The sequence below is a fragment of the Pagrus major genome, chromosome 23, assembly GCF_040436345.1.
Source record: "Pagrus major chromosome 23, Pma_NU_1.0".
NCBI classification, from domain to species: Eukaryota; Metazoa; Chordata; class Actinopteri; order Spariformes; family Sparidae; genus Pagrus; species Pagrus major.
In genome coordinates, this window is record NC_133237.1 from 8,836,248 (window position 1) to 8,898,078 (window position 61,831).

The following is a 61,831-nucleotide window of genomic DNA, read 5'->3' on the forward strand; positions in this document are numbered from 1 at the left end:
GGTTAAACTTGTATTTCAAATGGGCTTATTCTTGCATACAAACCCTGTTGTTCTCTCTCTAAGAACTAAAACTAGGTGACCACTACTAATTATGGTAAAATTGGGTATTGTGCTTCTGTTAATAATGGTAGTCAATTAATGGTTGCTTCATCTCAACTTAAATATAAAGTCATTTTTTCTAGCCACAGCTGAAGAGGATGTAGAAGTATTATCTTCGGCCTTGAATAGTGTCTGCAGAACTTCCCGTCAGGCTGCTCGTGGTCCTGACAAAAGCCTGTACAGTTTGTAGCCTGAGAGGCAAAACCCAGGTGGAGAAGCCCCCAGATCCTCTGCCTCAAAAGCCTGTTACTGTGAGCACATGGTAACAAATGAAGCCTAAGTAGATGAGGCTTTCACAGTTATTTGCAACTCTTAACTGGATTTTGGCAGCTGGACAGTCGAGTACACTGTGCAGAGAAACTTCATCATCACGTCCATCCTCATCCTCAGTGTAAATGAAGAGGAGCTGCATTCAGCTGTCAGGTATTCAGTGGGCATCACCTCGTCTTCACAGCTACAGTGGGATTTCATTCACACTGTCACTTCTGTCTAAATACCCACAACGGCAGCTGTGTGTGTGTGTGTGTGTGTGTGTGTGTCTGACAGGGAAAGAGAGACAGGGAGACGAGTAAACATGCCTGAAATTCAAAGACTGTGATGTTTCATTCATTATGTTGTCAGCATGAATAATAGATAGCTAATTGATATGCAGTACATCACTCACAAATACACATGAACACACACATACACACGCACACACACACCTCCATGTGGGATCACACTCTGAACTAATATTTGTAAGGCTCAGTTGTCATTTCGCATTCAAATTTATCACAAGAGGCAAAAGAACAAGGGACTCAGTGAGGGGCGCGACAGAGAGAGTGAGATCAAAAGCCAGAGAAAACAAGGAGAGCACGCACGCACACACACACACACACACACACGGTACATATATATCACACAAACATGCAGAGTGAAAATAATGACTAACTACTCCTGTCTCTGTGACTGAGTAGCTTTATTCTTATTGTATCAGAACCTTTTATTAGATCGTTGTACAAGTGTTGAGCTACTTTTGTAAAAGCCTGAATCACAGAGTAACTAGACTTACTCTGAAACGCCTAATATGGGAGGATATCTTACCTCAGTGGTTCCCAACCAAGGGGTCCCAAGATAGATTTGAGGGTTCATAAGGTGATTAACAGGATAATAATAAAGAAGAAAATGTGTTGTGTCATAATTTCACTACAGGAAATGGGTAGCTTTCCTCTAATTTTAACACCCTTGTATGCCTCTGCAGGCCTCAGGAAATGATTCAGTAAATTCCATTGAATAAAATGAACCAAAAATAAATAAAGTACACAATATGTGACTGTGATGAGGAGAAGCAAGAAGACGTTGCTTCAATTTAAGAGCTCGCGGTCATATATTCACTTTCCTTTTAGCTCTGTTTTTGGTCTCCACCTATTCCTGAAGCAAATATCTGGATTGTAATGCTCCACTATGTTCAGCAGCTAGTTGGTTTCCTTGTCCGTCTGTTTTTAAGCACTGAACAGGTAGTGTACAGTGACTGGAAACAGCTGCTTGCTGCGTTCATAAACAAGAGAGCCGTGAGAGTGAACCAAATGTTTTAATTGCAGGCTGGAAGACCAAACAAAGAATTAATGTTGAAAAGCTTATTAGAGCTGAGGGGAACTGCAGAACGAATGACCCCTGATAGATGTAGTCATTTGATCCATTGTTATTAAAAAATACTGCTTACAGGGGCGCTTACACACACAGGTGGGCGCAGTATTGATGTTATCAGATAATTCTCCATGCGAAAGCGAATGAAGCTTTCAGGCTTGTGTTTGTTGCCATGAAGCAGAGAGACAATGACATGAAGATTTAAGGTTTCTGGTGTCTCCAGGTCAGTGAGCTGTATTCGACATCTACTTTGTCCTTAAGTAAAGTAATCTGAGAGGGACTGACGTGATAATGAAAGAATGACAGACACATAGAAAAGAGTGAAGGAGGACATGGTGGAGTCAGCACAGAAATGAATACAGAAAACTCTTTTTTTTTTCTTTTTGACTAAACAGAGTTGAAGGACAAACACAGTGTTCTGAAAGTCTGAGAGCAGACTCCAGTATGAATAACAACCCTTTCAAACTGTTTGTGCTCAGTGTGCGTTTGAACGCCCCCTCACTTAGATACCTGTCTCCTGGGAAACCGGTGTGTGCGACCCACACACACACACACATACGGACACACACACACACACACACACACATACACATACACATACACACACACGGCTGCTTGGAAGAGCTGAGGAGTAAAGAAAGAAAGAGAGGTGGAGGGATTCAACAGTAATGAGTTCAAACACATTCACACACACACACACACACACACACACACACACACACACACACACACACACACACACACACACACACACACACACTTGCATCTCAGCTCCCTCTGCTCCCTCTGTTAAAGCTGCAATGAAGCCTCAGCCAATAGAACGCCTCTGTTCACGTGATGCCAGCCAATCAGGACCCTCCATGCTGTCACTCCCACATGAGGGTGTGTAGGGCATTGCTGCTGAGGTAGGATGGAGAGAGTGTGTGCGCCAGTGTTAGGATGTGTGGACACCTTTCTGTGCTGGTGTACTGTATCTGTGCATGTGTGTGTGTGTGTGTGTGTGTGTGTGTGTAAGAGGAAGCTCCCAGCAGGTTCTGATGTTATGCTGATGTTGGTCCTTTGGGGGAAACAGAGAAGCGGCCGAACCCCTGACTGCTGCTCTCACCGTGAAACAGGAACACATACTCAGTTCATGTCAGCAAAGATTTAATTACACGTGGACACACAGGAATTCAAAAGCCACTCACACATGCACGCACGCGCGCACACACACACACACACACCTTTGCCAGCTCTTTGAGGGCAGAGTCATGAATGGTCAGCGGCGGAAAATGTGTCTCCTGTGGTCAGCTCTCCAGCTCAGCAGAGGAAGCTGAACTTTCCTCCATTTTATCACAACCAGCAGCAGCAGCAGCTTCATTACTTGGCTGCCAAAATGGAGGCCTGATGGAGTCCACTGTTGATTAAAGGGGCAGTCCACACAAACTGAACCCAGGCACACGAGCAGAGGAAAAAAAACAAAAACAGAAGGGCATCTAATTTAGGCGAGTGAGCTGCTTCTTCAAGTGGAAAGTGAAAACTGCAGCGAGCATTTAGGAAATGTGCTCAGTGGATGGGAGAATCGAGGCCACTCTCATGTCTGAGCCCGAAAGGTGCAGCGCTTATACGGCTGCTTGTCAAGTCACTCCAAACAAATAGGGGGCAGCAAATCAGTAAATAGGAACTGCTGCTTACTTTACTCTTTGCCGTAGCTACCAGCTACCATTAGCTACTTAGCTCAGTTAGCCCTGCAGCTAGTGGTCCTATTAGCTGGCTGGAATCTGCCTAGCTGCTTAGCATGCTAACTTCAGAAGACAATCTCTGCAACACAATAGGCCTACATAGACATCTTTGACACAACGTCACATCTGTTATGTCTTTAAATTCTGTTGATAATGTTAGCTTAGCTTAGCACAAATACATAGCCTGCGGGTCTGAAAAGTGAAGCCAGTGCAGTCTTTCTAAGAGGTGAGTCCACTGGTGCCAAAAGAATTCCTATTGTATGTAAGTTTATGAGAAAGTGACCAAACTTCTCACCTGATTTAAAACCTCAGTCAACAGTTTCCTAATGAGCTTATGGTCTCAATCGCTTGTTGCAAGTCAATACAGCATGATGTTTATTTTGTAAAATATCTTATGATCTAGTAAAATAGACGGGTATGCTTTAGGGCACAGCTACCTTGTGATTGCTCATCCAAGTATGGTCACTTCTGGCTTAAAAAAAAAATACAAGATGACAATGCCAATAATGCCACGATCGAAGCTTCAATATGGTGGTCCATTATTATTGTAGAGCCTATGTCCTGTATATAACCCAACATACTTCATCTTTTATATAAAAAAAAAACAGATAATGTGTTAATTAGTAGCTGGTAGGTGGATTTTGTTGGCTTTGGACAGGCAATTTCACTTGTTTCCAGTCTTCATGCTAAGCCAAGCTAACCAGCTGCTGGCTGAAGCCTCGGATGTAATGAGGAGATATGAGTCACATCGATCTTCTCATCTGACTCTTAACAAGAAAGCAAACAAGCCATTTCCCCAAAAGTCAAACTTCCTTTTAAAATATCTTTCAGTTACTTTGTGAAGATGAAACGTTAGATTAACTCAAAACGAATCAAAAAACTGTTCCTGCTTTTTCCCTCCATGACTGACAAACCAAAGAAAGGGATGAAAGGGAAACGTGAGGTATTTTAGCAGTTTAAAGGGAACACAAATGTCATCCAAAGACATCGGAAAGAGCTTAAAGAAATGAAAGAGCTTGATTTTCATGCCAGAGACTCACAGAACACCAGAGGTACAGTTCCATCTGTTTATTGATTAACTATAAAATACTGAGTTACTAAAACAATTTAAAAGAAACACTGATAAACGTGGTTGCTGTCTGTAAAAAAAAAGAAAAAAAAAACATTTCCTTACACATACAGTATAGGGTGACAGAATATATCTGGTTTCAGATTTATCTCTAAAATGTATTCTTTTTTGCATTTTTACAAGATTAGACATGTGTACAAAGTATATTCTGATAGCTTTTCTCCCCTCGACAGTGAAGGATCATTTACAAAACTTAGATGATTTTTCTATTTATTTTCAAAATAATCTTTTTTTTTCTGTAACAGGACGATAACGATACTGAAGGAACAGCAGACGAAGAACCAGCCTCCAGTCCACCTCTCTCTCTCTCTTTTACTCTCTCCCATTCTCTCTATTACTCTCTCTCCCATTCCTCTCTTTCTCTCTTTCTCTCTCTCTCTCTCTCTCTAGCAGCTAGCTCCCAGTGCCAGTCAGCAGTATTGCTTGAGAGGCGTGGACGATTGTTCAGAGAGGGGAAGCAAGGGAAGAAAAAAAAAATGACAGAAAACATGCAAAGAAAAAATAAATCACAGCAAAAACAGAATTTAAACGTCAAGCCAATGTACAACAGAAACGGTGATAAAAAGAACAAATACAAAGTCAGGCTCTTAAAATATAAGACACCAAATGAAAATGAAGGCGAAGTGGGCAAAACGTGTGTGTGTGTGTGTGTGTGTGTGTTTTGGACCCTGTTTGAAGGCCTAAGGCTGGGCTTTGGATGGAGATAGGGGGGCAAATAGAGATTGGAAGGCAATAACACACACCTTAAAGGGTTACAAAGGTGTGTGAGTGTGCGCATGTGTGTGTAATACCAGGGGATAAGAGTGTGATGTCTTATCAGTCACCCACCCTCTCACACACACACTGAAAAAAAGTGCTTTAGCAGCTCCAGGGGTAAACAAACATTCATAACGGGCACTTTAACTTGTTCACTCTGCAAACACCGGGACGACCTGTGTACCCACTACACTCCCACAGCTCAGATACCGAACCGAGATCCATTTCGGCCGACTGTCGCTCAAAACTTTTTCGTCAGGTGAGTGATCTTCGAGTGGCAGCTTGAGGAGCAGGTGGGGCTTTGAGCAGAATAGAATTTTTCTGGCATGATCGATTGAAATAATCTCAGAAAAACAGCACACTTAGTCAATCTGTACCTGGTTTCAATACTAATAGACTAGCAGCACATTTTCAAACGTTTCCTTTACTGGGTCTGGACTTTATATGTACTGAAAAGTTACTTTACTGGCAGACGTCTTTTGTCGTTATATCGGGAAAATGTTACATTGACAACGTTAACATCTTGGGACGTCTTGCAGCCGTCGCAGAGTGAGTAAAAATAATAAAGTCAGACAAATCCAGACGAAACCAACAGATCTCAAAAGAGTAGAAAATATTAAACCTATTGAATATCAACAAGACAATCTTCAGTCTCTGCAGCTAAGCAGAGAGAGGGCAACGTGGTAAGAAACGTACAAGAAAATCAACATGATAATCACAGATACATACTATATATACAGTACACCATATACTGTATACAGATACTGATACAAACTCTATACACAATAGTGTAGCTAAGTGAGTTAAGAGCTCAGGAACGGAGGGTTGTTTAAAATGTAAATCACAAAAATTCAACGTCAACAGACTGGGGGAATCTGATTACTCCTCGAGGGGCGCGGGACCTAAGTGAGATTTTGGCGCATCATCGTCATCATCATCATCATCGTCATCATCATCATAAGGCCTGGGAGAGTAAGGCCGCCCAAACGCTCACAACCCTGAGCATGACATTCAACAGTCTCACCCTTAAAAACAGTTCAAACTAGGCACGTAGAAAAAAATTCATAAGCAGCTACGAAAAAGAAGAACGAGCAAAAAAAGGACGTGGCGGCGTGTGTCTGTTCGTCTTAAGGGGCATCATGCAGATGAGAGGCAGCGAGGGCGGTGGGAGGGGGGCGGTAAATACTCTAGGAAGACGTACAAGACTCCCAGTCACAGAGTCTCCTCTGCGGCGGAGCTCATTCAAAGTGCACTCATGTCAAAGATGATTGCTGGAGGGGCGAAGTGTGTTCAAAGTAGCGGCGGAGATAGACGTCCATAAAACAGCAGAAGCAAAAGAAAAATAAAACACATCTCACAGAGGACGTTTAGAGGTTGGAAACGCTGCAGCCAAAATAAATAGCCAAACTGTGGAGGATGACTGCTAAAATTGAATTACGTTCATGATCTAATCAGTGCTGGCAGCTGCATACGGACTGTCAGTGCCGTGACCTTGATGCATCTTGGACTGACTGCAATGTTTACAACCCTGAAAACACCTAAAAAAAAAAAAAGAGAAGGAAAAATCCACCCTCTGGGACTCCTACACTGCTGATACATTGGTTTTGCTAGTTCAGTGCATTCCTGGAGTCACTGCGATCAAGTGTTGTAGTTTAATTGGTCTTACGTTTCCCAGAATGCCTGGCGACATCACCCCAGACACCTGAATCTTGTGGCTGTCGAGGTTTCTGTCTGCCTCCTCCAGGATCTATTTTTCCTCATGTTGTTGTTAGACCTTCAGGGCAAAATGGGCGAAGAACAAAATACAAGATACATGTCGATTGGAGCAGCTGTTGTTTTGTTTCATAGTGTTTTCAGGGTGGATTTTTCCTTTAAGTGAAGGAACTCAAGGATGAAAATGGCAAGTGCTTTTAATAGTACAAGATTCCTTCCTCTCTCTTCAAGCCTGAGTCTCTGAGGGAGTCAGAAGTTTTAGTTGCACGCGGACAGCTCGTCTGTCCGAGTTAGGATTGTCAAGGGGATTCGAAGGGTTAAATTAAAGGAGGGTAGACTTTAAGTGTTTTTTTTTTGTTAAGTGCTTTCTGTTGGAAGGAGTCTCTACCTCTCTCTTTCTGTGCATCTCTGTCTCTCTTTACGACTGTCTGTCGCTCCTGCTGTTCTGTAGATACATTTATATATGACTGTAACATGACTGTAACATCACCACGGCAACATCATAATCACAACGTCACATCACCGGCGTGTGTCTGTCAGGCCTCTCTCCTGTATCACCGTTCACAGTTCATTAAAGCTTCTCGACTGTTTACCTCTTTAGAAAAAAGTACTCTGACATAAATCTATTACATGAAAATAAAACACTCATATTTTCCTCTATATAACTGTGTGTGTGTGTTACATGGAGGTGAGTATTTACACGTGTCTGTGCATGTGTACGTATGTGTGTATGGAGAGTATATTTACATGTAAAAGGAGGCTGAAGTGCTCGTGTGTGTTCTGAAGCTTTCCCATGAACACGACAAGCAGCGCGTGTGTTGATGGAGTCTGTGTGTGCAAAAAGTTTCAAGAGACTCGTTCCTTCTAATACTGTCTATAGTGTCTCCAGTCTCTGTAGTAGTAGCTGTTCATGACAGTCTGGTTGAAGTGTATCATGGTATCGGAGCCTTTGAGTCACGGCTGTGAAAGATCCATCGTGAGTGAAGATCAGTGATTAGACTTGGAAAGACCTCGGGTTGCGTCCAAAGTTGGGTCATGATTTGGTTTCAGCAACTTGTTGAGTTTCTGTGTTTGTTCAGCAGATGACTGGGACTCCGTCGGTGTTGAAGATCATGCCGGTGGTGGGTTCGTAGGTGCCGGCCAGGTAGTAGAGGTCCTCGCTGTCGGCGTAGCGGCGCGTGTGGGTCATCTGCTCGTACTCCTCCACGCTTACCACCAGGCACTTGTGGCTGACCGTCTGCACGTCGTTCTCGTCGCTGTGAGACGACTGGTACAGGGCGCGCTGTGGCAGAGACACAGGTTTTATTTTCCATCTACTCTACATCGACTGTGAATGAAACACCTGCTTTTCTACCCAATCACACAGTTAACTGTGTTCAGCCCCATAAATGACAAAATGTGGCAAAACTTTATCAGCCAAGTCAAAAAATATAACAGAGTACCTCAAAATGCTAAATAGCCTCGCTACATTTACACAGCACCCTTATCCAAAGTGCTCTACAAGGTTGTTGCTGCTCATTCAGCCGTGCCCCGTACACACTCACTGCTGACACTGAGCCACCAAGCAGGGTGCTGCTCTGACCATCTGGGGCTATTTGGAAATCAGTATCTTGCCCAAGAACAGGACCAGCCAGTTTACCTGATCTTATCATCTATACATTATACTGCACACTGCTGTTGCATCACTGTATAACTGTGTAACACTAACAAAGTTAGCGAGGTAACTCCATTTAGATGTAAACAGACACCAATCTAGCTTCATAACATTATTTTCATGTCTCTTATTTTCCCCCCACAATGGGGGTAAAATAATCTTGAAATGAAGTGTTATCTGTAAGTGTGCATGATTTAATGTATCTTTTCTCATAATGTCAAACAAACAAAACAAACAACTTGACAGTCTTTTATTTTGTTTCACAAAATAAAAGTGTCTGTATTTCTACTTGAGTAAAGAATGTGTGTACGTTTGCCACCTCTGCAGAGCTGAAATACACAGGTTTAAAAAACACAAACACATTTTTTGTTTCCTCACCTCCATGAAGTCTTTCCTCTGGATAGACGAGTGCAGAGCTGCTGGCAAAGACTGACCGCACATCTGATCCCAGTTCTGGAGAGGAATAAAGTAAAAGGCTTCAAACTAATCACACACAACAATGTATTCAGTCTGACACGTTTCTTTAATGGCTATGAATTAATCATGGATACAAACTAAAAAAGTCATTATCAGCTCATGACAGTTTTTTAATGACACTCCAGCCGTACACTGTATATTGTAATGAGGAGAGAAGAGAGACAAATGATTCTTGGAAGGTTCTATTAGTTCTGAGACTGAACTCAATCATATTTCTTTTCATGAATTACATTTCCTGAAATTAAATGTGTGTCATAACACTTGAATAACACGTGAATGAGATCGTTTGTTATTCCGGCAATATAATTCAAGAAACAAAATGATCTTTAGCTGAATGAGAAATCTAAACTCTCAGATAGCAGTTCATCAAGATGCAAAGTTTTGTGATTTAACAATAACAACCAATACTCTACTAGACAATCAGCCACTTCACCATATTTTCTTCAGAACTCCTACCTTCTTGTCGGTGAGTTTCTTGCCAGGATTCGTCTCCTCTGGATGATAGAACCAGTTGACCCTGACCACCATGTTGCTGCCCCATGACTCCCACATGCTCTGGATGCGGCCGATGAAGGGCAGGTTGGGCCGGCCGGCGGAAAGGAACACAGCGCAGTCACCGATGCGGATCATCTCTCGTCCTCGAACGATGGCCTTATAGAAGAGCTTCTTAGCTTTGCCCTTCATGCCGCGTCTCTGGGGAGGTCAGAAGAGGACAGACTGGTCATGGAGGGAAATGAGGGATATGTGGACCAATACAGTGGATGTTTGACAAAATCTGACCATCATTCTTTCTACTTTTTCCTCCTCACCTGAGTAGGTTTCCCAAACCACTTCCAGAGCTGTCTAGCTGGGAGGAAAGCAGAAATCTTGGGTCTGTTCTCCACGCTGGGAAGCCTCTGCCGTTTAGCCAGCTCCTTGGTTGTGGGGAGGTGGACCCCCTCTCTCCGCTTCGGTCTCCCCACCTTCCCCTCTCCTCCGCTGGGCTTCGGCTTCGGGGGACGACCCCTTTGCCCGGAGCCCTTCCCGGTGGCTGGTTTAGCAGGTTTAGTGGGAGCAGGAGTCGGAGAGGTTGGAGGAGAGGGAGATTCTGAGGGAGGAGACAGCTCTTCTTCCTCCACTTTTACCTCTGTCTCGATCTTCACCTCCTCTTCCTCATCCTCCTCTTCTTCTTCTTCTTCTTCCTCTTCCTCTTTTGTTTCTTCTTTCAGTTTTTCCTGCACTGGAGGTGGGGAGACGGGGCCTGGTGGAGGCGTAGGGGTCCTCTCTTCATCCGAGCTGCAGGAGGAGTCATCAGTGGATGAAGAGGACGACGAAGAGGACGAGGATGAAGATGATGAGGAGGAACCAGAGCAGGATGAAGAGGAGGACGAGCAACTTGAGGTGCATTTCTTTTTCTTCTTCATCTTCCCTTTCTGTCCTTCCTCCTCGGACTCTGAGCTGCTGCTACTCTGAGATTCCTCTTTCATCTTCCGCTCCTCTCTTTTCTCCACCTCCCTCCTCTCCTCCTTTTTACCCTTCTCCTCTCTCGTATCCATCTCTTGTCCTCTTCCAGCGCTCCCACGACTCTCTGCCTTCTCCTTCGCCAGTATCGGGGCCTTGTAGTCTTTCTCTGGCGGGACGGTCTCTCTATTTGGAGCTCTGGGTTTAGCTTTAAGTGGCTTCTGACTGGCTGCTGCTGTAGCGATGGGGGTGTGATCTCGTCTGACGCCCCGACCCTCTAGCAACATCAGAGCCTTGGTCTTCTTGGTCTTGGGGGAGGTGACGCCCTCGTGGTCGAGCTTCACGAGGGGCTCAGCAGACAGGGATTTGCGCCTCACCACCGAGCCAACGTCGCTCTGCCCCTGGCTGGGCTTGGGTCTGGAGATGGTGTTGGGTCTGGAGCTGGAGGATAGCGTGTCAGACGGCATCTTCAGTTTGGGTCTGGGGGCGGATGAGGATGACAGCGAAGATGATGATGATGATGAAGGTCTGGGAGTGAGTGAAGAGCTGGGTTTACCAGCTGAAAGCCTTGAGATGGGGCTGGGGATGAGTCCAGAGCTGAGACTGGGTCTGGAGCTACTATGATGGTCTGAGGAGGATTTGGTTTTGGGCGTGGAAGCAGACGTGGGCCTGGGTGTGGATGAAGCACTTGGCTTGGGTGCAGTAGAAGACATACTGGACCTGGACATTGGCCTGTTGGCGGTGGGACTGACGCTGCTGGTATTGTCTCTTTCTCTGCGCTGGCTGTTGTAGGAGCTGAGGTTGGGCTCGCTGTACAGATCCACAGTCAGCACCTTCCCGTAGGTGGAGGGGTAGAGGGAGGGAGGAAGAGGGCGGGTGGGTTTAGAAGGGGCAGGCTGGGCTGAGCTGGACTTCCTGGGCACCGGGTTGGGAAGGGTAGGGCTGCTTGCAGGCGACGTGGTGGAGCTCTTGCGGGCCGGTTTCGGCTGAGTTCCCATTGTGGGCCGGGACGCAGGCTGGGGCTTATCCTGAGCCGCCTTCTGGACAGACGAGGTCCTGTCCTGGGGAGGCTTGGCCGGAGCCTGGGGTCTCTCTGAGGGCTGGGTGGAGGAGGATGGAGGATCAGCTTTCTCCCGGCCATCTGGGTTCATGGAGGCCTCTGAGAAAAAAAGAAAAAAGAAAAACTTTTAAAAAATGAACTTGTGCTACACTATAAATGTATTTACACTGGACATGCTGACGTTTTCATTGTGTGGCTTCATGATTTCTGTGGTCCGCAGCCTCACATGCTGAGAACGGCAGACGAATCAGCAAAGAAATTATTCTGAAATGAAAACACTGCCTTTAAAGAACTGCTTACCCAGGAGAAACAAGGCCAGCGTCAGCAAATCAGACAAGCAACATGCCATATATTACAGGACGAGTACCAGAACAACAACGAGGCTGTTTGAGCAAATTCATTAAACTGACGTGAGAGATGACAGCCGTGGTCAAAAATGGGATGTTTGATGAAAGATCTGCCTGAGCTTTGAGCTATTTTTGTTGGTTCTGTTGTTTTAAAAAGACTCATCAGAAGAGGAATGTGACAAAAGCATTTTTGGTTTTGGCCCTTTAATGGTCTCAATGATAAATATGTTGAAACAAGGACAGCAACAAACTGTACGGAAACATGTTTCTCTTCCATGATAAACACTGAGCCAAATAATGTGAAATCCACCTGGTCTTCATGATATTGTGCTCCAGTGTTTGAGGAGATGTCCTGTAGTGGTCACATGGAATGACTCAAAGAAGGAATAAAGGCAAAAGTGATGCCAGAACATAACGTACAGCACACCAGTTTTATTTTAAGCACAACCTACATCATTTTTACCTCCCATGGGAAACATAACTTTCTCTTTCTCTTCTAAATCTAACAATCTACAAAAGACTAATTATACCTGATGAAGCAGTGTGATTGGCTCACCTGGTTTGGGTTTGGGTTTGCGACCAGGTTTTCCTTTAATCTTAGGAGTGGTCTCCTCAGGCTTTGCTCCGGCCTCTTTGCCCTCCTTGCTGCACTTTCGGACTCGCCTCCTGGAGCAGCTGGCCACGAGGAGGGCAGGGGACGGCTCAGCGCCTGCACAGAAGCAAAGAGCCAGCAGGCTTTAGTGTTTATTCTGAAGAATTTAACCTTTGTGCTTCTCTTGCTTTCATCACGACTGTTGTCTGGTTACCTGCAATGTTTGAACCTCTCAACTGAGCCAAGATGATCAGCTATTTTGGAAACCATAATGTGTTTTTGAGTGTGGAAGCACCTTGCTTGCAAAAAGATAAATATTTATACCAGCTTCTGATGTGCAGAAAGCAACAAAAGCGCCCACAGAGAGAAGACCTTCATGTAACAAGATGTTTTCAGCTCTGTGCTCAATAAATATTTTCAGTTTTGTCAGGAAAGTGCTTCATGCTGTTTCTTTCCTTGTACGTGTGTTTGATGTGGACACTCATGAAGCCAGAATGAGGCTTTAGTCTTGGATAACATGTCCACTTAGGAACAACTATACATACATATAGTACATACATATAGTACACACACACACACACACACACACACACACACACACACACACACACACACACACACACACACACACACACACACACACACACACACACACACACACACACACACCAACTTAAAGAGTAGCGATGTACCGGAATAGGTTATAAGGTAGCAGCACTCTACCGGGAACACTAATGCTAAAACCATCAACACACACACACACACACACACACACACACACACACACACACACACACACACACACACACAGAGAGAGCAAAATATCCAGTAGTTGGAAGTAACTAAATATAAATACTTTGTTACTGTACTTAGGTAGGTATTTTTCAGGTATATGTACTTTGCAGACCTGTCTACCATATCTGTGTGTGTGTGTGTGTGTGTGTGTGCTCACAGTGGATCTTGTAGTCTGGCGGCAGCAGCCTGATGTGTGAGAGGGGGATGCGACCTGTGTCGCCATCGTCAAACTCCACCGTGATGAGATCATCGTTCTCGTCGATGTCTGAACTTCCTGTTTGGAAAAAAATAAATAAAACGGCCACAGGTAAACAGAACATTTGATTTTGACACTTTACAGATTTGTTTAACTGTGTCAGAACACTAAAGCAATATAGTTTCTTATTGTTCAGCGCAGTAAAGCTCACTGAATTGAATTGAACCCAGACCAGTTATGTTCCCATTACCATCAGCTCTTCAAACTAATAAACTCTGCTGCGTCGCACACTGAAGGCTCTGTTAAGATCTTTTACATTTGTTTTCTGCTGCCAGCTACAATTAAATTGTCCATGTAAGTGGATTATGAATCAAATCATGTAAGTGGTGTGTGTGTGTCTGTGTGCTTGTGTGTGTACCATTGACAACAGTGCCGGGGTAAAGGCAGCGGTACTGCTGGCTCCAGTAGGCAGCGATGCGGGTGCCCTCTGGGAGGTAGCGCACCGAGGGAGGCTTCACGTCGATGATCTGCACAGAAAGAGCGAACAACTTTTAATACGTCAACATAACACAGCAGACGCTGCCACCCTCATAGACACACACATGCATTATTTCACAGGCCAGACTTTGCACTCTCTCTTCTCTCACACTTCAGAGCGTCTCATATCTCACGTGTCACCAGAAATAGAGAGGAGAGGAGCATTAACGTAGAAGATCCATATGTGATCTAGTTTACTCACAGCCTCCTGCAGCAGTTGTTCCAAGCAGTAGATGTGTGGTCGGTTCCCTCTCTCGCCCTCCACCACAACGCTGTATCTGTGGGGAGGAAATTTGTGAAAAGGCTCTCAGTCTTTATCTTGATTCTGACTGCTCTGATGTGTAACAAGCCGGGGAACGTGTTGTCTTTTGCTAACTACCATTACAGTACTTTGGCTCAGGCTAAAATGTTGTCCAGAGCGTGGACGGACAATCCCCCCTGGAATATTAATCCCGTCTGAACACGGCTTTACTCTGTTTGTTTTCTTTTAATTGAACCACTGAGGATTTGAGCCTCAGCTAAATGACCAAAAAAAGGGATATAAATGTAGCGCTTTATGTTTTCTTGTTTGTGTATTTTTGCAGGTATAGTTTGGGGAAATGTGCTTATTTCCTTTTGTGCCAAGAGTTAGATGAGAAAATCAACACCACTTTAATGTCGCTAGCTTGGCATAAAGACTGGAAAAAGAGGGACAAAGCTAGCCTGGCTCTGCACAATGCTTACTGACTACCAGCTCCTCTAAAGCTCACCAATTAACATTTTTATATCTCCTTCATTAGCATTCATTAGTTAGGCTTTGCGTCCAGTCTCTATGCTGAGCTAAGCTAAGCTAATCAGCCACTTTAACATACAGTTGAAAAACTTATATCAATCTCCTCATTTAACTCTCAGCAAGAAAGCAGATTTCCAAAAATGAAAGACTATTCCTTTAAAAAGATGCAATATTTAAGAATTGGCCACCTGTCAAAGTCATTAATACAAATGGGGGGAACATATAACTGCCGCTAACTGTAGCTGCTGTTAGCTAGTTAGTTCAGTTAGCCGTGCAGCTAGCGGTATGGACTGTGAGCTGTGGGACCAGGGAAGTGTTGCTGTTTACACCGCTAGCACAGGAGCTTTAGACTGGGATGGGCTGGGGCTAGCTGGTTAGCATGCTAACTTCAGTAGATCTCTCTGTAAAACCACACACAGACATCATGACATTAAAACTGTTATTTCTCCACGTGGTAATTGTGCTGATTATTTAAGTTCATTTTTTAAATGTTTTCAACCTAAATTCTACAGTGTCCTTGCTGAATATTTGATCCGATAATCTGCCAGGCTGATAATCAGTTGACCAGTGGTATACAGTATACATCTTTATATCTTGTCCTCTATCTAGTCCTTGTCCATATGAAAAATAAACCAAGCTCTGAAACAGGTCACTGTGGTTTCTACCTAACAGTATTTTCTCTTCCAGTACAAATCTCTGGGGCTTCTCTGTGCACCTTTCAGCCGTGTGCAGCTGAATCAGGTGTTTCTCAAACTCAAGGACAACTAACTTTAGAGGGGAACAAAACTGGAGCATGCGGATTGATTTGCAGCTTTTACTGGTGCAAACAGACGTGTGTGTGTTTCCACAATTAACGGCTGCAGATCAATCACCGTGAAGTCGTGTTCGCGTGTACTCACATGTCAGGGGAGTGGACAGTGTTCACGTGTCCTGCGTACAGTAGCTGGTCGTCCATCGGGATCAGAACTCTGAGTCCGTCCACCAGAGAGTCTTTGTCCAGCACGCACTGCACTGGAGCTGAGCACAACAACACACGTAATCAATGAGCATGTCATTATGAACAGTGTTGGAGGCAGCGCTAGATGGCGTCTGTATACTGACCAGGTGTGTTTGACCTCTCTGACACGCTGTTGCTGCGCGGTGGGAGGAGCTCGTCTTCGCTGAAGCTGCTGTCCTGGTTGGGCTCGAAGTCTTCGTCAGCCGCCATGCTCTCCATCAGCCGGCTCACCGCTCCTCTGGAAGGCTGCACACACACACATATACACACAAGGGCTTTGATTTCAGAGCACTAATTATCCATTTAAGTGAAAAAAAAACTGCCTGAAATCTATTAGTTTAAACTCCAAAAACCCAGATGATGATGATGAAATGATCCTGCTTCTTAAGGTTAATTTGAGGCCGCCCACTAAACTACCAGGCTGACACACCACAAATTAACTTTGCAGCAACATATTACAACACTTATGCTGTTGAATACACAATCTTCGCTGCTGTTCCGCCGCCACAATGAGCTCCGCACACACACTTTAGCTGCCTTTCTTGTTTCCAAAACAAACTCGAGTTTCGAGCTGGTGGCAGATGGAGAGCAATGCAACACTTTGGCAGAAAATAGCACGATACAAGAGGTTTACTTTTTCTCTCGATAACAGAACAAAACAGTGTTAATTGTGACAGAAGCTATCAGTTTAATTCTTGCAACTTACTCATGTGTTTGTGTAACGCAGCGGAGTCAAGTGTGTATGTGTGTGCACATTTAACAACTAATAGGTTCTGGTTTTGTCCTTGCCAAGATAATTAAGTTCACATCCATAATGGCTTTGCAGCTGATCCATCATCACACTGACCTCTCTGGCCTTGGTCTTGGCTTTTGGTTGGCTCTTGCGTGACGGGCTGAGGCTCAGAGGCACAGGGCCGTCTGGGATTGGACCGCACAGGGTGGACGGGCTCACGGGCAGAGGAGAGTCCTTCAGCTTCTTTTTCTGGTTTTCAAAAGTCAAACGCACAGAGTTAAAAACATGCATATGAATGACAGCACTCACTACTGGACAGATTTACATCTTCACACACACACACACACACACACACACACACACACACACACACACACACACACACACACACACTGAGGGTGGGATGCTGCCAGGCTTCCTGCAGTTGTCCTTTCTTGTCAGCAACACGACAGAGACAGCAGGGGAGTGCTGCAGTGACTGAAGTACTGGGAAACCCTGCTGGCACTCTGACACAGGCACACACTTAAACATACACTCTCGCACACTGAGGTGTCAAGGGAGATAAAAAGGGATGTAAAGGAACCAGAGTTTTAGGCAGGAGGAGAGGAGTGAAACAGAAAAGGAAGACGAGCAAAGAAAGGAGGAGGGAAATAAAACAGTCTCTTTGTTTTTCAGGCTTGTGTCAGTTGGTGCAGAACAAGCTGATGAATTATTGACGTACTTTCACCACATCTTTCCCCTCTCTGATGGGCGGAGTAGGTTTGGGTCTGGAGGCTGGCTTCGGCGTGAGAGGTGGGGCTGAGCTGGAGGAGGAGGAGGAGGAAGAGGAGGAGGAGGAGGAGGAGCTCTGATTAGAGGAGGTGGAGGCAGCTGCAGGCGTCTGACTGGATGTGGTGGTGGTGGCATCGTGGAGGAAAATCCTCTCGCTGCGTCGTCGGGTCCAGCCCTCGTCCTCGCTGAAGCCTCCGACCCCGGAGCTGGAGGGGAGGTCGAAGCTGAATCGCCGAGGTGACCGGGGCAAGGGGCGTGGTTTGGGCAGGGGCTTGCGTTTGATTGGCAGCGCATCATCTCGCTTGGTGGGGCTGGTCTGGTCGATGCGGCGGGTTGCTGGTGGCAACAGAGGGAGCTCAGGGGCGGAGCGTTTGCCGTGCAGCAGCGAAGGGAACTTCCTCAGCCGCAAGTCCGAGCCAGAGTCGGACCACTCGCACTCTGACGACCCTGACGGAGGAGAGGAGAAGGTCACATGATGTAGAAGCACTTTACAGAAAAGGAAAAAACAGACTCCTCCTATAAACATGCAGCAAGTAATAAACTCAGGTGTTAGATTCTCTGCAATCAATAACACTGTGAACAGGACCACTGATCAATTTGAAAGTAATAAATAATTCAAGACTGAATCATTACAGGCAGCCTGATGTGACAATTAGAAATGAATGGATATTTAACTATGAATCAATAAGACAATCCTGGAGAAACACTCAGGCGGAGAACCTGGTCAACCACAAAAATTACAATTATACTGAGGAACGCTGTCAGGGGAACCTGTGACATCAGTAACAGCAGGAGAGTTTGTGCAGAGAACGAGCTTGTCCACATTTTCTTTAAATATAATAACGAACGCTTGATCACTGTTTTTCTCCACTCTCAACAAAATCCATATTCATTCTCTGTCAAACACAACTCATTTGTAGCTCTTGTCTTACCCAGAGTGCTTTGCCTGCTGCGGTGCTTGCCGTCGTGGAGAAGGCTCAGTGGCGTGGAGCTGACAGGGAGCGCGCTCGCTGCAAACCTGGCCAGCAGACCAAGCCCGCTCTCCTCACAGCCGCCGTCATCGTCCGAATCTGACTCATCCTCGTCGTCGTCCTCGGAGGTTTCTGTGTCAGAGACATGATTTTCAGGTCAGAGAGGAATGTGGCTGCGGGGCGGGTCTGGGCCAAAGGTCAAAATACTCCCTACTGTTTCTACTGATCGTGGACACAAACACTGCATCACAGAGACAATGACTTAACTGAAGAAAAACAATCTAGGTGGCACTTTCTGAAGACAAGAAACTAAATGCAACGCTGAAATAAGCCCTGTGTGAAAGGATACAGCAGCCTGGCACTTATATCTAACAGACTGTCTACACGCACACACGCACACGCACACACACAATCCCACTCCTTCACATATAGGCTGATCAGAGACAACAGTGGCGAGAGAGGAGACAGATTGTCCAAACCACTGCAGCCCGTGTTCACACTGCAATGCTGTGTAAGCAAGATACAGAAAGGAAAAACTGGGATTTACCACATACATGCATGTGACAGACACACACACAATGACACACACACACACACACACACACACACACACACAGACCATGTGAGCTGAAACTCTGACTCAGATTTCATTTATTATTTAAAAAAAAAACCTTCAGAGACTACAGTAACAGAGAGAAAAGTGAAAAACTGCACTTCTTCCTCCAGGTCTGACCGTCTGAGGCGCACACACACACACACACACAGTCACACCATAGCATACTGCAGGTTAGCTGTGTATTGCTGGTAGTAAGCAGTTAGATCCATGGCAACAGATGAGCAGGAGGAGTGTCTCCTCAGGGGTTAGTGTTAACAGTGAGGGTAGATGCACAGCACAAGATTTTTTTAGTCTTACTGACATTTTAAAATGTCAGTCAGAAAATTAACTATGTGTGTCTGCAAAGCTTTTTTTTTTTTTCTTAAAAAGTAACACCCAGGTAAAAAGAAGTGTTTTGCTGCCCTCTCTGGCTGATAGTTTCACACCTGTAACAACGACTCAGTGATGTCACGGTGCGTCACTGCAGCAAGTCAGGACGGCAAAAGCACGATTCTTAAGGGCTGTTAAGTTGCTCTAAAAACTAAAAAATAATTCTACTTGAATTGATGTGTGAGGTTTATTTAAATCAAACAAGTGTTTACATTTGTATTGACTCCAGACAAGAGCAAAATAAACTAATTAAAACTTAATTTCAAGTTGTTTTAGGAGCCAAACCAGGTGCTCATGTTGTACTGTGAATCCACGATGTGTTAACTGTAGCAGGCAGACATTACAACAGGCAGGCACCGAGAGGACAGCCCTGTGAGGCCCCTAATGTTGGCATGAGGTTTGAGTGAACATGGTTACATCCTCTGTCCCAGCATCAAGTCTTCCTTTTAACTTTTACAAGCCATCAGGAGAGGTGAGGCTGGGCGAGTAGGAGTAACCACGGCTCTCATTGATGAGCTTCAATTTGTGAGAAGAATAAAAATACAAAAAACAAAGAAATAAAAAAAAAAGGTAAAAGTTAATGTTCTGCGTGTGAAGTTCAATTTTAGCATAGCCCATGTTAGCGATCAATGAAGAATAGAGGGAGGGGCACTTCCTACTTACAGAGCAGGTGACAGGGGTGTGGCCTCAGGCAGGGCGGGGCAGAGCGGTGGCGTGAGCGCAGCCTAGCCTTAGCACAGTCAAGCTCTAGCAAGGCTTTAGCCGCAGCGTAGACTTAGCCGTAGCGAGGTAGCCTAGGCTCAAGGCTGCGCTAATCCTCGCCAAGCTTCTGTAATGTCGCAGCGGCAGCAGCAGTAGCACAAGCACATGGAACAGGCTGAGAGACACTCAAAGCATCATGGGTAGGACGGGGGGGAGGGAGGAAGGTGAGAAGACAGAGCAAGGTGTCTGAGAGAGCAACGTAAAGGGAAAAGGGTTATTTGAAGGTTTAGTAGACACAGGAGGAGCTCTATTGTCCAAATATCCCCGACGTCTAAGAGGATTGGTGCCGTGAAGACGTTTAGAATGAGAAGTGTTGCATTTATTTCCCCCACATCACCAAAACAATAGACCACATCATCAATGAACATTTAGCCTGATGTCAATTTAACTAATAATTCTAAAAAAAGAGCCAACTATTAATACTTTTGTCTTTTTATGACCAGGAAGTAAAGATATCAGATTCAGCTCTGTGTGTTCTGAACTAATGATTCAGTTTCCCAAATGTAAACCTTTTTTCGCAGGACAACTGAAGGGATATTTGACGAACAGAGCAGTCTAAAGGATGTGTGAGGTGCAGTGGCAGCTGGACAGACTGACAGAGACGGACAGACAGATGAAGCAGACACAAGGACCACAGCGCTTCGCTTTCTGTGCCAATCAAATCAACACCTTTAATAAAGCTTATAGATACCAAACTGCGATACAACTTTATGAAAAAAATCTCACAATTCACACAATTTTTCAATGTACAAATGCTACAAAACAACGGTTTGCAATCCAGGCAATAAAAAACACCATAGAAATCAGTATAAACTCTTTTTAAAAAACAAAGGCAACTTTGCAGAGAAGCCAGCAGCAAGAGAGGTAGAGATGGTCGCGCTCAAGCACAGTCTGAAAACAGCTGCCGGAGCGGAACGCAAACAAAGACACAAGCTGTGACGAGGCTCAAATTGTGACACATTTTTTGTCTGACTCAACAGCGAGGGGCGAGGAGCTGTAAGATTTGGTCAGTAACCTTGGTCGAAGGAGTCGTCAGAGGAGCTGAGGCCGGCTTCCTCCAGCAGCAGGGATAAGTGCTTGTGTTTCTTCTTCTGAGACTTCTGACTGGACAGCAGGGATGTCGGCGATGATGCGGACCGCCTCTTCCTGGTCAGGTTGCCGTGGGAACGCGTCCCTGAGAGAGGGGGCCAGCCCCCTCGAGCAGAATTGTGTTCCTCTGAATCTGAGTCTGGTGCAGAGAAAGTACAGTTAATGACCTGATGGGTTTGACCCTGTTAAACAACTGAGCACCACAACCACTCAAGAAGTAGTTGTGTATTATCACCAAGTATGTGCAGCATGCTGGTCTTAGTTTACTACTCATTCTCAGGTCAGATGAAGAAATATTCTCCATAAACAAGATAAAAGTCTGGAGTGTGAGGTAGAATACTTTTATCACTGGACTAACCTACAATTATGTTTTTAAAGGTTGAGTCTGCCGTTGTCTATATTTTCCTGAATGTCAACAAATCAAACAAAAAAACCAAAACCAACAATTTTCTAGTCCATTGCTCAATATTTTCCCACTTCCCTTCCTGCTCTGTGACCATTCGTTTTATTTTTAAAAAGGTTAAATGTTTTCCCTCAACAGCAGGGAACTGCAGTTTTTAGAAAATGTGACTACGATGTGAGGAAACTATGCATTTGTTCGGGACCATTTTCAGCGGATGAATACACATTTGGTGTTCTGGTGACTATTTATGGCATTAAGACTGAAAGTGAGACTGAGTCAAAAGAAACTAAGTATAATTTTCATTCAAAATAAAAAAAAAAGGCTCAGCTGGGCACTGTAGTTTTTAGAAAACATGATTCAAAACAGGATTCAAACGTGTACTTATGGGGGACTTTTCAGCTGTGGATGTATACTCATTTGGTGTCTGGTGAGTCATAGTGGCTCAATGATGGGTTTTTGGACAACTGCTGAGCACTACAGCAGATGAATGAGCTATATCAGGCTTTGGACACACACAAACACAGTACTGTCAAAACGATAAGTTAATTGTTGGTTTCTATCTTTTCATGGGATTTGTTGACAATAAGAAAAGTATAGTTTGACAAAATAATCCTAACATAAGTTCCACTTAATATATTGTTCTGGAAAACTAGAGAGCTGACTTTAAATTAAGATTATTTTGTCAAGCTACAATTACCAACATCTAACAAACTTTCCCGCTGTAGAGAAATGTAGTCCACTGCCAGTCTTGTCACTTTGAACGTGCATCACCTTCAACTCAGTTACTTGGAATCTATGAGCTCTCATCTGACGACATCAGCCATATAAAGCTGTTATGTACTCACTGTTGGAGCAGCTGCTGAGCTCTGATCTCATGGGAGAGAACAAAGCAGTCTTCTTCTGACCTTTCACCTTCCGGACGGTCTCCGAAACAGAAGCCTTGGCTGCCACCTTGTGCTTCCCTCCTTTAACGGACGAGTGGATGCTGCGCTCCTTCATCCTACTTTCTGAGGACTTGCCCTTCGACTTGTCTAATTTGGAGTTGGAGGAAAGTTTGCGCGATGCACCGAGTGAGCTGAGCTGCGAGAGCGAAAGGGCTCTGTCGAGGTCTGACGCCAGCTGCTCCTGCTCACACACCTGGCCGCGCTTTGCCTTCAACACCTGACATGCCACACAAACAAAAACACCTTGTTAGTCCATGACAGCAATGGCACGATACAACAGCAAAATTAAAACATGGCCTTCCAGGTGGCTTACCTCCAGAGCGTGACTGGTGGACGGCTCCTGGTCATTCCAGCTCTTCTTCTTTTTCTTCTTTTTCACCTTCACTCCTCCACTGCCAGCCTCTGTCTCCTCTTCTTCCCTGGACAGTCGGAACCTCTTCCTCTGTCCGTCCCCAGCTTCAGAGTCTTCAGAGTACTGCACCGACCTACCAACCCTGAGACATTGGAATATTTGCATTTCATGTAAAGCACATAAAACCAAAAACCACACAGAAAAACTAAAAATTGGTAAGATTTCACTCACTTTCCAGGCCTGCTGTCCAGTTTGGGAGGTGTGGTCAGGTGTTTCCTCTTCCTGGGTCGCCCTCTGCCCCGTCTGGTGAGACTCCGCCTCTCATCCTCCTGCTGCTGCCGCTCACTAACATATGCATAAAAGAGTTAAAGGTGTGTGTTTGTCTGGGGTGGAGATGTGGGAACATTATAATGCAGGTGTGTTTCAGTGTGTATTAATAGCAGCGGTGTGATTAATTAATCTTGTATGTGGTTCTTACAGCTGTGTGAGGTTACACTTACCGCTTGTCTCGCCGTCTCTGCAGCTTGCTCAGATCTCTCTGTTTCTCCTTGTACGTCTTCTGCAGCTCGGCCAGGCGAACACGGTACTCCACTTCCACTGCGTCCAACACGTCCACGGACATTTTACTGTAAAGCTGTAGATAAAAGAGAAAAGTGTCACAACGCTTCGCAAATGGACACATTTTCATCATCATCATATTTGTCTTCATCTTACCGGCTCCTCCTTCCTCTGCCTCCAGCTGTACTTCTTGTCAGGGTCCAGTGTTCTGGGCAGATCGATGTGCGACTGCTTCTCGATGGCCTCCAACAAAATCTGTCTGCTTGCTTCAAGAAGACAGTCCAGACCCTCTAACGTCAGATCTGGATGTGATGCAGAGGATATTAAAACATTAGAGGAGTATTAATCTTCATTCCCCTCCTCTCTCTTCTCAACCCCTCATGTCTACTCACCTTGCTCCAGGCTCATGTGCTCCATCTCCTGCTGGGCCATCTGGCTGAGCAGGGCCATCCCCTCCAAGGCCACCATCTCCAGAGCACCTGCACCCACTGGAGGGTTTTCTATCTGTGGTAAGAGTGTCGGGGCAGGTGGGGTGCTGGGGCGGGCCTGGGCCATCTCACTGGCGGCCAGCAGAGCGAGCATCCCTGCCATGGGATCCTCTGGACCGATGACCAGCGGGAGCGGCGAGATGGAGGTGGGAGGAGGACAATCTGGAGTTTCTGTGACACTTTCTTTCTGACCAGGAGCGAGCAGGTTGATTGGAATATCAGGCCGTTCTTGTTCACACACAGCGCTGGCTGTTTGCTCTCCTGACGCACACACTTGAGACAATTCCTGGCTGTCTGAATCTGCAGTGATACACGCTGGATATCGTTCTGGATCCTTGATCATCTCTGGTTTAGGCTCGGCCTCTAGGAGCGGAGGAGGCAGGGAGTATGCTGCCTGACAGGAGTAAGATGACACCTCCATTTTGATTTGCCCTCCTTCCTTCTCTTCCTCCCTGACTTTTTCATGTCTGTCATCTTGTTGCATCGGAGGGCTGGGGACATGCAGAGGTAGCGGTTGACGCCTTGGCTTAGGGGCTTCCCCGTCTCTATCTCTGTCCTGGCTGGGTAGCACAGGGCTGCAGCTCCGGCGAAGAGGACCCAGAGGCTGTGGTGTCATGTCAAGCTGAGGTGGCTCCACACCGGGTTCCTGCTTGAGAAAAGACCCGTTCTTTGACTGCTCTATTTTCCGTGGTTTGATGTCTGCTTCCTGCAGCCGTGAATGCAGGTGGGCTGATGGCAAAGGGGCAGCAGAGGCAGGAGAGTGGGAGTGGTGTGGTGGGACGACTTCTGTGTTTGCCGCTGTGGGTGTTGGGATATGATAGGGGGGGAAAGGTGAGCCAAATGGGGCAGTGATGGACTGGTAAGGGTAACCTGGAGGGAGATCTGTCGTTAAAAGGAAGCAGAAAATACAGAAGTTAGAGTCATGAATGTAAAGAAGACTTAGTTAACATGAGGCCGAGCAGCTCTGGTTAAGATTCCTCAGGACTCACCTGAGTAGATGCCTTGAAAGGGTGCCGAGGACGTCTTCTGTCCCCCCCTCTGCTCCCTCCGCCCCATCTCCCCCTCCTCGGCTGCCTCCTGTTTAGGCCGACGCGGCGAGGACGGGGGTGGCGAGGCCGAGCGGGGCGAAGGCGGGTGAGGCAGGGGTGTCGGTGGGTGAGACAACACTCTCTGCCCACCATCCTCTGACTTGAGGGTGGTCACAGGTGAGGGCAGCGGAGGCAGCGGGGTGAGGGAGGAGGTAGACGGGGTTGGTGAGCGAGAGGGAGGGGGAGGTTTGCGGGGGTGCAGGACAGGTGAGGGAGATGGGGAAGATATTGAGGAGGGGCAGGGCTTGGGGTCGGCGTTCCGCTTGTCTGCTTTGTCTTCCATCTCTGGCCGGTGCTCGCTGGCCTTTAAACGCTCCTGAAACACAGCAGAGGAGACGGCTTTGTATGCTGTGTGTGTCATATGACATACTTTGCTTCAGGGTATAAATATCATTGTGTGGTTGCATTGTTTAGACTTCCTTCAACGTATTCTTGTGCAGCTGCAGGATGTGCTGTGTAAGTGGCTTAGTGTTTACTGAATATGTTACACAACTTAATTTGTCATGAAAATGTGTCTCCTGGTTGTATATACCGTCATATTCAAGTCAGGTAATATTCTCTATTTTTTATTATTAATAACAAATCCCATGAACAACAATGAGCGGATCCTACTAACAAGTACTGTGTGTGTATCTGAAGTCTAATATACATGTAGCTTATTCCTCTGTTCCATAGAGCAGCGTTGCTGTCTGAAACATATTAAAAACACATAAAGGAGCCACACTGTTGCACTGGGTGACATCTTCATGAATAAAATGTGGGTTTGATTGTGTATGTATTTTGTCTCACTTCTAGTTCTACTTGCTCAATGTCATATGTGTTTGTAAAGACAGTTGTAATATGAACATAAATATCTCGTACAGCTGCAGGACTGCTTTGCTTTATTCTATGTGTAGTTACGGGAAGGTGTGCACTGAACTGCACCAAGTCCACTTACGACTAGCTGTGCGTTCCTCTGCAGCTCCAACACCTGCGCTGTGTGCTGCTGGATCATGAGCAGCTCCTGTTGCCGGAGCATCTGCTGCTGGGAGAGGAGCTGGAGCTGGGCTGCGTGCTGCAGCGAGCTGCCTGTACCGTATACCCCTGACCACACTGGGCCTCCACGCTCCAGCACATCACCTCCTGCAGAGCAATGGACGAGGGCACAGGGACCAAAGAACAAAATTAAAAAAATTAAAAACATTTAAACTTGACACTGTTTATGTAGCATTCTTTGCTTTCAGAGTTGTTGTATAAAAGTTAAAAAAAAAAATGAGCGTGTGTGGCAGAAACCCACCCTCTAATTGCAATGTTTTGTTGATATATGATATATATTTTTGATCTAAACTGTTTACTCATTACTTTTATCTAACAATTTTAATGCTTTATGCATTACTTTTTTCCCCTTTCACTTTACATAGAGGGATATCATGCATGGCAGTGCCCTCCTGTTTGTGCTGTAAATCTGCTGAAAGCAACAAACTACTGGCATACCGTCTACAATAACATATGGAAGCTGTCAATATCATTGGATATGGTTTTATTTGTTTACTGTAATTACAATCCCAACATCCGTTTCAAACTGAATGTGGTAATCCTTTATTTTTTGCCAAAATGCAACAAAATAAGAGAATAGGCAAACTAACATCATGTACCCATACTTTAGATTAAATGCACTAAAGCATACAGAGACAGCGGCTTTCATACCGTAGTGTGGCAGGTGTTCAGTGGGAATGACTATTAGCTGTCCAGACTGTGGGTCCCTGGCAAACTGGTACGGAGGGGGCATGGAGCCTGGCAGAGAGGGTGGGTAGCCTGGTGGGAGGGTCTGGTGAAGTGAGGAAGGACCCAGGCCTGAATGGGAGAGGAGGGGGACAAATGGGTGAAAGTGGAAAGAAAAAGTGTGAGAAATGTTAGAGACTGAGAAAGTAAGATGAGAGAAAAAATCTCAGCCAAGTTAAAACTAACATTTACTCAGCATCATTCTTCACCCAATATTTATACCCATATTGTAGCCATAATAGAGTTATACCAGTGAGAACACACTTAAATTTAGCTGTTTTTGAGAGACTTGATTTTTTTTTTTTGCCCTGTGTGTCTAGACAGAGCTGGCCCTTGGAGAGCTCTGTGTACACATGTGTGGTTTCCATATTTTCAGATGTGTGCACAGTTATGTTTACGCTCACATGAGTATGTGAGTCTTGATGCTGTTTTGAGGAGCAGGAATGTCCTGCAAAGATCAGGAATGTCTGAGGAACTTAACCCCTGGAGGCTGCTGCTGGACGAGCCACTCAACAGACAGTTAGACAACACCTCCCTTTTCTGCTACGCAGATGAAAACAGGCTACACAGGCGCATGTAGAATTTTGCAAGCACGCCACGTGCTGGTGTTGAACTGATTTAGACTCTTAAGTCTACAGCACCACGTTAGATAAAAGGGCAAGAGCTGCTGCTCCATGTAATACACTGAAAACTACTGTAATACTAATGCTTTGTGTTGCATGCTGATGTACCTTTTCATGCATGTCGAAAACTAGATTTTATAATGTTGAAGCTGAAGCTAATACAAAGGTGTGTTGCCATACTACAAGCAATAAGCACTTTTTTTCATAAGCGGCTAATCTGCCAATTCGTTTCTCGATTAATTGTTCATTACACTCGTTACTTTTCTCCTGATACAAGCTATAAAACATAGCCATTATATGAAATGTGTGTCAGAAGGAATGTTAAGAATTTGGGGAACATCTAAACATGTGCTTGTAGCAGTTAACAAGTGTTGTCAGTCACGTGTACGTCAACGTACCGTATGGTGAACTGGAGAGCCAGACTGGGGGGGCTCCAGGCCGGGGCATCCAGGGGTGAGAGGTCAGAGTTGAGGGGTCAGGTGGCCATCGCCCTGCCCCTGCCAGTGCAGCCCCGCCTGTCACCATAAGGTTGGGGGTCATGAGGCTGGGAGTCATCATACTGGGTGTCAGGCCACTAGACAGCGGGGCCGGGTGCATCTGAGTAAACTCTGCCAGCTCCTTGGACTCTCTGGAAGGAAAAGAAATGCACTTTTTTAAACAAGTGTGATTGAAAATTGAAAGTTGAAAGCATATTTCTTGCCACAACATCATTCAGGTTTGGGTCAATGTGGATAAACTGTTAGCCACACCCCCTTACCTGAGCACTTTCTCCTGCTCGCGCTCCAGTCGGCCAGCCAACATTCTGTCATCATGGTGACGAGCACGCTCCTCCCCTCGCTCCTCATCTGTGACGGGTTCAGGCACAGAGGGGGGAAAAGGAGATTAGATAAAGATGTTCAGTCGCTGCATCACTGGCTTGAGTGTTTAAACCCTGATCCCACATGAAATATACATTAAAGAAAAGGATACAAGCTGTGAAAGACGATACGCTGGACTGTTGAGAGCAATGCTGGAAAGATATGTGGTGAGAAGAGACGAAACGGGTGACAGCGGAGGGGAGGTGGGGGGGAGAAGACGAGGTGGCACTGGCTATGTAATGGTGACATGACACGGCATGTCAAAACGAGAGGAGAAGCTAAAAATACAACGTTGGGCCGCAGCCTGAACACAAAGAGCGTGTGCACACATACTGTACAAGCACACACACAAATGGAGTGACAGCTCTCACTCTGAGTGTCAGCTCTTATCAGTTATTAGTCTAGTGCCACAGGAGATGTGTGAACATACCACTACTGCCTTACTACACACACACAAACACACACACGCACAGAGCCCTAAACCCATCCTGCTTACTATGAGGGCCGACGGCAAAAGACAAGAGATGGAGAGCAGAACATAAAAAGAAGGGAAGCAGCAGCAGCACTCAGCCGAGCAATCCAGAATAAACATGAGGATCTCCTCCTTGCGCTCTTCCCCCGTTAACCCTCTTCCATCCCATCCACGCTGACTGAAGGTCCCAGAGCTGCAGAAAGGTTTTATACAAGTGTGCTGAACCCTTCAGTTGTGCTCTAGTGTGTGTGTGCGCGTGTGTGTGTGTGTGTGTGTGCAGCCCGTAAAGGGACAAGAGACTTTAACAAACCCTGACATGCTCCGCAGGAAAGGTTTCAAGACTGTTACCAAGGTTACAGGGAGTCTGTCCCACATGCTATCCTCTCTGCATCAGAAAGCCAGTGATTAGCGCTGCACGCCCCCTCTCTCTGCCCGCTCCTCCCTCCACCTCACACTCTCTTTTCACTTCTTTACTTCCCGACATACCTCTCTCTTACCGTCTATCAACCTATCGATCTACGTCCGTCTCTTATCATTAACCTATCCTTCTTCTTCTCCTTCCTGCTTCCCTCCATCTACTCATCCATTCATCCATCTACTCGTGTTTTCTGTGTAAATCCTCTGCTGTTTATTTAGAGCTCTTCTTAGCGTGAGGGGCTGATGCTATTAGACCAATCACTCTGCTCCAGCACGGAAATGAATAAACGCCCCCAACAGGGATGCAAGTGCGCGCACACAAACACCTTCAGTATTTTACTGATACACCACACAATTCCTCATATACACTCGCGTGCACACACACAAACACACACAGTCCGTCACTCTCAAGACTGATCCATTGCTTAGCAACGCACCCATGGTCTTATTGTAATTCAAGGCTTGTTTGTAGCTTTTAGCTGCACTCTGTAATGACATGTTTAATGCAGAGAGGGTGGAGGTGGGGTGGGGAGGTGCAGCTGAAGAAAAGAGTGGAGAAAGAGTGGGGGGCCTGAGGTGGGACAAGGAGGGAGTGTCGCTACAAAGAGACCTTCTCAGAGAGGAAGGAAGGGTGAGAGACATTCAGTCAAATGAAAAGAGCAGGAGAGAGAGAGAGAGAGAGAGAGAGGTGAACTGTGGGAGGACGGAGAGAGAAACAAGAGAAGAGAAACAGAAACAAGGAGAAAGACGGAGAGCTCCAAAGAGCGATGGAGAGGGAGCACAGTAGCTGAATGACCTTGACGTACGAGAATAGAGCGCTGTATGGCAGGAATTGCTATGCAGCGCGGAGAGCCAACACGCTCGCCAAAATAGGAGCCTTTCAACAAAATACAACCTATGACATAATTAGTAATTTGGGGTAAAGGGGTGGGTGGGGGGGTTGTTTTTACTATTCCAATCACGTTACATGCATGAACACCTCAAAGTCAAACAGGACTGAGGAAATATGACTGTGATCCGAAAGAAAATGAATCCTCCATTATTCATGGGAAACAGAAATGAGGAATCATTTGCTCTCGGTTCATTTAACTAAGGGGATCTACGTTCCCCGCAGTGTGATTCTGAACCAAGCCACAGCCGAGAGAGTTGAAAGCAAAAATACATTAGAAAAATGTTTCCAATGAGGGAAGTGCACTTGATTTAACTTGCCAGAAACTATAAAAATATAAAATGTGATTGAGTGTATGTCACCATATGAATCCGGGCAAGTCTTTCTAATCTATATTCAATCAAAGTGCATATATAAAACTGTGCTCTTTCATACATGACACATAATGCAAATGATTCACATGAAGGAAAACAAACATTTAAATAGAGGGTTAGGAGAACACAACACAGGAATATAGCGTTAATAACTGTGTTTCAGTGACTTTTCTGGCACTTTCTGACATAAAAGAGATTGTTACCTTTAATAGCTGATTGCAGCAGGGTTCTCTGTGAGTCTGAAGGTCCACTGGTCTGTTTACTGGTGCTCACACTGTCTCTCTGCCGGGCCACAGCCACAGCAATACCAACCGGAGGGTGGCGCACCTCTCCCTCCCCCTCCCGGCCAAAGGAGCGGGCGCTGTCTGGCCGCTCCTGCTCCCTCTTCAGCTGGGGAGGCACCCTCAACGCCCCTGAAGCACCCGATCCAACTGAAACCCTTTCCCTGTCTCTCTCCCGCTCTCTCTCTTTTTCCCTCTCTCTTTCCCGCTCTCTCTCTTTTTCCCTCTCCCTCTCTCTTTCTGCTTCTGTCACGATGCTACCAAGACCCCCGAAGGGCCCTCGGCCGTCCGCAGCGTGCCTTGTGGACCCGGGACCCTCAGCAGCAAAGTTTCCACTGTATTTAATCAGACTCTGCATGGCTGAAACCTCTGAGGGATCTGAACCTGCTCCCCCGCCTCGCTCTCCACCACCTGACCCTCCAGGTCGGTAGAGCGCCGATGGGTCCAGGTAGCGTCTCTGACTCCCCTCCTCGCCTACATGCCCGTGTCCGTGTTGGGAGGGGTGTGTTTGTGGGGAATGGCTGTGGGTGGAGTGTGTGTTGTTGCTGGGCCGGTGGCTCGTGTGAGGCGAATGGGACATTTGTGTGTGCGTCTGCTGGCTGTGGGGGGAGGAGAGTGTGTGTCCGTGTTGGGCCGCCAGGGCAGCCATGTGACTCGTGGCATAGTTGGCTAATGGGCTGATGGTATTCCACTTAGGCTCCGCCCCTCCTCGCTCTATGCCCAATCGGAGCGAGTGTTTAGGGATGTCCCTGGTTTCCGGGCTGAACCTTGATTGACTGGAGGAGTAAGATGCATCCTGTCCTCGTTTACCAATGGAACCATTGGAACAAATGACAGAGCCTTCCTCTCGTTGATTGCCTGAATCGCCAGACTGGGAGAGTCGAGGGTGCTCAAGGCTCCTTTCAGGAAACCTGTAGCTCTCCCTCTCCCTATTTCTGTCCCGCTCTCTGTCTCTGTCTCGGTCTCTGTCTCTGTCCCTTTCTCTGTCCCTTTCTCTGTCCCTTTCTCTGTCTCTGTGTTTGTCACCGTGTTTGTTGTCACGGGCCTGCGAGGCGATCTGGATGGGCCCGGCCCGCTCGTCGTAAACCTCCACAGAAGGCACATATGTCGGCGCTATGACTCGCTGCTCTCTGCTAGGCTCTCTGGCCGTGGAGGGGTGGGGCGGGCCAACGGCAGAGGGCTGTAGCGTAGGAGGATGGGCGTAGGAGATGTGGAGGCCTCCGGTCGATGCGGCTGCAGAGTCGCTCCTCCTGTGTCTTTCTGAGTGAGAGTTTGAGTTATTCGAGTTTGCGTTAGAGTTATGGTTGTGGTGGTGTCGAGAGGCCCCCTCTTCATCCCGAACCCCTCTGTCCATTTCTGCTCCATGAAACCTGCTCCCACCCCCACCTGAAGGGAAGGACGGCCGTGGAGGCGACGGCCTGGGTCTGGGCTCTGCTGAAGGTTGGGAGTGTGACTTCTGCTGGTGGTGGTGGTGAGGATGGATGGACCAAATATCTCTCTCGGTGTCCCGGTCCCTCTCTTTCTCTCGTTCTCGGTCACCGCTCCTCGCCCTGCGGTCCTCCTCGCTCCTCCCGTCCTGCGTCAGGTCCACCACGCTGTGCGGCCTCTGCTCCTCTCTCGACCGCTCTCGCTCTCTGTCTCTCTCTCTCTCCCTCTCCCCCCGGTAATGCCGGTCCCTACCCCCGTCTCGGGACGTCCTCTGGGGGGGTGTGGAGCTGGACGGGGTGGTCGGCGGTGCAGATGGGGGGTGGAGGGGTAACTGGCTCAAGGAGGCTGGCAGGTAAAATCCATCTAAAAAGACACAAAATACATGTGAGTCTAAAAACTAAAACACACACACACACGCACACTACATTACATAACACAAACAGATGAAGATTCAAAGCACTGCTGCACGCAGGCAGGCAGGTGAGCATAATAAATATTTAAATGTCGACTTGCCAGGAAAAATGTAACAGTTACACAAACTTACAATAGATCTACAACAGTCACATCCAGGAGGAGCAAAAGCACTATACATTACACTGAAACTGGTCCCCCTGTCAGCTGAATGTTGCCCATTTCTGGCCCAGTTCCACAACATACTTCTCACTCAATGAAAACAAACCCTACATCAACTCATGTAGGAGTGTATGTGGACACTAAATTCAGCCACTTGTCTCCATGAATGCGGACGGTGACAGCAACTGACCTTTATGCGAGTCGTAGAGAGGGTGCTGGGAGAGCGAGGGAGGGTCCAGGTGCCCCAGAGACAGGTAGGGGCTTGAGTACAGGCTGCTCGGCAGAGGAGGGTAGCCTGAAGACACACAAACACACAACATGTCACACAATGTAGTCTACACAAAAATGAAACTATGCAATTTCTCGTTCTCCAAATACTATGGCTTCTATTTAAAGCTACTGAACAACTCCTGGGATTTGAAAGCAGCTCCTGTAGTCAAGCCACAAACAGAATATTAGCACTTACATCTAAAGCAGGAATGAGGCGACTTACAGAAAATTAACCGGCAATTACTTTGAAAGTTTCAGCTTCAGCTTCTCAAATGTGAGGATTTGCTTCTTTTGTCCAGTTTTTATTAATAATAACTAAATGTGTTTGGGTTTAGACTTTTGGGCTGAGAAAAACACATCTGAAGACGTCAACTTGGATTTTTCTTCTCACTTTTTTCTGACATTTGATTGATAGACCAAATTGTTAATGGAGAAAAATAGCAACAGGGTAATCAATAATGAAAAAAAAATCTTTCATTGCAGCCCTACAAACATCCTCCTGAAGTTACTGAGTCATTTGAACAGAGCCATAAACAGATGGTGAGGTTGGATTGCCTATTGTTGCATCATTCTGAGTAAAGCAACCCACCTATTAAATAAATGCATGTCACCCTGGGTTACTGGTAGGAAATTGGTGCTTTCATATCCACTCAGTTGTCAGTTTATTAAAACTAATTCAGTCCTGCAATTGATCATACCTAATTGAAGGTTATAATGTTTATTTTTAGAGATGTGTTGACTGAACTGTATGTGAGTACTGGATTATATTGAGGGATTTTTTTTGTCCATTTACATCACAAGGGTATTCAGACCCATGTTGCAACTGATGATTATTTTCTTCATTGATAAATCCACAAATTATTTTCTCAGTTTATCAATTGTTTTGTCCGTAGAATATCAACAAATAGCAACAACAGCCTGTCACATGAATCAAGAGTTTATAACAACATATTCAAATTGTTGTTATTAAGTTTACTGTCACAGAAAACAAGGGAAAAAACAATGATAGTCAGATTTGAAAGAATTTGATAACAAAAAAGTTGCCAATTCATTTTCTATTGATTAACTGAAGGATTATTCAACTTATACCCTGAGATCCAACTCAGACAAGTCAACATATCTGAGCACATGTAAACCAGATCGGACCACTTTGAAATCATACTAAACTTTGCACACTGGCGGTCACAGTCGACCCCGCGTCACCTCTAACAATTAATTTTGTTCATGAGGTCAGCTTGAGGTTGATGTTGGCCGAGAGTCTGCCTGACAGCCAGCTGCTGCTCTCAGAGACCAGATCTTAATATAGACAAAGCCTTGCGGTTGGTGTAATGTTTTGGATTTCTGTGTCAGGCCCGAGCTGGGTGCAACCCCGATGCTGGCTGGTGTCGGTGCGTCAAGCCACATGTAATAAAAAAAAAAGACCTGTGCCCACCCAGTGAGAGGGTGAGACATTCCCTGTTCCCACACACTCTGGCCATTCCAAGGAAAATCAAAGACACCGCACCCATTCCAGCACGGAGTGCCGGGGAGCAGAGCCCAAGTATAAATCCGTCTCAGTCTCTGTTTTTTGAGAGGCAGAAATGGAGAAGCCAGAGGAGGCGGGAGGTGGGGGTGTCAGCGGTTAGAGGAAGGCGCAAGGAGACAGAAATATAAAAGGAACGATGTGACGGGTGTAAAGGCATGCGGGATAGGTTTCTCGCAAAGCTTCCTCTAACCACGGCTAACAGCTAACCTTGATCTCCCACAGCTTTGATTCAGGGTTCCTGTGCAGCTACGGTGCATCCCAGGCATATCCAAAGTCTGCGGCCCAGAAACGTCTCCAGCTTTAGTAACTTTAGCTGCTGTTAGAGCCAGCCACCAGGTATTAAGAACCGTTTTTAGGCTGTGAAGATTTCTATTCATATCAGTGAAAGTGGATTCTGTTGCTCCTTCAGCCAGCAGTCTGAGCTTCTTTAGCTTCAGATACTGCAGCCTCAATTCAGGTCTAAACTGTAAGATGAGCGTCCAAAGTCCATCCATCCTTTATCCTTCCTGCTTCGGCTGAATTTAAAGTCATACAGGATGTGTTTGACTTTGGGCTGACGCTTAGAGCTGGTGAGGATCAACTTGTGTATTTAAATGTATACATTTAAAGATGTAACCCTTCAGATTTGCAAAAGCTCATACCCTGTTTTTGATACTATTTATATTTAGCATTTTTCTACAATAGTCATTGAATGTTTTTACAGTCTGTAATTAGCTCTCAATTTAACAGCTGTGATTGTTGGTGGCGGAGTCCGCCATTCCTGTGTAGGATTTGGTTTGCTGTCACACACACACAGGGGGTTCACAGGAACAGGGCATGCATATAATTTAGTGTTTAAGGAGTACCTACATACAAATATATTGAAGCCTGCAATCGTTTAGTGTGGCTTGGAAACAAGTAGAGTTGGGACCGATGGATGTGTTATTGGCATTCAGTGTCAATACAGAGCCTGGCTCTGAAAAGTAAAGTGCACATACCAGCACTTCTGAAAGGTCACCTCTTCACACATTATATCATGTTTGTTTAATCCGATTTATAGTTTTATGGCTCTAAGTGGTTGTCAGGGAATCATCAGAAGTTACTGCTCAAACTATTGCAGATAATCATAGGTGCAATCACGTGCCGGCACCGTCCCTGGAGAGACTAAGATCGAGACCAAATCTTAAAAAAAAAACTAATCGCACACAATCTGATTTGCCGCGTTTGGAAAAGCACTGAACAAGATCTGTGTCACACAGGCGATGCGATCAGCTTTTAAATGAATCCTAAATAGAATCTGTTCGTCCTTCTCCCTTTACCTTGACAAAATGCACTGCGGGATACGTTTCCTCCCATCTGACCTTCTACTCCAGCGAGATTTGATAAGGGGACACAAAAGGACGGGAGGGAATGAAGAGGGAACAGAGATTCAATCACTTACTGAACAGACCTTAAGAAGAGTACAGAGAGGACAGGGAGGTCCAAGGAAAGGACAAAGACACACACACACACACATATATACTTATATATATATATATACACACACCTGTATGTGTCTAAAACTGTGTTCATAGGACAGGTCAGGAGAGAGATGTTGTGGGAAAGTAGGGCAGGAGAGAGAGAGAGACAGAGACAAAGTGCATGCTGGACAGGAAGCTCAAAAAAAGAACAAGAGGGAGGAAGATAGATTACAGTAACGCATGACAGGCGAAAGTAAGAGACAGGTGGAGGACGGAGGAAACGAGACGCATATAGGACAGAGCCAGGAGCACAGCTACCAGCAGAGAGACAGAAATGGAACAGGATCCCACTGGTGTAAGCAATGAAACAGGGAGGAACGAGCCTCCTGGGCTTTGGACAAGAGCTCACTGTGACAAATGTCATGAGAATATGATGTCGCCTGTGTCTTCAAGTGTCTGAATTATGCACCAAGACAGAAAAGAGGAGAGAAACAGGAAGAGAAAGCGAGAGAAATGCAAGTGTTTGTCGAGAAGAATGGTGATTTACCTTCATGAGCGTGTGATGCCCACAGCTGAGCCATCTGCAGACCGCTGGGATTGGCCGATCTGTACGCAGAGTCAGAGGTCAAGGGGGAGGGGCCGGGATAACCTGATAGGAAGGGACTGGAGCCTGCCGGGAAGGCATCGCCTGGGAAGAAGAACGAAGGCCGTCAGTCACCCTCATACCCACGAGAACCAAACTCGACAAAGACTATTGATTTAAACTGTAGATGCCGTCACTTTCCTGTGTGTGTGCGCGCGCGCGTGTGTGTGAGTGTGTGTGTGATGTGCACAATCGATACACGCTGATGGTTCTACGCTGAAGCAGTCTGTTGTAATCACATTATTACATTATTACTTGTTTCCACAAGACAGACCACAGACAGACTGTACACAGAAGAAAAGGACAGTTAATGTAACCACCGACTAAAAACCACAGTTGTCACAGCAGGAGAGAACCAAGAGGGGCAGTCATGAGGGTACTTGCTCTTCTGGGAGGCAGTGATTGGATGGAGCATTAAGGGACTTTTGCACAGTTGGATCAGATCAGCACGTTCGCTCTCTTGATAGATACAGATAATCGGATCCTTTGCTGTTCAGGGATTTCATTTGTTTATCTTTTGATCTAGAGCTGCAACAATTAATTAATCAACGATTGAGAGAAAATTATTTTGATAATCAATAAATCATTTCAGTCATTTTCCAAGTAAAAATGTCAAACATTTTATGGTTCCAGCTTCTTAAATGGGAGGATTTGCTGCTTTTCTTTGTCAATTTGGGTTTGGACAAAACAACTTGAAGACATCACTTCGGGGTCTGGGAAACTGATGACTTTTTTTCTCACAGTTATCATATGTTATATATTATATATGTTTTATAGACCAAAGGACTAATCAGTTAATCTTCCTGCAATAAAACAAATCTATTAGATTTAAAATATAGAACCCCCCCCCCCCCCATCCTATTCCCACCAAGTTTTTTCAATGCCAGTTTAAAACAGTAGGTTGGTTTAATATCCATTAAAGTGTACTGTCTCTGAGTCTTTATTTAGCAGACGTAAATCTCATGTTTTGAACTTTTTAAAAGCTGCCATGAATAAAATGACTTTATATTGGCTTCATATTATCGGCTCTATTTTCAACGACACCGATATACTGTATATCATGCATGCTAACAAAATCTTCTCAATTGAGAAGATTAAACCTGAAAATGTGTGTGAATGTTTTACCATTTCTGCTTGAAAAATGATTGAAACTGTTACTGAATAACTTTTGTGTCATATGACTGTTGCATCATTTCAGCTCTACTTTGTACATTGCTTAATGTTCCAGTCACAGTTTTGCTACGTAAAACTGTTTTACATACTGTCGATCCTTGAAGGGCAGAAAACCCACTGAGACACATTCATAATGGTTGGTTCACACTAACGTTCTAATCAATCACATCACTGACCCAAAGAATCACACTGAACCTGATAATGCTTGCTTCAACAAATGAAAATTGACCACCACCACTTCCTTTTAATCAATTTGAACAAATAATCCAGTGTGCAGACAGTGATGTGTGTATTCTCTGTTCAAAGCATGTTGACGTCACCATTAAAACCAGCTCCTTCGCGGAAACATGGACTGAGTAATCCCTCTTAAAACATTTCATATCTCGACATGATGCCGCTATCGATTGTTTTTATTAGACTTGTTTTTATTAGACTCCACTCCCCGCATGTGTGCTATTTAACCATTAGTAAACTTTGAACCTTTGAACCATCTCTGCCTCTTCCAATCACAACCTCCATAAGAGCTGGGAGAGGTTTCATGTTTAGCTGAGGTTTGCCCCCACCCAGCCCATTACTGAACGCACCGCACAGCCATTACCCTGATAAAACTAACCATGTGTGTAGGGGAAAGGGTGCTCTCTGTATACGGGCGAGGGGGAAGGGACTGAGTGTGTGTGTTTCTGTATTAGTCCTGTGGGAATCTCAGAGACATGCTGTGCTCGCTGAGTTTCCCCCTGCATCTAAATCAGTACATTAAAACCGCAGTCCGTCAGCGCCTGCACGCGCGCGTGCACACACACAGTGCATTTTAAATCAATAGCAAATGCAGCTTTCCAATTAATCACAAACAGAGGTCTGCACACACACACACACACACTGGTGTGCCTTTATTTTCTGCTCTAAAAAAATATTGTGTAGGTGGATGCTTCCACACCCAGCCTGATCACACAGATTTCTTCAAGTCTCTCCATGTTTGTGTGTATGTGCTGCATGTGTGTGAGGGTCTCTGTGTGCATATCTGAAGTGGCTGCACTGCACTGCTGTATGACCACTGACATGTGCAAACAGTTGTGTGTGGGTTTGCAGTGAATGCCCTTTGAGTCAGAGACACTGGAGGAGCTTCAAACACTCGCGAATAAATACACGTACATACAGACATGCAACATGAACAACTAACCACATGTACACACACACAGCCTGTGATTAACCTTCAGTTAGTCTCAGTACATTAACTCTGCTGGAAAGCACACACACACCCTGTCCTGTGTGGAGCGCTGAAGAGCCGCACACTGCAGGGTTTCACCTCCAAAAAGAGACAACTTATAGTCCCATTTATAATTCATGATAGGAGACACACACACACACACACACACACACACACACACACACACACACACACACACACACACACACACACACAGAGTAATTATTAGCCCCCAGCTTCACTGCTTTCTACTATCCTGTTCATCTGCATATTTCACATTGTTGCTCAAAGAAAATCATGTACTGCCAAATTTTGTGGGATTTAATATTTCAGAAGTCTGCTTTATGCATTGAGAATATTCTTTAACACTTTAAACAGTCTACAGTCTTGACTGATTTGTTGGGATTGGTGATAAAATCAAGTGTGCTTTAACAGTACAGCAAACACGCGTTGAGCAGCTACTTTGGTCAGAATTACAACAGCAGAGCGACTGGTGTATCTGTTTACAGTGCAGCCAAACACACTCATGCCATTTCAATAATAAATTCAGTCAATAATTTGTCTTTTTTTCATCATGTCATTAGTGACCGCAATCTAAATTCACACAGCACACACAGTGCAAGGTGTTTTCCATCTAACTGCTCAATGCAGCAACTTTTCTTGTTCCATTTCTCCCAGGGAAAATAAAAACTGACTCACTAGCGGAAAACACCAAAAGTGACCATTGTCTTGTCAGCGTCCTGTGACTACGTTACAATAAGTGTTTTCTGCCAGTTAATGTGAACTAGCACTGATGAAAGTAATACCAATATTATGTGTACTTTTACTTGTGCAATACTACTTTCAATATTATCATATACAGTATAACGTTTTATATCATGAGCATTATTACACTGAGTCATCAGGTACAATATTACTTTTTTAAACTACCTTTCAATATGACTGCCAATACTACCTTTTTCTATTTTAGTTCATTTTTAGTTTCCTCTTGCACTTAACTTCTTACTTCTATTGTTATTCTATTAAGCACCGTTTCTTTTTCATTTACTCCTTAAACACTTTATACTTTACATTCTTATAAAAACTGGGCCACGTGTGTGACTCTGACCCTGGGAACCCGCTGGTTGTTACTGGTTGTACTGTCATTTTTGTGGAGCAATCTCTGACACAAGAATGTATTTCTGGATTAATAAAGTTAACACTTTTAAGAAAAAAAACAAAAAACTCATTGGAAAGCTATAGTGTAAAGCTTACATTTTGGTGATTCGTGGATTTCACAGGAAAGCAACAACATTTTGCATCGAACTATGTGTTGTGTGTTAAGCACACACGATCCATGAATGCAGGGGTGCCCAAAGTGGTGCCCAAGGGCACCCCTCAAGGTACAATTTGGCCCTCCAGACGTTTCTAGTGAAAACAAAAAATACAATAATGTTTATGTAGTTTTATTTTTTGTGAGGTAAAAATGATTTTAAATATGTAGGATCCCTTATTATATTTTTTCATAAACTGATCTCCGCAAGCAGAGTGACACTTTGCACAGGAGGTAAGTTGGGATCCTAGAAACATCTTTGCATCTCAACAAACAAACAATACAACAAATAACTCATGACATTTGTTAACTGTTAAACTGCCTTCATGTTTCCTGTTTTTTTAAGTATACTCATATTTTTTTACACTAAGGCTGTTTAACGCCAAGCAACCTGTGACTTTTTCCATGTTATTTGATCATGTGAGCAACAACATAACCAACAATGATAATTGCTAAGAAAGCTATGTGTGTGTGTCTGTGTGTCGGGATACGTGCCAACAATGTTGTTCTAACAAATTATCCTCACCTAAAATCCACTTTGTAATTGTTACCTGGTGTCTGTGTGTGGAACAAAAAAAACCTAGACATACCCCCATGATGAACACACACACACACACACACACACACACACACACACACACACACACACACACACAAATACACACACACCACCTGTCAAGGATGCTGAGGTCCTGGTAGGATGTCAGCAGTTTCCATTCCTTCAGGCCAAACACCAGGGTCTTTCTAACTAACACACACACTCAACCACACACACATACACACATGTCAAGAGGCACAGATGCCCCACCAGAGTATGGATCAATCTCAGCATCACAGCCGCCTACAGGCCCTTTATCCACATGCACGCACATGAGCGCGCATGCGCACACACACACACACACACACACACACACACACACACACACACACACACACACAGAGCTACATGCAGTCCACAGTTTCGCTTCATGCCAGTGATCAGGAAAAAAATACAATCCCAAATTCCCTTTTCCCCTTCCTGAACAGTCAGAGGGAGGAAGAAGAGGGAGGGGTGGAGCGAGGGAAAACATTTGCACTCCTCGTTCCAGAAACAACATCCAAATGGTAGCTGAGAGGGAAATGTTTCTTTAAATGTTTTGGAATTACTCTTTCATTACCTCGCTCTCTCTTTCTCTCAGCCCTTTCCTTCCTTCCTCCCTCTCCCTTCACAACGCCATCCCACTTTCCCATCCCCACCCCCACCACGCACACGCACACAAACACTTTGGCTCCCACTTCACAAGACAGTTAGTTTGCCATATTGGGATAAGCAAGTTGCCAAGAAACACGCTCTCTGACTCCCCAACACGTTCTCCATTTTCAGATCCTCATAAGAAGTGTATCTCCATATCAGAGAGGAAAAGGGCTGCTGGAGATCAATTCTGATAGAGACGCCACTGCAAATCTGACACACACACACAAACACACACACAGACAGACACAAACACACAGAAAATCAGTGAAATCAAACTCAAGAACAAGAGTCTTGATATCGCAAATCGATCTCAGATGGACTGAGAGGCAACAGAATCCAAAAGCAACAATGCTGGAACATGTACAAAAGCACAAAATACAAGAGAAAAAATCTCTGGTTTAAATGTCTGACACACACACACACACACACACACACACACACACACACACACACACACACACACACACACACACACACACACCATGAACCCATCTGTTATCCATCAGTGGTACTCAGAGCAGAGTTGCTTAGGGGGAGAAATCTCTATTGATCTCTGTTTTTTATTCCCTGCAAGAAAAAACAAAAAAAAAACATTCACACAGTAAAACTCTGCTGTGCCGTGTGTCTCTGCCACAGCACAACAGCACACTGACACTGGTAACCATTAATCCTGACGGGAAAGCAGAAAAAAATACACACACGCAGGCGAGGGATGTGCAGGATTTGCATGCACGTCTGGAACCACATATCTGTCTGTGTGTGTAAGTGTTGGTTCAGGCTGTGAGCATGTGGTTAAACGTGTGTGTCAGTTAATGATTTCAAAATGTGCACGTCTGGTTCGTCCTGTGTTCTGAAGTGTTGAGAGGAAACAGTTTTGTTTACGTGCCTCCAGTCGAGCACAAACTGTTTCTCAACGTCACTTAAAAATGTCTCTTTGACAAGTTCACGTTACGACACGTCAAACTTTGCAAACCGTGGTAGGATGTGTTAAAATATGATGTGTCTCGACTTTGTTTAATTGTTTGTTGATAAAGAGATTACACAATTAAGGCGTAAAGGAAATCAGATCTTTTTTCAGGGAACTTTGACAGAAGTTGTTGAAGTCGTTGCCAGGCTGGAGATGAGGTGCCAGCTTTAGGTCAACGATAATGTTTTTTAATCACCTTGTATCTTGAGTAATTGAGATACTATGCAGTTTACAGGTCTGCTTAATAATGAAAATGTGACATCACAGTAATGTTTAAAAATTCTTCATTTGTGCTTTATCTGATACTTTACAGTGTTGTTTGGTTGCGGTTTCGATTGTAAGAGCAATACTTAGATATCAATAATGTAACAGATGTTATTCTGGGATGCACGTTTTATTGTCCCAATTTTTTTATATGCTGAACACAAGAATTCACTCCCTATAAATAGTTTCTGATGACAACCTGGTAACTATTACTCTCGAGCCTTGGATTCCTGTCTTTATTACATGAAAAGTGACAGCCTTCACATATGTTGACGACAGATGTGCACATCTTCAGATATTAATACTATGCATCTGCACGATGCAATATGCACACCGTCTACGCGAACACATGGTTAAAAAGCAAGTATATCTGTGGCCTAAGGGTCTAAATGGCCATTTATTCATCATCTATTGGAAACCTGATGAACTGAAATTGTAACAGGCCCTTTTGATTTGTCATTGTAGTTAAAGCACGGGTGTTACTAATAACATTAACGATGGTTCTATTCAGATGTCGCGGTGAGTCATGACAGAGTGACAGGTAGCCTTCACGCATGACACCAGGACCCTGAAACTGAAGCAGCTTGATTGAATTCAGCCATCTTAACCGAAACAAAGTAAGTAAAAGAGCAGTCTGCCACACAATGCCCACTTTATTCACCCCAAACTAAATGACAGAAAAGCCACAAAGTTTGTTTTTTTCTTGCGGCTCTCAGAAACCTGCTAAACTTGCTTCATGTGTGTTTGAACCTCGCTGTACCATGCTGGTGTACTCCTGTGAAGACGGCAGGTGTTATTTTGACACACTCCTCCATACCAGCAAATGGAAATGTGCTCGCAACAGACGTGTCACACACGGCCCGAATGGAATGCACAGTTGCATGGTAACACAGATACAATGACACACACACACACACACACACACACACACACACACACACACACACATTCAAGAACAAGTGATAACTACATCTACGCCTGCAGCACAGGGTGGGGTCAGACTTTTGGTGAAACATGTATCTTAAACTAATAAGTGGCTTGAAAATCAGACTACTGAGGTGCTGACTGACAGGAAACGGTCTGATCTTGTGTGATGAATGTTATCAGGACGTTTCTCAGTAACAGACTAATCGAGACTATTCCTGATGTTGCTGGTGTAGAGTAAAAACCACAGAACGGACACAGTGAGTCTGCTATTCATTCAGTTTTAGATTCAAATCTTAGGATGCTTTAAAAATAAATTTCAGGTGTAACAGTCAAATCTGACTTCTCACGTCATGTCACTACATATTTGGAGTTGTAAGTGCGCCTGGAGGAGTATGATGAACCTTATTTAATGGGACACATAGAGACTCAACATGCCGCCAAACACACAGACAGAACGCAGTGTGTGACCTTTGTGTGTTGTTTGAGTTTAAGGGAGGGTTCTGGCAGAGAGAGCCACTTAGCTAATGCTTTGGGTATTTCGACATGCCACGGCACGCTCGTTTTCTCACACACACACACACACCAGCCTATCACTCTTATGTTTGACAGCTGTGTGTGTGCGCGTTATATATATTTGTGTGTGCATGTGTGTCTGTGTCTGTGCAGTTTGTCTGCATCTGACAGGTTTATTGTAGCAGGGCAGCAGTGCCTTGTGCTTTCTCTTAAGGAGCCTGTTTTCTCTCCTGAAGGATTCAATTAATCTGAGAGGGGATGTGTCCGAGCCGAGGCACATCTTCTCACACCCACACACACACACACACACATAGATGTAGCGGTCTGTGTCTTGAATACATATAAACACACACTCACCACATTAATTTTAACGTACACAGACATACTAAGCAAGTGGAGTGGAAGACAAATTGGTATCAGCTGACATGACTCTGACCCGAGTTGCATGTTGCTTGATTTACACTTACAGCCCTTTATGTGTGTGTTTGTGTGTATATATGAGAGCGAGACTGAAAAAGAGAACATATGAAGGACTACCACATTTATCTAAGCGTGTTTGAATGTGTTGTGGTCAGGATAAATCTCTTCCCTTCTCTCTGCAGAGAGTCCCGGGGGGGGGGACCCTGGCCCTAACTGCACTAAGCACAATCACATGCTCCCATTCCCATACACAAGACCTCAATCCTCTCATCTACACCGTGTCTCTCGGTCACACACAAACACCAGCTTCAGCTCTTATCCCTTGAAAACAAAACATTGCTTTCCACCTTAGGGATTGGGCACATTTAGTTTGCAGTTTCCATTTGTCTTAAGCCGTTTTCATCTCCATCTATTGATTTCCCTTCTCTGCGTGCGCGACAACACCTACATTTGCCTCTGTGTCTCACTCCTACCGTTTGCTACTCCCTAGCGAGTGCTGAGAAGTGTATGAAAGTGCGTGTGTGAGAGAGCGAGAGGGACAAAAGAGCAGAAAAGTTGCTGGTTCAGACGTGTTATCCCTTAAGTTGAACAGATGAGGGACGCCGCCCTGAACGACATTTTCGCCTCATTAAACAAGCATTTGTTCCAAACTGGATTGTACTGTACTCCTGTAAGGTCATTCCATGCAGCTGAAGCAATCATCTACAACAATGGCCACTTGATATAACACAACAGAGATTCAACCTACACCCAGTTCATACACGCATCTACAATTTCTACCGCTCTCAACGCCCGGCTGGTGCTCAGGAGGTGATGTGCTTTTCGTTGCCACAGCTGCAGCAACATATTCTGTTTGTTTGGAAGAAGAATACAATAATCAACTGGTTAAAATCCAAAGACATATTTGTCACGTTGTCTGATAGTCACATGTTCTCAGAAGAATGGAGTGCAAAAGAGCATTTGGCATTAAACAAACTTAAATGAAAAATAATCTTCTCCTGCACAACCATGTGCATAATGATTCTTGATACACGCCCTTCACAATAAAATAATCTCCAGCTACGTCAACCGTAACAATAACAGTCATCTAGGGCTTTCATTATTGATTAATCTGACAAATATTTTCAGGTTTAATTGATCAATATTTCAGTCTATATTTTATGTCAAAAGAAAATGAAAAAAAGCAAATAAATAGGGATGAATGATATGTATTTTTGGTCAGTGATACTGATAACTTCCCCCTTCTCATGGCCGAAACCGATAAGATAACAAATTATTTCACATTTTTGCGTTACGAACCTGCAGTTTTGGTGTATCAACAACCAACAGCCAGCTACTGTATCGTAGTGGGTAAACGCTGCGCTTGTTTGGTCAATAAAAGCATTTTGGCTGCATTTATCGGCTAGAATTTCACTGATGTGGATAAGCACTGCCAATTTCAGGCCAATAATTAATTGGTCCAAAAAATATCATGCTCCCCCACAATTTCCCAGGAACCCAAAGTGACGGCTTCAAAATGCTTCTTTTGTCCAACCGACAGTCCAAAACCCAAAGACAAAGCTGCAATCCTTGCATTTAAGAAGCTGAAATGTTTGACATTTGTGCTTGAAAAGTGAAAAACAATAATTGATTGTCATCAAAATAGTTAATAACAAACAGTAACCGTTAATCTTTGGAACAACCAATCATTGCAGCTCTACCGGCCTCGTCCCCTCTGTGCAGTCACACTCCAGCAGGTCCTACCTCTGCTGCTCTCGGATGCGAGGGGAGGGAGGGAAGAGGACAGATGGCCTCAATCTGGTGGTGGAGGCTCCGGCAGACCTCCAGTAGACAGAGGACCATTTACAGCCATTTTACATCTATAAACAGCTATAACTATAAGACCTCATCCTGTTTAGATGTAACCTGTGTGGATGAAGAGGAGCAGGTACTGCTGGATTTCTTTACAGAGGCTCCCTTTTAGCAGCGGAGTGCGCAAATATCAACAAACTATTTGCAGCTTCACAATGCAGCTAAAACAAATGTTGAGCTGCGCGCGCGCGCACACACACACACACACACACACACACACACACACACACACACATCTGCCAACCTTTAGTTGTGAACATACACTCTGCTCCATTAAGTCAGGTGGAAATCCCATTAAAACTGAACTAAAATAAAGGAGTCTCATGGGAAATAAGTGTGTGTTTGGCAGCTATAAACAGCCACGAGGTCAGCCAAAAACAACAAATGTCTCCAATTCCATGAAACACATGTAAACAAAAAACAGTAGCGGGTCGACCTTGGCTCCTCTGATTGCACACTCCTTGAGCTCTGGGTTCATGCTGTTTATTGCAATTAAACAGGAACATTGTGCACATTTGCAATTAGCGGGTAATTATCGTGTAACAGGGGCTGTGTGGTGTTATTACGAGCACGGGACTGAGATCTCTGTTGGGTTTGGTTAAAGTGATGCGTGGGGATTTGATATGGAGGAGTGCCGTAAAGCTAAATGACCTGCATCGAACAGTGGTGTGTTTTTAGTGGGTGGAGGCTGCAGAGTGTGTGTGTGTGTGTAGGAGAGATGAGAGTCAGGCATGGAGAAGGTCACTGTGTGGGCAGAATAAAATGTATCCCGTTTTTAAAGGAGTGTTTAAACAGCCAATCTGGGGCTGGAACAGTGGTTGGGTCAATTCCACTTCTGAAACCCCCCTCTGGCTACACATCAAGTTGTTCCACACAATCAAGTCTACGCACACACACACACACACACACACACACACACACACACACACACCACACTCCTTTTTAGCTCATTTGCAGAACCACAGGAGGAGACATCATCCTAACTGGAACACATACACTGATGCTGCTGCAGCTGCTGCTGCAGAAGACGCACTTCTTCAACAGAAATAATATTTGCACGCTTTACACTAAATCCACACGTGTGATCACCTCACCTAAAAACATTCCCCTGTTATCCCAGAGCCGCAAAATCAGCTCAACTCGCTGCAATAAACTGCGCCCTGGCACATCTCTTTGCAGCCATACACCCATCAATCATCCTCACACCCCCCGCTGTGAGTTGATTTCATCTCTGACAGCTCTTCATGTGCGTGTGTGAGCAGAGTGTGTGGGCTCTGCCGGTGTATGTCAAATTAACGCTTCATCAGAGCCCTGCCCTGCCTTTAACTAGACCTCTAGTACCGTGCGCTGCAAATGACAAGTGCTGCATTGAACCCACGCTCGGCGATGAAGGGGGACGAGAGGGGAAAACGCACGCAGCTTAACTGGAGTATTATTATCTCCGGGGTTTACCTCTGAAGAGAAACCAGAGGAACTGTAATTGTATCTCTGTCTGCAGCTTCATGACTTCAGGGGGATGTAAGTAACTCGATGAGAGCGTTTGTCAGACTTTCCGTTTTCCAAAAGACACAGCAGACCCATATTTCCTACACACGCAACATATGGTTTGAACCTAGATGACAGTGCTCTGACTTCCCCCTTTGACTGACCACAAAACTGTATGCAAACATGCCATGTTTTCTTTCATGCAAAATATTATTTCAAGGCTCCCATTACTAATAGCAGGAGCAGACATCACTGTGCAGGCAGTAAAAATGTAAAAGGGAAAATCACCAGCTCAGCGGGGAATAACATAAACTAGAGGTGATCTACTGGCTACAGTTGGGTAATACAGACAACACACACACCTACATAATGTAAACAAACACATGGGGGCTCGCTTTAAGGAGCCACTGCCTGGTTCATCTTCTTTTGAATGGCATCGCAACCATGCAGTTTCCACCCATCATGTGCTTATTTAAGCACACACTCACACAATTCATCTCTCTCCCTCACACACACACACTCCCCAATGTACTTGAAGCAGCAGCGGGGATGTCCAACAGTATTGGTACAAATGCAGGAAAAAGAGCAGCATCAGCCATTTGCTGAATGTTCCAGGAGAGTGGCTTTTACTCCAAGTGCTGGGGACTGAACCACGGCCATTCATCACTCCAGCAAATTCCCCCCAAAAAGTGGTCTGTCATCCCTCTTAGGTCACAACTTCACCACCCCCACTTGCCCAAACACGGACACTCACACATTGCATCTGTTCTCAGCGGAATGACGGTGTAATGGTCCACATGCAATCCAAGACCATTGCACCCTGACCTGCGGACTGCTGCAACAACACCCGCCGCTGTCTGTTGCAAACTGCCAAGTAATTTTCCGCTAATGCGTTGTTGTCCGTCGGCAAAAGCTGGGGATCCTTAACGCGATCCCGTACTTTAACATCTGAAACTTGTCACAGCTTTATAAACAGCCACTCCTCCTTATGAAATCTACATCTGGGTTCATTTCTCACAGAACACCGTAGCGACATCCCAGCGATGACCGCAGATGCTGCCACGGGGAGCCACTAACTGTGCGCATTTTTGCGCAGCGTTATTTCAAGTTAATATTAGATCATTTTAGGGCTGTGCCTCTGAGGCAGACATGTTACAGCATTTCCACAGTCTGACATCATGTACTTACTGTGGTGTGGATGTAGGTTAATGGCCGATGGCAAGAATTTTCCGGAGTGGAGAGGCGGCGGATGACTCGAGCCCAAGTGACCGGGCGAGGGAGGGATCCTCCCGGCTGCTGCTGCTGCTCCGAGCCGGTGAGACTCCATTGCGAGCCCCGCCAACAACGGAGGTGGTACGTGGACGGATCGGGGAGGTCCAAAATCTCTGCCATCCATTATCCACAGAAGGGAAAGTTGTGAAAAGAAATAGTCCGTTCGGATAGGCCCCCTATTCCGAAAAAGCCAGTTCTGGCTATAATAATGTCTTTAGTTTTCCAGGCGATTCGGGCTCCTTTTCAGCCATCCTGCTGACCTATAAAATACAACAAGAAACAAATCGCTTGATATACAATCTCAGGGCAGGCTGAGCAAAGTGTTTGGAAGTGGTAGTTTTCGGATTTCTCCTATTTCCAGCGACCAGGCGGTCCATACGTGCAATGACGCAGTTTGCAAAACCACTTCAAAACTAAACGGTGAATATTAGCTGGTCGACATGAAGATCATATGAGTTGGTCCTGGTGTATCCTAACTGCAGCTCTCAACGCAGCTTTAACTTATATCTACAATATTACGCTGTAATGTTTTTGAGACCAGCAGTGCTCCACCCCCACTGCACACCGAGCAGGCAGCCGCTCCGGGGCTCCGCTTCCCAGGGAAACACAACCAGGAGAGGGGCGGCCAGCTGCTCTGCCCCGGCCGTGAAAAACACCCTGCGATCCCGCGATGGAAACACATCCCGTCAAATTTTAAACACCTATTCCACCTTTTTCCGATTACACAGCTTGTTTTCCTAAACCGTAAACCAGCAATGTAGGCTATGGGCCGAGTCGCCCTGTAAACCAATACACCATAAATACTGGAGGCGCATCAAATATAAATTTCAAACGGGTTAAAAATAAATAAGGCTGCAAAAGCCTGCATCATTAATCAGCGGGGTTAGCGGTGTTTTGTTGCCCACAGATGCGAATTTAGTCCCGGGCTACTTCAGGGACATGGGTGCTGCCCACGGAAAGAAATCAGAACCCAGCCCGTAAACACTTCAGTCCGCTGTTTAGAAACTAAAACCTCTTTAGATGTCCAGCTTATCGACGGTGTACCATCTGGACCCGAGTTTGAACTAGTATTAAATATATATTACTGTGTTTTACATCATAAATCGACGGATATTTTAGTTTATATCGGTAACGACCCGAGCACCAGCGCCTTGAATCTGTTAGAAAGGTCGATTTTAATCATTTTTGGAAAACAGATGATAAAAGACAACCTTTACAGATGGGTGTATGTGTGATGTTAAAAAACAGAAAAATAGAATAAAAGTTACTTTAAGGAGAACAACAAGCGATTGCGACTTTAGCAACACAAGGAGATAATATATTGATGTCTTATAGAAGAACATTTTTAATTTTTTTTAACCTTTTGCCCGAAAATTAACAACAGTTAAACACTAAGTTGATGAATTTAAGTTAAAAACAAGCCGAAAGTCGAGTTTAACCTTCAAAGGCTGCAAGCAAACACATTACAGCAATGACTCGTGATATCCAGGCGGGCGGGATCTGAAGAAAGGCTCGTTCACAAATCACAATAAACCCCCCTTTTTTTTTACTTCAGAAAAATCCAGCAGACACAAATGTAGCCTCTGAGCCCTCTGAAACAAACTGGGAAGGTGGGGGAGACTGTGCTTTTCCGTTGTGATCCATGCGGCACGGCAGCGGAGCAGCACGGCGTTTCAGCCACGTTTCAAACTTTTCACGGTTCCATTAACGACACACACAAAACTTTCTCGGCGGAAACGTCTCCAAAAGTGTTCACACACCGACAGTAAGCCCCGAAAAAATCCAAAATGTCGCACGCAATAACCTCCGCGCCCTTTTCGCTCGCATTTACAAACCAAAATATGTTTAAAAAACACCGAGAAGTCTGACACTTCGGCTGGAAGAAGAAACTAAAACAAGAAAAAAAAAACAACATGCCCACCGCTTACTTGAATGTGGAAAGTCTGAGGGGGGGAAGGAGCTAAAAATGCAAACGTTTCTCAAAATCCGTCCAGGTTGCTGGGAGAACTAGAGTAGTCCATTACAGGCTCGTCCGAAGGTAAACTGGGGGATCAGCCGAGGGGGGAGACAGCCCCTGACGCGTCCGTAAGCTCCTCAGCAATGAAACACAGCATTGTTTTGCAAGCCCCGCCCATCTCCCTCGCTACCACCCAACACTTAGCCCCGCCCTTTACGTTTCTCATAGCTGCTGTCTGATTGGCTGCACGGAGTGTCGCTCAAAATCCCCAGTGTAATCACAAAAAAAACCCACCCTGGCCGCTCGCCAGCACTATAAAACCAATTATGGAGCAAGGAGGTTGAGCCGTTTCAAGGTCCCCTCTCCCTTCAAGACTGAGTGATCAAAACAAGCGGTGGGTTTCTGTTTTTAGTAGGGATGGTGCTGCTGCTGCTGCTGCTGCTGCTGGTGGTGGTGGTGGGGGCCAGTTTCAAGGCGACCTCCCACCCCCCACTCCACCCATTTCCATGCCAGTAATGGGCGCTCAAAGACTGGGAAGCAGAAAGTAAGGGGGCGTCGTAACCCTTAAATATATTGCACTCGTTTCCAATGAAGTGTGGACTTAAGTCTACTTTTCCTTCCAAGGAAACAGCAGATAATTACCTTTTCCAGTAAGTATTTTTTTCCATTACAGCCCAAGACCTCTTCCAAACATCAACAAAAATTTAAGATAGCAATCTCCCACTTAATTCTAATTGAATAATTCTATTTAATTTGGGGCATTCATAATGTGGATGTTCCTCCCCCCATTGACAGACAAAGTCAGGCCAATCATCATGGATTTATTTATGGTTAGAGGAAGAAAAGTGACTTAAAGGGGCACTATGTAGATTTAAAGAAGAAATTCAAACTCAGAATTTTAATATTTACAATGTTAATGAGGAAATAATGCAAACTCAGAAATATTTATTTTTTCCATAACTGAATAAACAAGCTGTTCTCAGAGGAACCCTGTTGTCCTTTAAGGTCAGTTTGTTTATTTTGTAAAACAAAGAGTTTTTTATTTAGTTTCTTTAGGCTTACAAATTCAATCAATGAAGATATTTCTCTTCTGATTAAAATTCTCTCTCAAAACTACATAATGCTCCTTTAATGTGCAGCTTTAGTCCTACAAATTAAACAAATACAGACTTAATGAGGCAGATTTATTAAATCAAATGCAATTTGATGTAGATATTGTTGTTAAACGGACCTTCACTCAGTACACATGCAGGCAGATTTCACTGGTCAGAGGCATCCTGGACTGTTATCGTATCAGCCAGGAAAGCACTGAGACTCATCATTGTTTTCTACAGTTTTTATTCCCACACCATCTCACCAGGAATAATAATGCCCTGCTTTCGGTATGCAAATGCACAGACCAGGCTGTATAGGTGAAGCAACGCTGGATGTCGAATAATCTCAGTCGGGATTCAGCGGGGACGCACACATTTGCATTAGAAGAGGGAAAAAGTGGCGTGGCTCGTTTATGCTAAAATTCAGAAAGGGGGGGGGGCGACCTTTGGCGTGAACCAGGGCTATACAAACCCTCTCACGCGACCTCGCGCACAGAAGTGTCTAACTCTCGCGGGTTTTTACTCCGTACGCTTCCTCTGAGGTGAACCGCTCCGCGTTACATCTTTGCGAAAAATGTTGATTAAAAAAGTCTGAGGCGGTTTCAAGCTGCCCATGTCAACCTTCTGCACTCCTCCACCCCCTCCTGTTCACAGCGCGTCGGTTTCAAGGCGCCCCCGCTGGCAGGGGAAAGTAAAAAGCTCCGCAACAGAGAGCAAACCGCGGAGCGAGAGGAGAGAGGACGGCCGGGGTCCGGCCGAGCGGCGGCGACGCGCTCATGCTAACACCAGCAGCGGAGAAATGGCCCCGCTGTGAGGTGGTCAGGCGAGCCGGCGAGTTCGCGGTACTCTTGGTTGTCACACCTCGGTGGTTATTCGCCCACACGGACGACAACCACGCCGCCGAGCTGAGCTAACAGAAGAGGCCGCCCAGCGACGGCTCTCGCCCCGCTGACCCGTCTGCTCGCAGCGCCTGTCGCCCCTGACGGGACCCGGCGAGGGAATTACCAGGCGGAGACCAGAGTGATGTCCCGTCCGAGGGGACCAAGCCGGCCTTTGTTCTCCAAATCGCTCCGACTGGGAATTCAGACAATGCCTTTACATTAGGCCCCCATTGTTTCCGACTTTTCACCCCCTGAGCAGGAGGCAGGTTTCATCTTCTGCTTGTTGTTTTTCTTGTCAAATACCGCGGCTTTCGAGGGGGGTTATCTGCACTTTGAGGTGGGTTCAGTTCAGCTGCCGTGTGGGTTGTGACGAGTCGTGGTGGTATTCATGTTATTTTATGAAACGGCTTACTCATGATTCGTTCAGACAATAAAAAGCATTATATGTTTCTGTTACACAAAGCAGCATTTTTATGCACGGTTTAATGAACAGCATTTGACTGTAAGTTTAATTTAAAGCACTACAGTCATTTATGGATTATTATAGTTTGACATGGTGATGAAATTAATTCACCAGTGCTTTGAGTTGTTCAGCCAAAATAACCCAATAAAGACTAATTCAAACATTCTTTATTGACCTCTCCACTTACACAACAACAACCAGCTCATGTGTGTGTGTGTGTGCGCGCGCACGCGCTTCATGTGCACACTCAACCTTCATTTGATGACAACAACATAGACATATCTGTTTATTTCTAGGTTAGGTTTATCCTAGGAGCAGATGGGACCATTTGGTAGATTATGTTTTTTTATAGCCTATACACCAACTGGGTTCTTTGAGGCTGGTCCAACATAAAGCTCCAAGCTTTTCCTCTATGTGGGGCTGGAGTGGAAAAGTACTGAAAACTGTGATTTATAGCTCAAAGCGCTGCTGAGTCAATACAATACCACAGCCAATTTTTCATTCCACTAACATTGTTTTTATTCTGCGGACCAAAGATTACAGGATGAGAACATCTGTTATCCCAGACTCTTGTTTTAGGCCGGTTGTGTTTTTCTTTCTTTCCCCTTGTTGTTTGCCTCTTATCTTTTGCCTGAACACCATATCTCACGTCAACCTCTAGCCGCTTGGCTGTCCAAATATCATTGTTGGAGTTTGGGATAATTCTGTCCTATCAGTTGAAGGATCAGGTAATGATTTGATTTGGCGGCCAGACTATCTGATTTTCCCCCCCGGGCGTGTGGCTGCATTAACCCACAGGGGACAGAGCTCAGAGACAGCATTGATTAATTCAGCTGGGGCTTCACTCCTCTCTGTAAAGAAATACATAAATAAATAAATACAGAAAGATGTCCTGCATAAGCACCCAGTCTTTGACAACAACACTTCAGTTGAAACATTAACTTGGGGATGGGGGATTGCTAACAAAGCCTAGATATATGACCATGTTCCCAATTTAACATATTTTCTACAGTATTCAACACAGGAAGCAGGAATAAATAACGGCCCAGCTTTTTTTATGCAACCCCTCCCAATCCCAATCTGCTCTCACACACTCACACAGAGCGCCTGCATGCCCTCAGGTCTAAATCATTCATCATACCTTGTCTCATGCTCCGCACAACTACTGTATTGTTATTACTGCTGCTGCACTGCAGCAAGACAAATCCACAACATGGTTGTGAAGAAGGCTAATGGCAGTGTCATGTTTCCTGCTGGAATGAAACAAACATGCATACAGAGACAAACACACACAACATGTGCAATAAACACACCACCAGTTCTGGGTTGACTGACATCACCACACACACCACCAACCCCCCACTTGAGGCACACACACTCACACATGCAGCTCTCATGGGGTACCTGCCAATCATCAGACAGTGCCTTACAGGGTTTTATGGTGGACCACTAGAGGGTGGGGGGAGGAGGAGGGTGAGGAGCTTTCTGCTGGAGGACAAACAGACGGCCACATGCGCACCACCCTGAATGTAGTCAGTAGTAGTGCTCGAATGACGGGAACGCACAATGGAAGATCTAGACATTGTCTGTTGGCTCACACGCCACAAATATTGACAGTTTTCAGGATTCTGTAATCAGATGATGGTGTTCATTTCAGGGTTTTTTTCCTATAAAAACAAGCTGTATTTGGATGATGGATAGAGACGCTCATGCACATATATGGTCATGTTTGTACTTCCCATACATTACACATATAGCAGTTTATTCATTTAGCAGAACTGCCCTGGAAAAAATGCCAATTAAAAATATGTGACAAACAATGAATACAAGGTGTTTCTAAATGAATAAAATCTGCCGATAGAGCAGGTGAAAATAGTCTGAAAGCAAGTCCCATTTATGTCATTGAACACTACTATAGGTCACTGTGTCTTATATTAAAGGTGCACTATGTAGTTTTGGGAAAGAAGTTTTAATCAGAAGAGAAAGATCTTCATTGATTTCTTCTGCCTGAATAAACTAAATAAACAAACTCTTTTTGTTTTCATGACTGAATAAACTAAATAAACAAACTGACCTTAAAGGACAACATAGTTTCATACTGTTTCACATTGTTTATATGTGGCGGACCCTGCCACCTTTCTAGCTTCAAACAGTGTTCTGGGGACCTTATTTTCCTCTAAGAAAAGCTTGTTTATTCAGTTATGGAAATAATATATATTTCTACATGTTTCTAATATATAATCCTGAGTTTGAATTTCTTCTCCAAAACTACGTAGTGCCCCTTTAAGTGTGATGAGTTGTTTTAACCTAAAATTGGACAAATATTCTTGGGAAGAATTGGAGTTTTTTCAGTGTGAGCAGCTAGAAAACATACAATTCATAAACTGACCCACATTTTTTCCCCATCTAATCACATGCAAGACCTGAAGTCAAAATTCACAACAACCACTAACTCTCATGTAAATTGATGTGAGTTGTCCGTCTCAAACAAATCATTAAAACACAGCCAAGAGGCAATCAAAATAAACATGTTTATTTCTGGATAAAAACTGCTCCGAGACAAGGGCATGCACGGAAGCCAAAGCAAAGTTATTCCCATCTGCCACTGCATCGAATCAAGATGGGGGGGTGGGTTTGAAGGGGGGGTTGGGTTGTCGACTGTGCATGCAGGGGTGCTCGAGCAAGCCTGCAATGCACAGGATGTGTGTATTTTTGGTGCCGGTTCCTGTACCTGAATGGTGTGGTTAGAGAAGCTGAGAAATCTTGTGAGTGTGTGTGTGGGGGGGTTCACGAGAGAAACCATACAGCATCACCACACACGTAAGGAAACATTGATGCAACAGACGCATCTCCTGCTGAGTAAACGTGCAGTGGTGATGTGTCAGAGTCACTGAAACCTCAAGAAAATGCCTGCAGGGGCCTGCACGCCTCTCACCCTAGATACTGCCTTTCTCTCTCTGGCTTTTTTCTTTCGTTGAGTATCTGCTGTCACATGTGATGCTGCACACCATAAAACAATCCTTTACTCCTATTCAGGATTGTAGAAGGAGGGCCAATTTACATATTTGGGTGCAGAATATATCTGATATGACTGAGAGATGAGAGATTAAGGTTTTATTGCCTCATGTAAGACAGTGCCTCACTGTCAGAAACAACACTTTACATCTGCTGTCAGTCAATCAAACACAATAAGATTCACTGGGATAACTATGCAGATAGAGTGCATCACTGTCAGTGAACATGTCACCCTCGCCAGGATGCAAATCTCTCTGAGGCATACACAAGAAGAGGAGCTTCTCTGTGTGTGAATATGATCAATTATTCTCTGCTGGCCTCCTTCTGTCAGCAGTTGTAGCCCTCTACTCCCTTTCACCCACTGTACAGGCCAAATCACACTCATGCAGCGCCGTGACCCCATCTGTTGGAGAAAGAGGAGAACTGCACGCGGGGGTGGATGAGTGACCTGGCCAATGGAGCTGCAGTAAAGCTGCACAGCTGTGGTGAATGGAGGAACACAGGGAGCCTCATTTTCTGACAAATTGCTCCCCCTCTGTGTCGTCTCTGGAGCGCCTCGTTCTCAAACACCTGCAGCGCTCACACCTGCACAGGCAGCGCACTCTCGCATGTGCACGACAACCTCGTCAAGCACAGAAAAATGGCTGCACACACACCCCCCCACCCACCCACTCTCACACACACACACACACACATGATGCCAAGCACTGCTTCCTCGCCAGTGAGTGTTTTGCTGGCGTGGCAATAAAAGGATATCAGAGAGCAGCAGTCTCAGCAGAATCACAGGCGGGGGGGCTGCAGCAAGATGGAATAAATTTCCAATACCAAACACACTTGATCTTCAGTGTGTATGTGCAAGCAGCAGGCAGCCTGGCTTAATGCATGCATATATGAATTCATATCAACGCAAACTTCCACAGGCATGTGCACAGGCCTCCAGGCTGGCCATACATCACCAGCTGCCTCCAGCCAGCCCAGAATACTGCATGAAACTGGGACAGCCTGACTAATGGGCCCGGCATGACTTTGGGCTGGTGCTGAATCTGATGGTGGTGTCACACAGAAACAGGATAGGATGCATGGAGGATGAGGGTGGGGCAGCAGCACCGTCCACACACCATCCATCTTATCCTCCTTCATCTGTGTGATATGCAGATGTGGACAGGAAATGTGCACAGATCAGCAGAGGATCTTTTCAATGACATTCCAAAGCTGGTGTAAAACATCCACCAGCTCAGTTACTTTTAATGGCTCCATCTTTGCTCCACAGTATTTTTACTGCTGTGATAGGCTGCTACTTTCATGTCCATGAAATCAAAATAAAATCAAATTTAACTTTACTATAAAAACTGTGATTCACACACATCAGACATGTTCAGATCCAGCTCCTTTGCTTTAAGCCTGAATATGAGGTGAGAGTGCAGAGAAAATGATGGCATGAGGAGCTCACAGCACTGACACGCCTTACTATTGGACATCAGGATAAATAGACCCTCACTGCCATCTGCTGTCCAAACAGTGCAACTGCTGCAAATCCACAGTCGGGTTATGATGACAGTATTTCAGAGATGTGACTACAGGTCAGAGCAAAACTAAAGAATGCTCTGTGGTGATGTCCTGTAGTGTGCTTGTGTTTTGTCTCTGGGAGGGAATAATGGAAAAGTGGAGATCCATTGTTTTGAGCGAGCAAAATCATTTTGTAATTTCAATAACAGAAAGATATTTCCCTCGTGTTTCACATCAGCATCCTCACCATTAAGGCATTTCTAGCTGATAGACAGTCATCTCTGATCTCATGATCCCACGAGGAGAGCGTGATTGCAAATGATGTCACGGCGAGACTCCCAAGGATAGATAAAAAGGCTTTTTGTGCGATAATAAGTGACTGATCTGAGCTCTTTACTCATCATTCTCAGTGTGACTGATTCACTGAGCTCATCGGGGTCAGTCCTCAGAGCCAGCCCTGACCTTTGAGTTCAGAATGTCAGCTGAGACAGGTAACACTGCAGCAAATAGGGTCGGCATAAACCCTGAAGCAGATGAACACAGTGGTGAATGTTCTGTTATGGCACCTATGGAAGAAATCTTTAATAGGATTTCTGCTGCCTGTGTAGGAAATGTATGAATTTCTGACACAGTATGAAAGTATAAGAATGTATGTGTTCAATTTAAAAAAATGACAATAAATGATCTTCATAAAATATAAAATTTTTCATAATCTTTATTCTAAAAAATGAGATAAAAGCCTTATCAGCCTCTGCAGCACTACTGACGGATGAGGAGAGTTTGTGTAGATGACAAGTCTGTTCTAATAGGATCGGTCCAGGTGCTTTGAAAGGCCACAGCACGCACCATGTGTAATCTAAGATATGACATTGTGAAATACTCAGTGTGTTTCAGTCCTGATTCAAACACAATGCATGTTTTTGAGTATAAAGTCATTTCTGTCCTGTGATACAGGATTAATACAGCTTCTATTCACATCAGAATGCTCTGTAACACAGAGACAGGTGAACTGATGTTGATATTTTCTGCAGGTTTGGGCTCGTCTCAGGTTTACAAGCACACTTTCAAGTAATGACTTGTCCTTTAAAACTGAGTGCCCCAAAAAAAAGATTCCTACTGAGATCAAACTGGAAGTTATGTCATGTTTCTGGCAGGAAAAAGCATTCCTTCAATTCTTGGACTGAGAAGCCGTGAACAGGTGAGATTGTTACGCTGCAGGTGTAATCAGGGTTAACTTCATGACATGTTTGTGAAGTCAACCCACATTGCCTTCTGCCTGGAATGGTGTCTTCATTTATGTCTATAGGATTAGAAACTAATTTATGGTCTTTATATAATCATGTCAGACAAATTTATTGGCATACACACTTGTCTAAAATAAATGTTCAGCCCTCTGCATCCACTGATGGGCTGTGAAATTTAGGTTTTTAAAATGGTAGTTCTTTTAATGCACCACTGGCCTGTCAGAGATCAGAGCCTTGAGTTTAGATCCAAATGCACAAAATCTGAGCCCTTTATAATATAAATCCTTTGTTACTAATGTAACTTAGTATTCAAGAATCAAACTATGGTTGAAATATTTCAGATTTCCTCCAGACATTGAGTTAGAAGCCTAAATGCAACCTGTTTTCATATGATGTAATAAAGTGGTGTGTAAATGATATTCTAGTCTTTTGTAATTTGCAGGTTGAGCCAGAAGCAGCTAGATCTTTTAATGCTGTACTACAAATTTAGTTCACTTGAAGTATGCAGTCATGTTTCTGTAGAAAACATTTTCAAACATTAACATGTTATTTCATTAGTCTAGGCAGTGTTTAGCAAGTTCAAAAAGTTGAGGTGACATTCAAAAGACAAATGAACCATTTTAGATAAAGCAGGACAAGAGTCAGACATCATGTCGGAACACATGTGCACTTTATTGGGATTGTTTCAGTCAGTGTACAGGTTGGCCCCACCGGTCTGGCACCCCTTGTAACCCCATCACTTCGAGACCCCTTGCCCCACCACCCCGGGGATGAAACCTCCAACAGGGGGAAGAAGAGGTCACGACTGGGTTTTGCATAACAAAAACAAAAAAAATTAACAGGACCAAGATATTTTTAAGGCTGAAAGTACAAAAAACCCAGACATAATTTACATACAAGCGATACTACAACCATGTTTAAGTATGCGCCAACCACTGGGCAGCCTTCACAGAGGCGAATACGTGTCTGAACAATGCAGTTAACATTTGGAATCATGTATCTGAACAATGCAGTTAACAAACATTTGGAATGACTCAAAGAAAAAACAAAATGTACATTTTTTTAAGTCCCCAGATGCAACTGCAGAACCCTGGGGTGCTTTTTTTAAACCTAGCCAAAAACATTACTGTATCCTTCATCGTTCCAGTTTTTTAAAATCCTGAGTCAAGCGCCAAAAATAACTGAAGCCATGCCAATGAGTTGGTCATCTAGGCTCTGCGCCTGAGTGTGTATGAGAAATGTGTGGTGTGTGGTTGTTTTGCACAGAGCTGAAGTTGTTGGGCGTTTGGTTGGGGAGGGGGAGGAGGAACAGTCTGTTTAGAAGCATTTGCGGTGGACGATGGAGGGGCCGGACTCATCGTACTCCTGCTTGCTGATCCACATCTGCTGGAAGGTGGACAGGGAGGCCAGGATGGAGCCTCCGATCCAGACAGAGTATTTACGCTCAGGTGGGGCAATGATCTGCAGGAGACAAGACAAAAATTTATTAGGATACCAATGCATTTTGTTCAAATACACCTTCAACCAGTCAGACAAAATGCCACTCTGCTGGCTCTGTAGCACATCAGCTCACCTTAATCTTCATGGTGGATGGGGCCAGGGCTGTGATCTCCTTCTGCATCCTGTCGGCGATGCCAGGGTACATGGTGGTACCTCCAGACAGCACAGTGTTGGCATACAGGTCCTTACGGATGTCGACGTCGCACTTCATGATGCTGTTGTAGGTGGTCTCGTGGATTCCGCAGGACTCCATACCTGAGAGCAAATGTGAAAGACTCGTTAGGAAATTGTGAAGCGCCAGCAACCATAAGAGTTTAGTATGTTTTAGTGGGTATTGTACGTTTAGCTCAAGTAAGGAACCTACCGAGGAAGGAAGGCTGGAAGAGGGCCTCTGGGCAACGGAACCTCTCATTGCCGATGGTGATGACCTGTCCGTCAGGCAGCTCATAGCTCTTCTCCAGGGAGGAGGAGGAGGCAGCAGTGCCCATCTCCTGCTCGAAGTCCAGGGCGACGTAGCACAGCTTCTCCTTGATGTCACGCACGATTTCCCTCTCGGCTGTGGTGGTGAAGGAGTAGCCACGCTCTGTCAGGATCTTCATGAGGTAGTCTGTGAGGTCGCGGCCGGCCAAGTCCAGACGCAGGATGGCGTGGGGCAGGGCATAGCCCTCATAGATGGGCACTGTGTGGGTCACACCATCACCGGAGTCCATGACGATACCAGTGGTACGACCAGAGGCATACAGGGACAGCACAGCCTGGATGGCAACGTACATGGCGGGGGTGTTGAAGGTCTCGAACATGATCTGCAAGAAGAAGACACAACATTTTAGTTTTCAGTCACAGTATAAGTCTTTAACTTTTGTGGCTACTGCACTCGCTACATGCATTAGAGTGAGGCTGAGATTTAAGTTAGTAGAAAACAGGTGCAGAAAGTCAACATCC

General features: G+C 45.0%; 2 protein-coding genes across 3 annotated transcripts in view; both read right to left on the reverse strand.

Moving 5' to 3' along the window:
* Nucleotides 1-4,499: 4,499 nt before the first annotated feature.
* Nucleotides 4,500-51,302, reverse strand: tnrc18 (trinucleotide repeat containing 18). Of its 2 annotated transcripts, none has more exons than XM_073495184.1 (30): nt 51,158-51,302; nt 49,146-49,489; nt 36,512-36,652; nt 32,921-33,025; nt 30,652-32,520; nt 28,197-28,284; nt 27,838-28,067; nt 26,742-26,888; nt 25,993-26,177; nt 24,957-25,371; nt 23,872-24,849; nt 23,636-23,781; nt 23,422-23,555; nt 23,153-23,266; nt 22,883-23,063; nt 22,471-22,786; nt 21,149-21,361; nt 18,348-18,518; nt 17,366-17,862; nt 16,759-16,893; nt 16,016-16,157; nt 15,814-15,931; nt 14,345-14,420; nt 14,024-14,132; nt 13,567-13,683; nt 12,579-12,731; nt 9,985-11,774; nt 9,632-9,868; nt 9,077-9,151; nt 4,500-8,326 (listed from the first exon to the last, which is right to left on the reverse strand). In XM_073495184.1, the coding sequence occupies exons 2-30, from the start codon at nt 49,351-49,353 to the stop codon at nt 8,120-8,122; spliced, it is 9,297 nt and encodes a 3,098-aa protein (XP_073351285.1). In that variant the 5' UTR covers nt 49,354-49,489; nt 51,158-51,302; the 3' UTR covers nt 4,500-8,119. The 2 variants fall into 2 exon arrangements, with proteins under 2 accessions (XP_073351285.1, XP_073351286.1); XM_073495185.1 differs by having other exon boundaries at nt 51,151-51,302.
* An 8,735-nt stretch (nt 51,303-60,037) lies between these two features.
* actb2 (actin, beta 2) overlaps nt 60,038-61,831 on the reverse strand; it is a 4,280-nt gene continuing 2,486 nt past the window's right edge. The window contains exons 4-6 of the mRNA XM_073493822.1: nt 61,254-61,692; nt 60,963-61,144; nt 60,038-60,850 (exon numbers count right to left, since the gene is read on the reverse strand). Coding sequence (XP_073349923.1) covers nt 60,707-60,850; nt 60,963-61,144; nt 61,254-61,692 — 765 coding nt within the window. The 3' untranslated portion in view covers nt 60,038-60,706. The remainder of the gene's footprint in view (nt 60,851-60,962; nt 61,145-61,253; nt 61,693-61,831) is intronic.

Bases quoted from the DNA above. Each gene is read 5' to 3' on its own strand.
- tnrc18 (XM_073495184.1), bottom strand. From the start codon at position 49,353: ATGGATGGCAGAGATTTTGGACCTCCCCGATCCGTCCACGTACCACCT. The intron at 25,372-25,992 runs GTAAGTGGACTT...GCTGTGTTTCAG, and splicing joins AGAGGAACGCACAGCTAGTC to GAGCGTTTAAAGGCCAGCGA. The intron at 21,362-22,470 runs GTGAGTACATAA...TCTCTGCACCAG, and splicing joins GCTCAGCAGCTGCTCCAACA to ACTCAGATTCAGAGGAACAC.